At 39.3% G+C, this 72,089-nt stretch overlaps 2 non-coding genes across 2 annotated transcripts; one reads left to right on the top strand and one right to left on the bottom strand.

The window, feature by feature from the left end:
* The first annotated feature begins 1,683 nt into the window (after positions 1-1,683).
* Positions 1,684-1,790, top strand: LOC141615439 (small nucleolar RNA R71). The gene has a single exon (XR_012529860.1). It is a non-coding gene; the product is annotated as a small nucleolar RNA R71 (small nucleolar RNA).
* Positions 1,791-46,996: 45,206 nt separating this feature from the next.
* On the bottom strand, positions 46,997-47,100 carry LOC141615808 (small nucleolar RNA R71). The gene has a single exon (XR_012530204.1). It is a non-coding gene; the product is annotated as a small nucleolar RNA R71 (small nucleolar RNA).
* Positions 47,101-72,089: the final 24,989 nt, after the last annotated feature.

Below are 72,089 nucleotides of genomic sequence, written 5' to 3'. Positions count from 1 at the left end.
GGGAGCTCTTATGGTCTTATCAAGATTGAAAGTTATGCTCTCATCTCCCACTTCTAGAGTGAGCTCTCCATGCTTCACATCAATCACCGCACCCGCGGTGTGCAAGAAAGGTCTACCTAGAATGATCGGAATATTGGAGTCTTCTTCCATGTCAACAATGACAAAGTCCACCGGGATGAAGAATTTCCCAACTCTTACGGGAACATCTTCCCATATCCCCAATGGTGTCTTTGTTGATCTATCGGCCATTTGGAGTGTGATATTGGTGAATTTGAGCTCTCCCATCCCTAACCTTTTACTCACCGAATACGGCATAACACTCACACTAGCCCCTAGATCACATAAGGCTTTGTTGATCGTGGTGTCGCCAATGGTACACGGTATTGAGAACCTTCCCGGATCTTTAAGTTTTGGAGGTGAACTCCCTTGAAGTATTGCACTACTCACCTTAGTGAAGGCGATAGTCTCAAGCTTCCGGATCGACTTCTTCTTCGTTAGGATGTCTTTCATGTATTTTGCATAGGCCGACACATGATTGATTAATTCCGTGAAAGGAATCGAGACTTCCAAATTCTTCACAATCTCCATAAATTTTCCAAGTTGGTCATCAAATTTGGGCTTGGCTTGACGACTCGGAAAAGGAAGTCTAATCACAATGGGTTCCTTCTCCTTGACCTTGTCTTCATTTTTCTTTGAAACTTCTTCTTTTGATGGTTCTCCATCCTTGGAGTTTTGCACAACTTCTTCTTTGTCACTAGCTTCCACAACTTTATCCTCAACTTTCTTCTTCGGTGCTTCATACCTCGACCACTTCTCAAGTGAGAGGCACTAACTGTTTCATGTCTTGGGGGATTACTCTGAGGTGGTAATTGCCCCTTTTGTCTTTGTGAGCTTGAAGATGCTAGTTGAGTTAATTGGGTTTCCAACATTTTGGTGTGGGCTAGGATGTTGTTGATGGTGATTTCCTTTGCTTGACTATCCTTTTGCATTTGAGTGAAAAACTCTTGTTGATTCTTTTGCATTTGGAGGACCGCTTTTTGAACATCAAAACCTTGGTCATTTTGTTGATTGTATGGAGTTTGATTTTGGTAACCTTGGTTTTGGTTGTAAAAGGGTCTTTGATTTTGGTTTCTCATGGGAGGTGGGGTGTATGTTGGTTGAGGGTTTTGAACATTTTGGCTTTTGTATGAGAGATTTGGGTGGAATTTGGTGTTCTCATTGTAATAATTTGAATAAGGGGTACCACTCTTATATGCTTGAAAAGCATTCACTTGTTCATTTGTTCCCCTACATTCACTTTGGTCATGTCCTAAAGTTCCACAATTCTCACATATCCCACTTGGGATTGATGAAGATGCCGTCATGGCATTAACATGTTGCTTTGGTGATTTTGAGGCTTCTTCAAGTCTAGCCATAGCTTTTTCGAACTTCAAATTGATGGTATTAATGTGAGCACTAAGTTGAGCACCCAATTGAGTAATAGAGTCCACTTCATGCTTTCCTCCTCTAGTAGCCTTGTGAGGTCTACTATATTGTGAATTATGGACCGCCATTTCCTCAATCTTGTTCCAAGTTTTATTGTCGTCAACTTCGGTGAACATTCCATTTGATCCCATGTTGAGAATGTTTCTTGAGTTTTCATAAAGACCGTTCCAAAATCGTTGTACCAAGAACCACTCGCTAAGTCCATGATGAGGACATGAGCGACAAATTCCTTTGAATCGCTCCCAAGCTTTATACAAAGATTCTTCATCTCTTTGCTTAAAGCCCGTAATTTGAGCTCTTAGCATGTTAGTCTTTTCCGGTGGATAAAACTTTTTGTAGAAGGCTAGAGCCAATTTCTTTCAAGAATCAATTCCGAGAGTAGCCTTATCAAGGCCTTTCAACCATTGTTTTGCTGTGCCAATTAGAGAAAAAAGAAATAAGACCCATCGAATTTGGTCTTGAGTTACACCGGTTTGAGAAATTGCATCACAATAGTCGCAAAAAGTCTCCATGTGAGAGTGAGGGTCTTCACTAGGCATCCCCCCAAATTGGCTTCTTTCGACTAATTGGATAAATGCGGATTTGGCAATGAAATTTCCGGTTAAGTGTTGTGGTGTGGGAGTACCATTAGGTAGGTTCTCCTCGGTTGGTACGGAATGTGATGAAAATTTAGGCATTGTGGGTTGATTTTATGTTGGATTTTGTGTTGGGTTCTCCTCACCTTCTCTTGCAAAAGGGTTGATGAATTCAATAGTGTTTGGTTGAATATCTACAACCTCACCAATACCTCTCGAAGTTCTCCTAGCAAGTCTTCTATTGTTTGTCAAAGTCCTTTCAATTTCGTGATCAAAGGGTAACAAGTTACCTTGTGATCTTCTAGACATGCAAAATATCAAACAACTCGAAAATAATAAGAACAAACCTTGAGGAGTTTTACTTCCCCAAGGCAAAGAAAGACACAACTAATAACAATACAAGAAAATCTAAATCAAGTTAACACTGTCCCCGTCAACGGCGCCATTTTTGGTCGGACTCACTTGGAGGTTTAGTTTTCGGTACTTGTCGTTAGGAGCACCTAGACCAAAACACAATTTATAACTCCACAAACAACTCTACAATTAGTAAAGACGCAAGTAAAGGTTGGATCCCAAGGGACGGGAATTGAGATGAGATTTTCTATTGCAACTAGTGGTGTCTAAGGGTGTCACAATTTGGGGTTTGAAGTAGAAGATCACTAAACTAAAATAGCAATAAAAGTAAACAAGCAAGATGATTTAAAGGGATGTAAACAATTGATAAAAGGCACTAGGGTGTCATGGGGTCATAGGGGATTCATGGGAATTGATCATACAAACATATTCTCAAATTATAAGCAAGCAATTATTGTTGTGATGGATCGAGTTGGTTTATATCTTACAATCCTAGGAAAGTTTGGGTCCCGGAGCCGAATTGATTAGATTGTACAACACCTACAAGTCGACTTAATCTTCCCTACTCAACTATATGCATGGTCAATGAGACTCGAGTTGGTTTATGTCTTACAAGTCTCATTGAAAAAATAGGTGATGGGTAAAAAATGCAAGGATTCATAGACTCGCATTTCATCAAACATAACATGTGTATAAGTTGAGATCACAACAAGCAAGCAAATAAACTATGAAAACATCTTAATTTAAGCATGAATCATCCCCCATGTTGGTTTCCCCTAATTACCCATTAACCCTAGCTAAGGAAACTACTCACTCATTATCATGTTGTACATGCTAGCAAGGTTGTCAATCATACCAACAAAGTGAAACATGATGAATAAATGAAGATAATTAACAATAATTAAAAAGGCATGAAGAGAATTATACCTACTAATGATTCCAATATTAAAGCAAAGAATAATATAAGTACTTGATGATTGATTGGAAGGTTGTCAATCTCCCAATAATAACCCAAATAATCTTCAATTACCCAAAATGAAAGATGAACCAAAGAGAGATTAAGGAAATGAAATTTTTATTAAAACTTGATTAAATGTTGATTACAAGATTAAAGAGAGATTTTATTGATATAAACTACACTAGAGATTGCTAAGAACAACATGCCAATCTAATTAGACTAATGGGGTATTTATAGTGGGGATTAGTTACATAAATTAGGGTTTACTAAGGGCTTAAATGACGATTAAGTCCTTGAGGAATCGCCGGTCTCAAGGGAGACTCCGGTCTTCTTTTTCGCCGGTCTTAGAAAAATATGCGCATTTTTCCTTGAAACTTGTAGAAGACGAAATGGCTGACACACAATCCGAGCGTCCAGGGCACGGGACGGGCGGATTGGGGCTGTTTTGGACGAGCGGATTGTTGGGGTGGACGGGCGGCTTCTGCTGTTTCTGGATGGGCGTCCACTGGGGGAAGACGCTCGGACTGCCCTTGCTGGACGGGCGGCTTCTGGGCAATCCGCTCGGATTGTCTTACAGCTACTTTCTTTCTTCTTTTCTTCTTTTTTCTTCATAAAATCCATGAGGATTTCCTCGGGGATGCAAGGATCTTTTCTCATCATTGCCCATCTACTATAGTATGTACAAAGGCCTTCTAGTCTTGTCTTCTCTTTGATGCTTGGTCATTGAATTCAATCAATTTAGCTCTATTTTGCCATGAAAACGCAAGGTTTGCACTCCTTTCCTACCAAGGAAACAAAACCTCAAAAATATGCAAAACAAAGGACTAAAGGCAATAAATGACCCAAATATGCACTAAAAAGCATGGGAACAAGACTAATTTGGGGACTAAATATACTCTAATTATAGTCACATCAGTATGGAATGTAATAGAGTAGAGTTATAATGTTTTAGTTGCGATACTTGTGTTACATGTAAAGTCATGATAATCGATAGTATTAGTATAGAGATAATTAGTGACGAGTTTTAAGTATGCCTTAGACTCCGAGTGAATTGCTATTTTGCAGGGATGATCAATCAGTTTGTAACTTTTGTTGGTTATTTTGACTTACTCGACCGAGTACAAGGGTGTACTCGACCGAGTAGGCCTTACTCGAACGAGTAGGTGGGTCACTCGATCGAGTTCGCTGAAAAACAAAATCATTGTCTATTCTACCAATGCTGAAACTCAATTGAGCACCTCTAACTCGATCGAGTAGAGACTACTCGATCAAGTACCTCGAACACTCGAATCGAGCATCGATGCTACAGAACACGGGTTTTATAATTTTTCGGGATTTATATCCCTAATTCTTCTCATTCTTTACTTCATTACTTCTTTCTAAAATCTAAAATCCTCATAAAACTTCTTCCTCTACAAAGCTTTGGTGTAATTTGTGCTTGATTTCTTCCCAATCATCCTAAGTTCATCCATCAAATTCGTTTGCAAACCAATTCAAGGTAACTTTTTAATCCTCCTTTGATTTGATACAAATAGAAACATGTGTTAGTGTTGGAAAATTATGAAAATTCGATCTTTATGCCTTAAGATTGTGTTGTAATTGCTAGATTTTGATAGAAACTACCTTGAATCCTTGTTATTGATGTTAGGAATTACAAATTAAACCCGATTTTTGACAATATTCCACCCGGATTTTTCTAGGGTTTGCCCCAAATTTTCGATTTTATTCATCTTATTCATCTTTAAAGGTTGAAAAAGGGTAGGATATGTTGATAATATCATATTTGGTGCTTGATTCTAGCTATTTTCATCGAAAATTTCGTATTAAGGCTTCATATTTTGAGTATACAATTTTGAAATTTTGCCCCAAATTTGCTACAAAAGTCGTATTGTTAAGCTTACTTGCGGTATTTTGAGATTCTAATCGACCCCGGAATCCTTTTATGACTTGCTTAAACTTCGTAATTTGAGATTTTAAATCGTCTTTTATGAATTGTAAAGGGTAAGAGGAGTTGGTAAAACCATCTTTTGCTCTCAAATTTCACATGTTTTGGCACGAAAATCCATCTTAAGCATTGTCTCTTTTCGTATAAAGCATTTGAAAGTTTATACTTTAAGTTTGTAAAACCCGATGTTTGGCTAAATCATGTTAAAACAGATGACGAGAACTGCTGCCAAACGACAGACCAAGAGGACCCGAGCTAACACCGCTGCCGCGGAAGAGGTGGGAGAAGGAGGCTAAGGACTCGTTGTCCCGCCGGTAGCCGAGTATTCGATGGTAATCTTTGCTGATTTCAAACAAAGGGAAGCCTTTGTTAGCTTGCTAGTCCGCACCTTGAAACCCACAAGGTGCATAGATGTGGAGATGTTGGAGGAGTTGAAGATAGAGGTGGATGTCCGTCACATCTATGACGTCTTGGGTTTGGAGGGGTTGTATCGGTTGAGGAAGCATTTGTATGCCGTTCTGACCCTTGAGTTTATGAGCTCCTTTACCTATGACGTAGCGGGGAAGATGGTGGGCTTTAGGTTAATGAACACGAGCTTTTATCTTACCTTGGACCAGTTTGATGATCATTTAAGGCTTACCCGGGCCAAAAAGAGATATCTTAGTAATGTCCCGACTGAGTGTGGTTCTAGTAGTTACCTACCTTTGTTCACCGGTAGACTTGCCCCTACCTCGAGTGCTATGCTGATTAATGATATTCAGCACATGACCTTAAAGATCTTTCTCCGATCCTTGACTTGTTTGCTATACGGGAGGAAGGATGTGGGTAAGCTTAACTCACATGAGGTGATGTTGTTGATATCTTACCTTAACCCCACCCAGGAGAAGCGGTTTGCTTACAGTGCTCCGGGGATAGTGTGTGCTTGTTGGAGCCGGTGTCCTCCAGTTAGTGCGGATAACGTTATTGCACGTATACTTGTACGGACAAGTGGGAGCTTGTTGGGGCTGGTGTCCTCCACAGTTAGTGCAATGACATATAAATCTCTAAAAGGATTAAAGGGTATACTTTTGTATTATTATCAGTTGGTCCACGTTTATCAATAACGGTTGGCTTGCTAGATAAGTTTGACGTTATTGTCATACAGATGACGGTGATCAACAGGTCCCTAAAAGTCACACCTATAGGATACGTTTGAGAGATGTGACGGTATGAAAATAGAGTCATGTTGATGCCTTATATGACTAAGCAGTTAGTCGGAGTTATTGACTAATAATTAGTCAAACGCGATGTTGAGATATTTATTTAATACGGATTAAATAATACTGGCTAAGGTGAATTAAGCGGTTAATTCGCAAATTGAATATAAACGGTTATATTTAATTAATGTATATTGAGTTGATTAATTATACAATATTGTCATTGTCGGACAAGTATTAACATGTCGACTGATTCATGTTATTAGTCGATATTTTAATATCCGATAACGAGTGACGATTTATAATTAAAACCCGTCATATACATTTAGCAAGACCACGAGTTGAATAAGGAGAAAGTGGAAAGCCCACTCCCTCCCCTAAGCAACCTCACGGCCGAATGAACAAAAGGAGAGCTTCTCTCCTTTTGACCTAATCATCATCATTTGCACAAAAATTAGGGTTTTGGAGCATTCTCTCTGAAATCCTTGATCTCACATCAGAAAACTCACAAAAACTCTCTCAATATTGCAAGGCAATTAGAGAGTACTTTCTAGCACAAGGGGCATAGTCTCAGACGATCTTGGGTGCAACGATTAGGAGGAAATCTACGTTGATTTTTGTTCTTAGGCCGTTTTATACAAAGGACCCGAGGTTGATTCTTATTCTTTTATCGTTTCTCTTGTTTTTCGTTTATGACAATTAATCACATGATAAATTGCGTTATAGTCCTTAATTTTAAGGGGTTTTATACGGATATTACCCTACAAGTGGTATCAGAGCGAGGCCACGTAAATTTTTCATCGTGATTTTCATAAAACGATTTGAATCGATAATTTTTTTTGCCTTGAAAACCGTGCGGCCGAATTTTTTTTACACGGCTGTTTTTTTTTTTTTTTTTTTTTTTTTTTTTTTTGTTGTGCTGTTATAAACAGTCGGCAAACCTGTTCAGTCGATCGAGGAATGTAGTGTCTCGATCGATTGGTTTTGTTTTCGATTAATTTTTGCATATTGTTATTATATTCGGTTTTCTTAGCAATATGTTCAAGTTTTATCAATTGTAGATTTAATTTTATACGAATTAGATCAAAATTGCAATTGGTCTTGTTTTGTTCAATCGTTTTTCACGAGGTTTTTGATGTTTGGTATTTGCCAATGTTCTCGGCATGAGCTGCTGAAAAAAAAAAATATTTTTGTTTAGATCACGGTCCAGCCGTGAAAGAAAAAAAAAAATTTCGTGTTTTTTTTTCGGCCATAAAATGTACATTATACGGATGTTGTACAATCGCTTGATTGTGAAACGGTTCACACACGTACCATTTAGTTATTTTAAAGCGATTTAAAGTAACGAATTGTAATGGATTAAAAATTTAGATGATAAAAGCGGTTTTGTCACATAATTTTAATTGTTAAAAGGTGGTTTGGATAAATTTAACATAATTACAGAATTATGTCACGGATAAATTTTGTTTTAGTTGATGCATTTTTATTTATCGTTACTTTTGAATGCCTTGGATGCTTTTATTACGTATTTAATTTTACAAACGGTTGTAACTTAGTGTGGCCTTAGTAGAGCGTGTTACCGTAATGATGGAACATGGTCTTGGTTGTATTTTGAGATCTCGCATCTCCGTTTTGGATTTTTCTTTGTAATTACAGTTTTAATTTAGAATGTAAATAGGTTTATATTTTGTAAATTTTAAATTGTAATTTTGAGAAGACCAAAGATGGAGATCGGATGCTCACTCCCGCTGCATGGATCAAGATGGAACATCAAGACAAGCTTCTCGGGTCCAACGGTGGATTCCAAAGTTGTATTATGTTTATCTTGCTAGGATAGGCCACACTAGGACTTTTATTTACGTTTTATTTTTGTTTTATGTTTTTCATCGTAACGATAGTTTGCATCATATTCCGCCTAAAACCAAACCACCTAATATTTGCATGAAAACTGACTCATATAGAGGTTACGCGTTAGTTTTCTATGACATACAGATGTCACACGGTCTTAATAAGCCATCACCTGAGTTAATTCATTCACGTAATGCTAGATTTTTGTTCACTTAAAAGGAATTAAAACTAAGTTGATGGGATCTTCCTCGTATAACCAAAAACTGAGAATAGTCTTTATAGGTCAAACTCCAATGAATCCCTTCTTCATCGGTAGGCATAATATGACCCCTTCTACGTTGGGTAAGTTGGAACTGATTGACCTATTTTATCTCAACACTATGGTCACTCGTACGATCCTGTGATTATGGTGGACTAAAGATAGGATTTACGGAAATCTATCGACCGAGAGTTCTAACGGTAGAACTAGCCAAACAGTTGGCTAATCAATTTACTGAAATTAAGTCTTGGGATCATTTGTGTAATTCTTGAGGTAGATCGATTATACAAGTGCAATGAGTCTACACGTTAAAATCAATTTTAATTAGACTTAAATCACCTCGATGAGTTGCTTATTTAGTTTTGTTTTTCTTTCTTTTTCAGTGTAGAACACGATCATTTAAACTGCTAATAACAAAATGGTTGGCCGTATGAACGACCCAATGCCAAGTGCCACATTGGACCGTGAGTCCTGGCTTCGGATCTTCATGAATCAGTCTACTCGACTGAAGAATGATGGATCAAACTTCGCGGACTGGAAGGCGGCATTACAGAATGCTGCCATTGCTGACGGGAAGCTCAAATACGTGATAGAGCCCATCCCGCCAAACCTAGGCCCCACGGCTGGAGCTAACGAGATCGCCACGTATAGCGATTTCGTCATGGAAGCGGGTGCGATAAAGAACGTACTCATTTTTGCAATGGAATCCAATTTGCAGAAACGCTTCATAGCCCAAGGTGCAAACAAGATTTTCACCACGCTCACTAAGGAATTCTTGAAAGCACCGAGAATCGTGACCTATGAGCATACCTGTCGCTTCTTTGAGGCGAAACTCCAGAAGAGCCAACCGGTTAGCCCACACATTCTCAGCATGATTGAGAATGTCGAGAAACTGGAGGCACTTGATTGTAAGATCAGCGAGAACATCGTGATTAACCGCATGCTTCATTCACTCCACGATGGTTTTGCGCTCTTTAGAGCCAATTACTATATGAATGATTTGAAGAAAAGTCCTCATGCACTACACTCCCTTCTCATACAGACCGAGAAGGACATGAAGTTTAGTGGGAGCCTGAAACAAGATGTTCTCGTTGTGTCAAACAAGGGCAAGGGTAAGGGCAAAGCTCAGGCAGACCTAGCAGTAGGTAAACCGAAGTTTAAGAAGTCGGGATCAGGTAAGAGTGGGCCTGGTGAGTCGAGCACCTCACCAGGCGCGACAAAGAGCAAGACCGGTAACATGGAATGGCACCATTGCCACAAGATCGGGCATTGGAGGCGTACACATCTGTATACCATGAGGACATAAAAGCGGTCGCGTTACTCCTGTTGGTATGTCTTCTTCTTCTTCTACTTTTATTCATATGATTGAGATTAACCATGCAAGTTACGGAACTTGGGTACTAGATACTGGTTGTGGTTCTCATCTATGCAATTATGTGCAGGGGATCCGAAACATCGAACCCCTCGTAAAGGGTGAGGTGGACCTGCGTGTCGGGAATAGAGCATGAGTGGCTGCCGTCTCGAGGGGAACATATGTGATCCAGCTTCCAAGCGGATTTGAGTTATTTTTATATAACTGCTATTATGTACCCAGTCTATCTAAAAACATTATTTCAGTTTCTGCACTTGACAAACTTGGTTTTTCATTTGTAATAGAGAATAATAGCTGCATTTTCTCATTACACGATATGATTTATGGCAAGGCAGTCTCCATGAATGGAATTTATGTTTTAGATCAGACCACCGAAATATTGCACGTAATGAATAAAAAGTTAAAGGTTGGTGACAAAGATCAAACTTATCTATGGCACTACCGTATGGGACACATTAATGAGAAACACGTTAAACAGCTCATAAAGAATGGAGCTATCTCGGCCTTTGATTTTCAATCATTTGGCACGTGTGAATCATGTCTCATTGGTAAGATGACTCGAATTTCCTTCAAAGGTGTTGGAATGCGCGCTGTTGACCTATTAGGACTCATACATACGGATGTGTGTGGACCTATGTCAATCACCGCACGAGAAGGCTATAGGTATTTCATCACTTTCACGGACGATTTAAGTAGATATGGCTATGTCTACTTAATGAAGCATAAAAGTGAGTCCTTTGAGAAATTCAAAGAATACCAGAATCGGGTACAGAACCAACTGGGTAGAAAGATTAAAACACTGCGATCAGACCGTGGTGGTGAGTATCTTTCACACGAGTTTGATCAACACCTTAAGGACTGTGGGATTGCCTTACAGTTAACTCCACCTGGAACACCTCAGTTGAATGGTGTGTCCGAACGGAGAAATCGAACACTACTTGATATGGTTCGATCCATGATGAGTCACACCGTATTGCCTGATTCATTATGGGGTTATGCTCTTTGTCAGCTGCGCTAATACTTAACCGAAGTCCGTCTAAAGCTGTTGACAAGACTCCATATGAACTATGGAAGGGAACGGTCCCTAACTTGTCCTTTATACGGGTTTGGGGCTGCGAGGCTTATGTCAAGTGGAGACACGAGGATAAGCTCAGCCCGCGATCGGTTAAGACATACTTCATAGGTTATCCTAAAGGAACATTTGGTCATTACTTCTATTCGCCAACCGAACAACGTGTTTTTGTTGCGGCTAGTGCGACATTCTTAGAGAAGGAGTTTCTCGAGAACGCGAAGAGTAATAGAACCTTCGAGCTGTTGGAGGTTTCAGAACCAAATACCGAGCAACCATTGGAGGAACCAGTTCCTTCAATCCCCCTGCGGTTAGTATTCGAGGAACCTAGGAGGTCGGGAAGAGTCTCTATTCCTCCGGGCAGATACATAGGTATGGTCGAGGAACATGACATAGATGACATTCTGCTCTTAACGAGTAGTGAACCCGCAACCTATAAAGGTGCCATGACTAGTTCCGACTCAAAGCTATGGCTTGAGGCCATGCAATCCGAGATGGACTCCATGTATGAGAACAACGTATGGGATCTTGTTGACTTGCCAGCTAAGGTTCGTCCCCTTCAATGCAAATGGCTTTACAAGATAAAGCATTCTGTGGAAGGTCAACAAGACATCTATAAAGCACGACTAGTTACTAAAGGTTTCACCCAAGTGCCAGGTTTGCACTACGATGAAATTTTTGCACCCGTAGTCATGCTGCGTTCCATTCGGATCATCTTAGCGATTGCCGCTTTTCATGACTATGAAATTTGGCAGATGGATGTGAAAACCGCCTTCTTAAACGGTTATTTGGAGGAAGAGTTGTACATGGTACAACCCGAAGGTTTCATCGATCCTGAACATCCTAAGAAAGTGTGCAAGCTTAAGCGTTCTATTTATGGACTTAAGCAAGCTTCTCGGAGTTGGAATCATCGTTTCGACCAAGTTATAAAAGAGAATGGATTTACTCGATCGGTCGAGGAACCATGTCTATATATCAAGTTGAGTGGGAGCAAGATTGTCTTCCTAATATTATATGTTGATGACATACTCCTGATTGGGAATGACATACCTCTCTTAACTTCGGTAAAAGTATGGTTGAAGAACCATTTCCAGATGAAAGATCTGGGTGAGGCACAAAGAATTTTGGGCATCCGTATCTATCGAGATAGATCACGTCGGATGTTATCTCTCAGTCAGGAGTCTTATATAGACAAGATTCTAAAGTGATTCAGCATGACTAACTTCAAAAAGAGGTTCCTTCCTATGGCTCCAGGGGTGCACTTGAGCAAGTCTCAGGCACCAGAGACACCGGAAGAGAAAGAGCGCATGACACAGATTCCTTATGCCTCGGCTATAGGATCAATCATGTATGCCATGATATGCACACGTCCGGACGTGGCATATGCATTGAGTATGACGAGTCGATTCCAACAGCATCCAGGTGAATCACATTGGATGGATGTCAAGAACATTCTTAAGTACCTACGGAGGACTAAATATTGGGCATTGACTTATGGAGGTGCTCAAAAGCTATGCGCAATCGGTTACGCAGATGCTAGCTTCCAAACGGCTCGAGATGACTCGAAATCTCAGTCTGGATTCGTTTTTACTCTTAATGGCGCTGCAGTCAGCTGGAAGAGTTCCAAACAAAGTGTTACAGCAGATTCTACGACCGAGTCCGAGTACTATGCCGCGCGTCGAAGCCGCAAAGGAAGCGATATGGATGCGTCAATTCTTACAAGGACTATCTGTAGTGCCTAGTTCGAATGACCCGATCACCATATATTGCGACAATAGAGGTGCCATCTTCCAAGCTAAGGAGCCTAAGTCTAGCAACAAGTCTAGACATGTACAACGGAAAGCTCATCTAATCCGAGATTACGTGGAGCAAAAGGAGGTAGTGATAGAAAAGATTGCTACAGATGATAATATAGCAGATCCTCTCACTAAACCATTACGACAAGATAAGCATGAAGGGCATGTTATTTCCATGGGATTTAAACGTGTTCCTGAGTTGTAGTACTTTTTTTTATGGACTAGTTTCATTTTCTCATGTACTCTATACGACATCATCGTTTTGATATTTATATATTTTATTTTTCATGTGGAGTTGTACGACAATTTTGAACACCACAAAGTGAACTGAATAAACATTATATTTTTGGTCCTTAATTGCCCAAGTGAGCTGATAACTCTGGCAATTATTTTGTGACGTTGGTTGATGGTGGGTTCAACGAGCCATAAGTCAAACGGTTGACTGACCAATCACAGAGGCGAGTTATACGGATATCTCGTAGGACACAATTGTGACAACGACGTGGAGTCCTAAATGTTTTATAACATTCGGTGCCAGGTCGTGGATAGGACCTCCATGGTGATCCTAAGAGTCGATTCTTTTGACTATCGACTGTCTCTTGAGACTAAGGCAGATTTTGGGTGACTTTGGTTTCTTTCTCACGGTCATCCGTAACAGGGGGCCAAGTAGATTGTTTCTGGGTCATTTCATGCTGTGCTTAGATCGGCAGGAGTCGAGTTGAAGGAAATATTCAGCCTTTATCAGGTACTCGATATTTCTCAGGGCCACTCGAGGAGCTGTAACTGAAATGCATGGCCATGCTCGAATACGGATTCGTTTTATCAGTTAAGTTACTCTCTAGTCGGGGAAACCACTCTTGATACAGATCGATTGTAAAATACGACCTTTGCGGATACGGATCTGCAAATTGTTTTACATTGAGTGGGAGAAATTTTAAATGGATATGAGAATCGGTTATCGCACATACACTTGTACGGACAAGTGGGAGTTTGTTGGAGCCGGTGTCCTCCAGTTAGTGCGGATAACGTTATTGCACGTACACTTGTACGGACAAGTGGGAGCTTGTTGGGGCTGGTGTCCTCCACAGTTAGTGCAATGACATATAAATCTCTAAAAGGATTAAAGGGTATACTTTTGTATTATTATCAGTTGGTCCACGTTTATCAATAACGGTTGGCTTGCTAGATAAGTTTGACGTTATTGTCATACAGATGGCGGTGATCAACTGGTCCCTAAAAGTCACACCTATAGGATACGTTTGAGAGATGTGACGGTATAAAAATACAGTCATGTTGATGCCTTATATGACTAAGCAGTTAGTCGAAGTTATTGACTAATAATTAGTCAAATGCGATGTTGAGATATTTATTTAATACGGATTAAATAATACTGGCTAAGGTGAATTAAGCGGTTAATTCGCAAATTGAATATAAACGGTTATATTTAATTAATGTATATTGAGTTGATTAATTATACAATATTGTCATTGTCGGACAAGTATTAACATGTCGACTGATTCATGTTATTAGTCGATATTTTAATATCCGATAACGAGTGACGATTTATAATTAAAACCCGTCATATACATTTAGCAAGACCACGAGTTGAATAAGGAGAAAGTGGAAAGCCCACTCCCTCCCCTAAGCAACCTCACTGCCGAATGAACAAAAGGAGAGCTTCTCTCCTTTTGACCTAATCATCATCATTTGCACAAAAATTAGGGTTTTGGAGCATTCTCTCTGAAATCCTAGATCTCACATCAGAAAACTCACAAAAACTCTCTCAATATTGCAAGGCAATTAGAGAGTATTTTCTAGCACAAGGGGCATAGTCTCAGACGATCTTGGGTGCAACGATTAGGAGGAAATCTACGTTGATTTATGTTCTTAGGCCGTTTTATACAAAGGACCCGAGGTTGATTCTTATTCTTTTATCGTTTCTCTTGTTTTTCGTTTATGACAATTAATCACATGATAAATTGCGTTATAGTCCTTAATTTTAAGGGGTTTTATACGGATATTACCCTACGGTGCTAGCCTTGCCTTGATGGCTAAGTCTTCGACCCGACACATCAGTTGCGGTGCTATCGCTTCCCGTCTAGCTAGGAGGTTGACCAACTTTGAGGCTTCACCAGCTCTCAAACCCATGTGTTCCGTTGTCCCGACCTTGGATAAGGCTTACTTCATTCATCAGAAGTGGTTTCGGGTGTTGGATGATAGAGGTTTATCTTGGAGAGTGCGGGGTAGGAGTTGGATGAGAGTGCCTGACCCAGACCACCTTCCAGTGACTGAGCCGTTGACTAAGGCTGCTCCTGGGAGTGCAGAGGTTAGCCTTCCCGATTAGATGTACTTGATCATGGATGACCTCTGAGAGGAGATGCCTCAGCCGTTTGGGGGAGACCATGCTAAAAGGGAGGACCAGGTGCCTAAGGAGAGAAGAGGACCCAGAGAGCTAGAGAGGTTGTTGGGGAGTCGCCGTCTGTTCAGTCGGGACCACTCCAGTACTAGTACCCCAGTTACCCTTCTTCCTTCAGCATACAAATGGAGGTGAGTGAGCTCACAGAGAGAGTGTCGAAAGCCTTGGTGCTGTGGAACGTTCACGAGATGGCCTATGTTCAGGGTGTGGGGACCAACTTGGCCCAACCGATATGGTGGCGCGGCATAGGGAATTATAATGGTGTCTTTCACTCCTACGGGGTGGATCCAGCTACATGGGGAGCCCCTACGAGCTACTCTTACGGATGCCTAGCACCGTGGAGGAGTGGGGGAGATCCAGGGACGGGAGCTGCTACCAGAGGAGGGTTTGAAGGAGGCACGTCAGGAGCTGACACTTCGGGAGCAGGAGGAGATGATGAGATGGAGGAGGATCGTGGTGGTGTCCTTGAGTGACCGTTTCTTGTTTTATGCTTGTTTTAATGGACTTGTGTTGGATTGTTATATTTGTTTTTGCGGTATTGGATTTTATTTTGGTTTGTAATTGGCCATAAGGCCGTATTTGTGATTGGATTTTCTAGATTTGTTATGTAGGTACAATGACGGCGGGAGTGAAATCCCGAGACTTTGATATATCTTTGCTTGACATGGCATTAGAGGGCATTCTGATCGTGAGTTACTCAATCGAGTACTCAATCGAGTACCACGTATATTGCATTTTAATGAGCATTCTGACCTGTACATACTCGCTCGACTATGTCTAACTCGATCGAGTACCCTAATTTGTACTCGATCGAGTACACCTAACTCGATCGAGTACATCTGCATGTATAGGAAGACCATTTTTGTTCTTACCTGGGATCATGGGAATATTTTGTTAACTCATATGTTGTTATTATGACCTTTGATAGCCACCTCGATGCATTTTACTTAGATATGAGTGATATCAAGATGGTATGCGGTAATTATAATTCTATGTGGTTACTAGTCTTCTTTAATTATCATTCTATACGGTTGTTAAGTTTATATAATCATTTGGTAATTATTTTGGGACGGTTATGTTTGGTAATCCTTTTGTCATGATGTTACATGGACGAATTACTTTTAATTTCTATATATATATGGGGTTGTATTGCTGGGCATGATAAATTTGTTTTTATGTTGTTATTTCCATCTTATATGTTAACATAAATCTATGATTAGTTTGTAATGTCAAAGGATAGGTTGTGATTTTCGTTTTATCATGATATAGCTCATCTTAAAGGTGACCTTCGGGGAAGAAGTTCTTTATAAGAGGGGAAGAGTAATGTCGCGCGTAAAACATGCCAAAAACATCATCTTTAAAAGTAATTTATTAGTAATTTAATGGTTGTTTTAATTGTTGTTATTGTTGTTGTTTAAATGATTAGTCATTTGTGGAGTATTTAGTTGTCGCATTGTATGAAGATATGAATTTGATTGAGTAACTTGATTATGTCAAACTTGTTTGGTGTTGTATGATGTGAATTTGCATAGTAAAATGGAAGTAATAGTTGTATGTATACATCTTTTCAATTGTTAACGTTGTATGATGACTCGTGATGGAGTTGTGTTTTCATAGATATGTTCGCAAGAGAGGACGATGATGATTAGTCGGCATGGGAGGTTGGGTGGTATGGTTGAGTATGGGTAAAGTGGTTCTTTTCGGGTTGGGTTGTTGTTGGTTATCTTGGCTTAGGATACACTTTCGATTTGTGGGAGGTGATGAGTTGAATTTCGGAGACGAAGATCATTTTAAGGAGGAAAGACTATAATTTCCGCCCCGTTAGGGACTCGTTGACTAGCTGTTGACTGACCTTAGACACATGTTTGACCTACTAGAACCTTTAATATTTCAGACTTGCGTCGTAGTAACCTTTGAGATGAGGGAACTCGATCTAGCATGGGCTATTCGATCGAGTAGTCTAGTGACTCGATCGAGTAGACGCCACTCGATCGAGTAAGTCTCATACTTGATCAAGTATGGTGAGTTCAGGGTAAGTATATAAGGCGTGAGTCGTAAACCGAAATTAGTTTTGTTTTTATTTTCTCCCTAAACCTAATCGACGATATACTTTCTCCCTCACCATCCTTCACCCTTTTGAGATCCCTTACACTTGGAAACACTATGGAGATGAAGACTTGAGTCGATTCGTGGTCTTGTCACCGGGATGCCGCGCATAGGTAAGTCATCATCATCCTCCTTAGGTTTTGTTGTGGTTATGGTTGTTAGTAATAGGGTTTTCCCCTACTGATTGTGATAGGTGTTGACGGAGGTTGTCTTGTCATCGTATGGATGTATGCGGTGTTGCTGCTAATTGCTAAAGGTAGGTTTTCCTACTCAGTACTGTTGATTAGTTGTCATGTATGATGCATATTGTTTCTGTTTATGATTGGGTGTAATTGTCTGTGGTTCGCGAGATGCGCCCTCGGCTGAGTGGAGTCACTTGCGGGAGTGGCTTCACGCCCTTGATTCGCCCCTTGTGGTTCCCGTCACAAGGGGATGTGCACATTAATGGATATGAGTTATTCGCTCTATGGTGTTGACCGAGACTTAGGTGGTAAGGCTGCGGTCCCCACTGGCGGTGTGGATTACCGGTTGCGATTGGTAATTTGGCAGGACTATACCTTTGTGTTAGTCAGATGATCGGTGGAGTGTTGGTGTTGGAGATTGGTGCTTGTGTTATACTATGTTTGTTATGTTGTTCTTCAGTTACTGACCTGGTGTGGTTTGTCTGTGTTTCTTTTTTGTTATATGTATGCCGTGATCCATTATGGTGAGCAGTCAGTCTTAGCAGGTGCTGATATATCGAGCTTATCGGGGTGCGTTGGAGGGACGAGTCTTTCACCGAGTCTTGGCTTGGATAGTATCACCGTAGTTGGTTGTTTATTAGTTGTATCTTTCTTTTGAGTTAAACTTGTAATAAACCTTAAATAGTTCTTTTATTGACATTATTATATGTAACACCCCCACACACCAAGGTGTCTTACCAAGACGACCCAATGCATGAAAGTGCTACCATCTCGGTTACCCGAGACAATGAATATCAAATAGACCATAAAAGAACGTACTTTAATAGATAAGTTTAAGTGATTACAACAAAACCAACTGTAAAGTAAACTACAACTGTTCTAAAACCAAACTACATCTAAAGTACAACATGTCTCATGATAACACAGGGGAAGACTACTATCAGACTCGTGGCGACTCAATCCCCAGCTAATCCCGCGCGCATCCATAGTATACCTGCTAGACAACTGCTCACCACCCCCGAATGGATCATCACAGTTTTTAAAACATTTATACGGGATCAGTTACTAACTACACAAAACACAATATATAAGATACAACACACACACATTACCCAAACTCCGTCACAACTCCATACACCTGACTACACACTAAAGTGTGTAGTCCTGCCAGAATACCCATCGCAACAGATATTCCTCGCCGCCAGTGGGGGACCGCAGCCGTACCCACCTAAGCCCTGCTCATCTCATCCGAGTGATAACCCATGTTCATTAATGTGCACATCCCCTCTGCGGCGGGTTCCACAGAGGGCGAATCAAGGGCGTCAAGCCACTCCCGCAAGTGACTCCACTCAGCCGAGGACGCACCTCGAGAACCACACACAAACAATCACAAGCAAACTACAAAATCAACAATCACCAATTCCAATACAATATAAACAAATGTTATTAATAAACAACCACCAACAATCAATCAACCAACCAACATGTATGTAACCAATAACTGAGTAGGAAATCCTACCTGGAATAAGCAATCACGAGATCGTCACAAAGCTGCTAATCAAAATCCTTCTTCAACGCAATCACTTCCTATCAAACATACAATCATACAATCACCATTTAATAAACACAATACTCCCAAAACCCCCAATTTACCCAATTAGGGTTCCAACTAAAATCCATAAAACGATATAAAAATCATACTAGAGGCTTACTGTAATACTACAGTTTTATGAGTCTTTAGGTACTCTATCGAGTGGGCCTTACTCTGTAGAGTAAGGGTGTGTTGCATTTTAAAATAGTTTCTGACCTGTTGGGTACTCGGTCGAGTAACCTGGATACTCGATCGAGTAGGAGGCACTCGATCGAGTATGTCAGCTACTCGATCGAGTAGCCGGTTTACGGGGGGATGATTTGTCGGGTTTTGTTAATAATGCGATTTAGTATATAATCACTTCCGTCACTTTCTTAATACACTTTATAAACCTAAATACTATCAAAAGAGAAAACAATCTACGTTCTTCGCATCAATCGCATTGTTGGCAAATCCCGGAGCTTGGAAGGTCGGAATTCGTGTTTCTTTATACCTTTGTAATCCTTGCGTCGACGGTAAGATCTACGTACTGTTTTTATAGTATTTCGTTAAAGTTAATTAAATCCTAATTTGGGGATTTGGGGGTTTTGTTGTATTTCTTGATTGGTAGTAATTATATGATTGTATGTTAGGAGGAGGATTCGTAGAAGAGGCTTTTTGATAACATCTGTTGAGATCGTCTGACTGTGTTGCTTTCCAGGTAGGGTTTTCCTACTCAGTATTAGTTCCATAATGTGTTGTTGGTGTTTTGTGATTATTGAATATTATCATACTCGTATTGTGACGATTGTTGGATTTGGTTGTTGATAGTAGTTGTGATTGATTGTATCTGTCTGTGTTCTTCGGGGCGCGTCCCTGGCTGAGTGGAGTCACTTGCGGGAGTGGCTTCATGCCCATTATTCGCCTTCTGTGGAACCCGCCACAGAAGGGATGTGCACATTAAGAAATTTGGGTTTATCGCTCGATGGAGATGAGCGGGGATCAGGTGGGAACGGCTGCGGTCCCCCACTGGCGGCGTGGAGTGACCTATTGTGATGGGCACTCTGGCAAGGCTACACACTTTAGTGTGTAGTCAGTATTGTGGAGTTGGGAATGGAGTTTGGAGGATATCTGTGATGATTGAGCTGTTTGTTTACTGTGTTGTTGGATTATATAAATTGTGTGATTAGTACTGACCCCGTTTATTGTTTGAAAAACTGTGGTGATCCATTCGGGGATGGTGAGAAGTTGTTGAGCAGGTATGAGTCGAGTCACATGGGATACCTGGGATGTGCCACTTTCAGATGATAGAGTCTTCCGCTGTAGCCTGAGTAGTTCATTAGACATTTCATTTAGTTGAGTAGACAGTTGGTTTTGAGAACATTTAACCGTATTTTCATATTTGGTTTTGGATTGTAACCTTTCACTAAAGTTATACTATTTAAATGTTGTTTCGTTATTGTCTTATGATTATCATTGCCTCGGGCAACCGAGATGGTAGCATCTTTATACCTGAGTGGTCCTGGTAAGGCACTTGGAGTATGGGGGTGTTACAAAATGGTATCAGAGCAATGATCCTGAAACCTGTAACCAATGAATCTAATGAATATAGGGATTAAATTAAATAAACCCGGGGTAAAGGTTGTAGGAGCTAATGTAAAGACTTGGGAGACGTCCTAAAGTCGCGAACTCGCCTTACAATTTTGAACCGGTCACATGGGGGGTATATGTCATGGTCGTATGTGGTGATTGTTAGCTTGTATGAGAATGTGACGATATATGTTGTGAATTGATGGATGTTGGAAGTAGAAGATTGATGTGGTGATTGAAAAGTTAGTGAAGTACATGTATGTATGTTGTTCGTATAAGAAGCATGATGGTTGTTTATTATGTGGCATTTGATAACATGAAGTAGTGTAATTGTTGATCATATGAGGAGTTGTGAAGAATTGCATGTTTAGCTATATTATAATGTTGAGTTTATAAAGTTGTATAGTATGTTGGGATATGAGAGATAACATGCGGGTAGTATATACGAGTCAGCATGACTCGATCGAGTAGGGGGCACTCGATCGAGTAGGTGAGATACTCGGTCGAGTGCGTCTGACTCGATCGAGTGGGTATTTGACGTTTTTATAACCAGAATCGTGTTTCTGGGCACTCGATCGAGTACATAGGGCACTCGATCGAGCAGCGGGTCACTCGATCGAGTGGCTGTGCTACTCGGTCGAGTATGTTAGAGATCAGAAGGTCTGTTTTGGGTCCGATGTCGGGGCACTCGATCGAGTATCCTCTACTCGATTGAGTAGGTTTAGGCACTCGATCGAGTGTGTTCTGGGCAGTCTATTTTCGTGTTTTGGGGTTATAGTGTGTATGTTTATATCTACCCTTTCTTATATAGTTTCAAGATACCGCCCAAGAGAAACGCTTTGTATGCGAGAGCTGAGAGCATGAACATCGACGATGTAGTTAAGATGTTGAAGCATCAAGATGCTCTTACGGAGGCCCTAAAGAGAGTGGGAAAGGATAAGGAGGTTGATCACTCCAAGATCAGCCTTTATATAGCAAGGTTTAACCCAAAAGAGTACAAGGGGACCGGGGAGCCTAATCTTCTTGACAATTGGCATCGTGAGATGGAGAACATACTAGACCTGGTACACTGTCCTGATAAGATAAGAGTGGAACAAGCTGCGTTCTACTTGAGGGAAGCAGCTGGTGAGTGGTGGGACAAGGTGAAGGTGAGTGCTAGGGAGATGTATACGACGCAGGGCTTACTTGCTATACCTTAGGAAGAGTTTCGGAGGGCTATGAGGAAAGAGTTTGTACCTGAGCATGTGAGGAGTAAGTTGAGGGAGGAGTTTGATGGGTTTAGGATGACATCTATTATGTCAGTGGCTGAGTACTACAAGCAGTTTAATGAGAAGTCTAGGCATGCTGAGGACATGGGTTTGAGTGAGGAGAACCTAGCGCTGAGATTTGAGAGGGGCTTGACCCCTAAGATCATGGATAAGTTACCTGTGGGAGTCCTTACTGATGTTAAGGAAGCTTATAAGAGGGCTGGGAGAGCTGAGAGGTTGGTGGAGATGGCTCAAGAGAGAGTAGTTGAGAAAATAAAGGCTGAGAGTGAAGGTGGTGGCCAATCTAGTCACAAGAAAGGCAACCACAATCAGGCTAGAGCGTTTTCTTCTGGGTCAGGGTTCAGTGCTGGGGTTTCCTTTGGGCGTGGCCGTATGAGTGGTAGTGGTAGTTGGGGGATGACCTGCTATGGCTGTGGCGGTGTAGGCCACAAGAGACATGAGTGTACGAGTTTACCTGGAGCTTTTCAGAGATCGTCTAAGGGGAGCTATTCTCAGGGGCCAGCACAGAGTTATGCGAGCAATAGACCGACAGGGTCATGGCCTAACCGGGGAAGTCAGAGCTATCAGGGTGGAGGTAACCGCAATGGCGGTAATTCCTATCAGAAACCAACTACGAACAACAACAATAATCAGTGGTCGGGTGCTAAACCGACCACATCAGCAGTACTGTCCAGGGAGGTGGACAGAAGACCAGTGGAAAGCTGTTCATGATGGACAAGAAAGCAGCTGAGGATGATGCACATGTTATCACTGGTACTTTTCTTGTTAACGGTATTCATACCTTTGTTTTGTTTGATTCGGGGGCGTCTCAGTCATTTGTATCTTCGAGTCATGTGAAACGGTTGGGTTTGAGGGTATATGAGTCTGTAAATGAGAAAGTTTGTATACCGTCGGGTGAGTCTGTATCATGTGGGAGGTTGTATAGGGATGTATCTATGATAGTTGGGCAAGTTGATCTACCTGTAGACTTGCTAGAGTTTCCTTTTGATGGTTTTGAGATGATAGTCGGGATGGATTGGTTGGGAAAGTATAAAGCTAAGATAGACTGTCATCAAAAGAAAGTGTCTTTGAGAGGTCCTAAGGGCGTTAGTGTGTCTTATCGCGGGTTTGTGGTCAAACAAAAAGTTAAGTTGATTGCAGCTGTTACCTTGAAGTCCTATCTGAGGAAGGGATGCCCTTTAATCTTGTGCCATGTGAGAGATGACCGAATAGAGAGTCCGATAGTTGATCAGATACCAGTGGTGGGTGAGTTTGCAGATGTCTTTCCAGAGGAGATTCCGAGGTTGCCACCGAAGAGGGAGATAGATTTCACGGTTGAGTTGAAACCGGGGACGTGGCCAATCTCTAAGGCACCATACCAGATGGGTCCTAAGGAGATGGAGGAGCTCAGGAAGCAGTTAGATGATCTGATAGAGAAGGGATACATTAGACCTAGTGTATCGCCGTGGGGAGCACCAGTTCTTTTTGTGAAGAAGAAAGAGGGGAGTTTGAGGTTGTGCATAGACTACAGGGAGCTGAACCGAGTGACGGTGAAGAACAAGTATCCTTTGCCAAGGATAGATGACCTGTTTGATCAGTTAAGTGGTGCATCAGTCTTTTCCAAGATTGATTTGAGGTCGGGGTACCATCATGTGAAGATTAGAGAGGTGGACATACCAAAAACAACTTGCACGTCGAGGTATGGGCATTATGAGTATGTGGTGATGCCGTTTCGGTTATCTAATGCACCGGCTGTATTTATGGATTTGATGAACATAATCTTCAGATAGTTTTTGGACAAGTTTGTAGTGGTGTTTATCGATGACATCTTAGTCTACTCCAAGACTAAAGAGGAGCATGAGGAGCATCTGAGGAATGTGTTGCAGACTTTGAGGGAGCATGAGTTATATGCTAAGCTGTCTAAGTGTGAGTTCTGGTTAGAGAAAGTTGCTTTTCTGGGGCATGTGATCTCTAAGGATGGGGTAGCTGTGGATTCGGCAAAGATTGAGGCAGTGAGAAAGTGGGAAGCACCAAAGAATGTTGCTGAGATCAGGAGTTTCTTGGGTTTAGTTGGATACTACATACGGTTCGTGAAAGATTTCTCTAAGATTGCCAGACCTATGACAGCGTTGATGAGGAAAGAGAACAGGTTTCGTTGGGATGAGAGTTGTGAGACGGCGTTCCTAACATTAAAGGAGCGTTTGACCACAGCTCCTATCTTAGCATTGCCCGAAGGGATCAAGAACTTTGAGGTGTATACAGATGCCTCAAAGAACGGGTTGGGATGTGTGTTGATGCAGAACGGTAAAGTGATTACCTATGCTTCTAGGCAATTGAAGCCTTATGAGGAGAACTATCCTACACATGATCTAGAGTTGGGTGCAGTGGTGTTTGCTCTCAATATATGGAGACATTACCTTTATGGGGCGACCTTTAAGGTATTTTCGGATCACAAGAGTCTCAAGTACATCTTCACTCAAAAGGAGTTGAACATGAGACAGAGGAGGTGGATGGAGCTGATTGGCGATTATGACATGGATATTATCTACCATGAAGGGAAAGTCAATGTTGTTGCAGATGCTTTGAGTAGGAAGAGTGTACATTCTTTGTGTACAGCTCTATCTTTGATGAGGTTGAGAGATGAGGTGGGGAGGTTTGGGATACATATGATGCAGAGAGGGGATGCCATGGGAGATTTGATAGTGCAGCCTGATCTTTATGATGATATTCGAGGTAAACAGACGTTGGATCCTAAGATGGTTGAGTGGAGAGCTGGAGTAGAGAAAGGGACAGTGTCTCGGTTCTCTATTCATACAGATGGTAGTTTGAGGTTTGATGGTAGGTGGTGTATCCCTAATGATGAGGAGCTGAAAAAGACAATCATGACAGAGGCACATTGTACACCGTACTCAGTACATCCAGGTGGTGACAAGCTGTACAAGGATTTAAAGAACACGTTCTGGTGGCCTGGGATGAAGAAAGAAACAACTGAGTTTGTGGCCCGTTGTTTGACATGCCAGAGAGTTAAAGGGGAACAACGACGACCACAAGGTAAGATTCAGTCTTTAGAGGTACCTGAGTGGAAGTGGGAATCCATTTCTATAGATTTTATCGTGGGTTTGCCAAAGAGTCAACAGGGTAACAATATGATATGGGTAATAGTGGATCGACTGACCAAGTCAGCTCACTTTGTGCCAATGAAAGATATATGGACTAAGGCACAATTAGCTATGACTTATCGGAAGAATGTGCTAAAGTTACATGGAGTCCCTAAGGACATAGTATCTGACAGAGATGCGAGATTTATCTCAAGGTTTTGGAAAGAGTTGCAGGAATCTTTGGGAACAACTTTGAAGATGAGTACAACATTTCATCCTGCGACAGACGGTCAGACTGAGAGAACGATCAAGACTCTTGAGGATATGTTGCGAGCTTGTGTGATGGACTTTGGTGGTAGCTGGGAACAAAGGTTGGATTTGATAGAGTTTTCTTACAACAACAGCTATCACACTAGTATTGGTATGACACCGTTTGAGGCCTTATGTGGGAGGAGATGTAGGAGTCCGATTTGTTGGGATGACAGTGCTGAGGCAGTGGTTCTAGGACCAGAGATGGTGCATGAGATGGTTGAGTAGATTAAGATGATCAGGGAACGGATGAGAGCAGCTCAGGATAGGCAAAAGAGTTATGCAGATCTACATCGCCGGGATATAGAGTTTCAGGTTGGGGACAAAGTTCTTCTGAAAGTGTCTCCTATGCGTGGGGTTATGAGATTTGGGAAGAAAGGCAAGCTGAGTCAGAAGTTCATAGGGCCTTATGAGATCTTAGAGCGGGTTGGAGAGGTTGTATATCGTCTGGCTTTACCGGCTACGTTAGAGAGAGTGCATAATGTGTTTCATGTATCTCAGCTGCGGAAGTATGTGAGTGATCCGTCACATGTGTTAGAGGCAGAGAGATTAGAGCTAGATGAGTCCTTGTCATATCTTGAGGTGCCTAAGCAGATTCTTGACCGGAAGGTTAGGAAGACTAGGAGTGGTGAGACAGTTTTGCTTAAGATCCTTTGGTCCAACCACGAGTCTGAGGAAGCTACATGGGAGGCAAAGGAGGCTATGACGGAGCGTTACCCTTTCCTTTTTTATCAGGTATGTATGGTTACGGGGACGTAACCTTGTTTCTTTTAGGGGGGTAGGAGATGATCGCGAAGAGTTTTTAAGAGCTTTTTATACCTTTTTATGTTGTGTCGGTATGTTTGTTGTGGTTGAGTCGGGTTGAGTTTGGGTTAGTAACAGGTTTTATGTTGAGTTTTGTTTCGGTTGTTGAGTCGGGAGTGTAGTAGTGTGTGTCTTTGTTTTGTTGTGGTTTGAACTTTGGGGACGAAGTTCTTTTTAAGGAGGGAAGACTGTAATACTACGGTTTTATGAGTATGTGGGTACTCTATCGAGTGGGCCTTACTCTGTCGAGTAAGGGTGTGTTGTGTTTTAAAATAGTTTCTGACCTGTTGGGTACTCGATCGAGTAACCTGGATACTCGATCGAGTAGGAGGCAATCGATCGAGTATGTCAGCTACTCGATCGAGTAGCCGGTTTACGGGGGGATGATTTGTCGGGTTTTGTTAATAATGCGATTTAGTATATAATCACTTCCGTCACTTTCTTAATACACTTTACAAACCTAAATACTTTCAAAAGAGAAAACAATCTACGTTCTTCGCATCAATCGCATTGTTGGCAAATCCCGGAGCTTGGAAGGTCGAAATTCGTGTTTCTTTATACCTTTGTAATCCTTGCGTCGAGGGTAAGATCTACGTACTGTTTTTATAATATTTCGTTAAAGTTAGTTAAACCCTAATTTGGGGATTTGGGGGTTTTGTTGTATTTCTTGATTGGTAGTAATTATATGATTGTATGTTAGGAGGAGGATTCGTAGAAGAGGCTTTTTGATAACAGCTGTTGAGATCGTCTGACTGTGTTGCTTTCCAGGTAGGGTTTCCCTACTCAGTATTAGTCCCATAATGTGTTGTTGGTGTTTTGTGATTGTTGAATATTATCATACTCGTATTGTGACCATTGTTGGATTTGGTTGTTGATAGTAGTTGTGATTGATTGTATCTGTCTGTGTTCTTCGGGGCGCGTCCCTGGCTGAGTGTAGTCACTTGCGGGAGTGGCTTCACGCCCATTATTCGCCTTCTGTGGAACCCGCCACAGAAGGGATGTGCACATTAAGGAATTTGGGTTTATCGCTCGATGGAGATGAGCGGGGATTAGGTGGGAACGGCTGCGGTCCCTCACTGGCGGCGTGAAGTGACCTGTTGCGATGGGCACTCTGGCAGGGCTACACACTTTAGTGTGTAGTCAGTATTGTGCAGTGGGAATGGAGTTCAGAGGATATCTGTGATGATTGAAAGCTGTTTGTTTACTGTGTTGTTGGATTATATAAATTGTGTGATTAGTACTGACCCCATTTATTGTTTTAAAAACTGTGGTGATCCATTCGGGGATGGTGAGCAGTTGTTGAGCAGTTATGAGTCGAGTCACATGGGATAGCTGGGATGTGCCACTTTCAGATGATAGAGTCTTCCGCTGTAGCCTGAGTAGTTCATTAGAAATTTCATTTAGTTGAGTAGACAGTTGGTTTTGAGAACATGTAACCGTATTTTGGTATTTGGTTTTGGATTGTAACCTTTCACTAAAGTTATACTATTTAAATGTTGTTTCGTTATTGTCTTATGATTATCATTGTCTCGGGCAACCGAGATGGTAGCATCTTTATACCTGAGTGGTCCTGGTAAGGCACTTGGAGTATGGGGGTGTTACACTTACCCACGATGCGACGGTCTCAACGGCGTAAAGAACTCCACGATCCGACGACTCTAGCCCTTAGGATTTGATAGCAATGCGAGAAGGGAAAGCTACATAACTTGTGTTCTCTTGTGAAAAGTTTAGAATGAAGTAAGAGTGAAAACGAAATGACGAAATATGTTTTTTATAACCTTCTCGCGTTGTTATCAAAACCCGGCAAAACAACCCGCATAACCAACTTACTCGATCGACTAAGTCACTTACTCGATCGAGTGACCCTTACTCGATCGAGTGCCACACCTACTCGATCGAGTACCCATCAGCAGAACACTGTTTCGTAAACCAAACATACTTACTCGACAGAGTAAGCCCCACTCAATAGAGTACCCAAAGACATTGAAAACCGTAGTATTACAGTCTTCCCTCCTTAAAAAGAACTTCGTCCCCGAAGTTCAACCCAACCTATAACACATGAACTCTTAACACCAAATCCACCAACTATGCCTACCTCCACAACATGGCTCACGATATCGTATCCACCACATTGTAGTCTCTTGACACTAACTCCATACACTTCCAAATACCATCCACAAACGCCGCGAGCTTCATCACACTAACATATTATCCACTAGAAAATCCAATATCAAGACACCTATAAACATCAAACGGAATGTTACATTCTACCACCCTAAAAAAGAACTTCGCCCTCGAAAATTACTCACACTCATAAACATCATCATCAACCTGTCAACACTATCGAACTCATAAACATCATCATCCAACTGTCAACACTATCGAATTATTCTCTTATTCGTAAACATCGCACTACTACAAGCACGGCCATGACCTTTAACAAAATCAGCCACAACACAAATCCATCCTTTATTCTACACCAACACTCAAACTTCCAATTATACCGCAACATGTACAACCATCAAACTCTCTTTGTCGCATCCTACTCCTCTTAAGATAAATGTTACGTCCTTGTAACCCACTAATACTAGATCCTTTGCTCTACATCCCAAAATCCTCATCACCACCGCATGTCAACGATAACCGACTATAACCTCAACACCTACAACCATTCCTATATCCAGACCTCTCTTCCTCTAACAGTCCTCATTCCTCAATTCATTCTATCTAACCTATACCATAAAATCCTCAGCAAAATCACCACGCCAAATCTTTAATATTACCGCAAAACAACATACTCCTCTATACATGCACTTATCTCCATAAATATAATTCACGATCCACAATTGTTACACACACTCTCACTAGATCCTCAAGCTCTCCCTTTATTACCACAAATCATCCACAACTTAACATGATACTAATTTCCAACATCCTATACTCACTGTCCCAATAAAATAATATGAACCACCTGCAGCTTTCAGATCAGTACAACACATGTTCCACAAATCACTTGCCATTACTATGTCAACCAATGCCTCCTCGAAAAAAAGATCACAAGTACTTCAACAACCTCTCGCAACTGTGTCCCATCAATAGGATATCACTATACCATGACAACAACAGAAACATACACAACTCTCTTCCATATCATACTCTACCCTCACTCCCAAGCTGAAATTGGTAGGAAACATCAATAAACAATACAACCGTCTATCTGTCCAAATTGAAACTCGTAGGAAACAGCAGTAAACAAAGCAACAATCTATGTATAATTGGTATGTACTTTTGAAAACTCGTATCGTAATCATCCCTCCTACTCCACCACAACCGATCACGGCATCACAACACCGCCACCAACAGCTGCACCGCAGCCCGAAAATACCCGCATCACAACACGAAGTACCATGCCCGTATCACCATCCGAGGCACAATAGCCACATCGATAGTCATCGCAACTTACACAATTCCTATAAACACTGACTCAGTATAACTTTCCGGACAAGAAAACTACTCAAAGTCGCTTTATTAGATCACAACGCAACATATTACACGGAATAAATATATATCATGAATACACATACAAGTATAACTAGCCATGCTAGATCACTCAAATTATTACTTTTTGAATATCATTCAATTAGGTTACCGTACCCAATATATATTACAGAACATTCAGATAACAACTTTATAACTATCACACCATACCACTTCTCGTTAGGTCAGAACCTCACACAAACATTTATGCACATCATAGACCCGTAATCACATCCAACTAGTCAATCCTGATCACGTAAGTTACCACTTGATAAAGGTTATCGCTCGCCCGAGTTTAACTCGCATGCCCTTCATAGCACATTCTCCCATTCGCATCACTATGACCTCCTCATGACAAATGTAACCATGCCATTAATACTCAAATACTAGTAAATGCCTCCTACACCCACATCTCATACACTCTCACAACCATACATATCAATCCGGCCTCTACAAAATCAGCCTCTTTAGAATGGCTATCCTTCCTACTTATCATCACCCTTAACCACTAGTGACAACACCAGAACACCACCAACGTTCGTATAACAAATCTCTTACACCCACCTCTAAATAACACGGTTCCTTTCCCATCTTCGGTTACCATCCCAAATATCAAACGGCAAATCCATCAACAAAATTTACCTGAACATTCATTCCAATTCTTTTTTTAATTGTATCGTCACATAACTCACCACCAAAATCTCGTACCGTGCAAATACTCTACCAACTTTTTACTGCCATAAATTCCCCGAAACTCATGACTAACATGTCGTCCTGAAATTCCTATATAATCATTAACTCACACCCTCATGGTAGTATTATACGTCTCGACGATTCCTTATTTCTATATCACATAACTCCAGTCAACATTCTCCTAGTTTACTCCCCTCATTCTTTTCCTTTTACACTCGACAAAATCAATTAACAATTCAACTCCTTATTTCTTCTACCTAACTCTTTAGTGCTCCGGTTACCTTCTTATTGCTCCAAAACTCAGGCCCCTTTATTTCATATCAGTTTCATCTCACTCTTTCTTACCATGGATTTTCTCTCATCATGATATCACTCACACTTGTCACCAATCCGTCCACACAAGCAAAGTTTACTCTCCATTTTTTTCCAGAAACCAAAACTTATCTCATACCGTTAATTGCCAAAGAAATAACACACTAGTTTCACCTCTTGATGATACAAGTTCCCAAACTCGGCCACTACCTACACATCGTTGCATAACTCGATCTCACTATATACCATTCGTTTCCATACCTCTATAATGACCTTTCATCACATATATCCTTAACCAACACACTCCTAACCATCTCCCTCCATAAATCCTTACACATTCCAATTTGCCAATATTCGTATCCCTCATCTCATCTTTTTCATTCTCACGTTCCTTACACTTACATCAGCCCTTGCCCATATATACTTACCTCATATTACCCAAACTTGCAATCATATCCCTCACCACATCTTACAAAACATGCTCCATACCTCAATAAACTCATCAATCTTCCCTTCCCCTTTTCCACTATCCAACACAACCACATATAACGCATGTCCTCCCTACCAAACTCATACCCATCACAAGGTATTACTTATTACATCATAAGATCTGGTAACTTAAGCATCAGAACCAACACATACGTAAAACAATGCATAAAGAAACAAAAGTGCACCTTTGAATTAAACATGATTTGCGACGAGGTAAAAAGATAAGCATATGACCCAAAATAGGGGTCACTAGATCGAGTACAGCCTACTCGATCGAGTAGGTGAAGGTCAGAAGCATGTATAATAAATTACCAGGGCTACTCGATTGAGTAAGGGGTACTCGATCGAGTAAGGACTACTCAATCGAGTACCATACGCATTTCTCAAAACTGTCCAATTTTCGTAAAACGGTCATATCTCACTCGTTTCTTGGTCATTTTGGGTGTGTGACCTATCGTTAGAATCGTAAAAGAACAAGCTATCACCTACAAGTGGAATCACATCAAAATATTATAAAATTTTAAAGACACTTCTTTGTGATTGAACAACATAACTATTTGATTTTCCCTTTCAAACAACTTAAACATCAACAAAGTAAACAAAAGCGGCTCGATACTTGTAAAACCGGTATCCTTAACCACATGTTACTATCTACCAAAAGCCAAACAATAACATCTATCATGCTCATATAATATTTAACTTACCAATCACGTTATGCCCGCATGCTTTTATTTTATAACTTTTCGCAACAAAATATATATGTATGTATACATCAAACGCAAACATTATATTCACATGTTACTAACATAACAACATTATAAAAATTCACTTCCGTCATATAAACATGCTTAAATCATGAAATCATATTCTTATGCAATATTACTTCACCTTTTTCCACCAAATCATTCATCATACACTTTATCCATCATATGCATATGAAATAACAGTAAACAAGTAGCTTAACCACTAATCCTATTTCCATATACAATTACTTTCATCCTTTTCACCACATCCTCCATTCAACAACATACCATTCATCCGACAAATTCATATATATACATATTCATCCAACATATGCAATAGAACATTAGTAAACATATAGCGGTCCCATAACACCCCCATAGTGACCGGTTTAAAGTTGTAGGACGAGTTCGCGACTTTAGGACGTCTCCCAAGCCTTTGCATTAGCTCCTAACAACTCCTACCCGGGTTCATTTTATTTTGACTCCCTAGATTCATTAGGTTCATTAATTATAGGTTCCAAAATCGTCGCTTTAATACCACTTTGTAACACCCCAATACACCAAGGTGTCTTACCAAGACCACCCAATGCATGAAAGTGCTACCATCTCGGTTACCCGAGGCAATGAATATCAAATAGACCATAAAAGAACGTACTTTAATAGGTAAGTTTAAGTGATTACAACAAAACCAACTGTAAAGAAAACTACAACTGTTCTAAAATCAAAGTACAACAGGTCTCATGATAACACAGCGGAAGACTACTATCAGACTCGTGGCGACTCCATCCCCATCTAATCCCGCTCGCATCCATAGTATACCTGCTTGACAACTGCTCACCACCCCCGAATGGATCACCACAGTTTTTAAAACATTTAAACGGGGTCAGTTACTAATTACACAAAACACAATATATAAGATACAAGACACACATTACCCAAACTCCGTCATAACTCCACACACCTGACTACACAATAAAGTGTGTAGTCCTGCCAGAATACTCATTGCAACAGATATTCCTCGCCGCCAGTGGGGGACCGCAGCCGTACCCACCTAAGCCCCGCTCATCTCATCCGAGCGATAACCCATTATCATTAATGTGCACATCCCTTCTATGGCGGGTTCCACAAAGGGCGAATCAAGGGCGTGAAGCCACTCCCGCAAATGACTCCACTCAGCCGAGGACGCACCTCGAGAACCACACACAAACAATCACAAGCAAACTACAAAATCAACAATCACCAATTCCAATACAATATAAACAAATGTTATTAATCAACAACCACCAACAATTAATCAACCAACCAACATGTATGTAACCAATACCTGAGTAGGAATTCCTACTTGGAATAAGCAATCACAAGATCGTTACAAAGCAGCTAATCAAAATCGTTCTTCAACGCAATCACCTCCTATCAAAAATACAATCATGCAATCACCATCTAATAAACACAATAATCCCAAAACCCCCAATTTACCCAATTAGGGTTTCAACTTAAATCAATGAAACGATATAAAAATTATACTAGAGGCTTACCCACGATGAGATGGTCTCAACGACGTTAAAGAACTCTACGATCCGACGACTCTAGCCTTTAGGATTTGATAGCAATGTGAGAAGGGAAAGCTACGTAACTTGTGTTATCTTTTGAAAAGTTTAGAATGAAGAAAGAGTGAAAAAGAAATGACAAAATATTTTTTTTATAACCTTCTCGCGTTGTTATCAAAACCCGAGAAAACGACCCGCAGAACCAACTTACTCGATCAAGTAAGTCACTTACTCGATCGAGTGACCCTTACTCGATCGAATGCCACACCAACTCGATCGAGTACGCATCAGCAGAACACTGTTTCGTAAACCAAACATACTTACTCGACAGAGTAAGCCCCACTCGATGGAGTACCCAAAGACATAGAAAACTGTAGTATTACATTATATACTATTTCTCGGGCAATCGAGATGGTAATGCACGTATCTGCTAAAGTCTTGTTAAGGCTCCTTGGTAGATGGGGGTGTTAGATATGTGGTTATGGTTGTTGTACTTTATGAGCTTGATTCTGACGGAGCTATTAGTTGACGTGTGTGTTTTGTTGTGTATTCATTTTTATAAACTACATATGGTGACTCATTTGATATTTCTGATCAACTGGTGAGCAATGTGTCTAGCAGGTGATAAGCTGGAAGCTTGTTGCTATGAATGTTGGCCCAAAACTTGGGATGAGGATTGACAAAGATATAGGAGTCATTCACTTAGACTGGATGGTAGTTGATATGTGTTTATTTGTTCATAATTCCCCTTCTTTTCTATGTATTTTGATCTATTTTGAGACGTTTTTTATACCTATTACTTGCATTTTTTTCCCTATTTCTCGTTCTATGAATTTGTGTCTCATGTTGTAGGATTTGAGACGGAAAGGAAGTAATGGGAGTGAGCTAGGTCGTTTTGAATATTGCATAGGAAAGAAGAAGAGAAGAAGCTGGGAAGAGTGTCCCAGCCGGCTGGCCATCCACCCCAACGAGCCAAGGGAAGAAAAGAGGAGAAAAGAAGCAAGGGACTTTCAGCCGGGTAGGGCACAGGAAGCCGGCAGCCAGGCTGTGCATACCTGATGACCTCAAAGATTGAAGGAAAACCACAAAAGACTCCTAGCCGGCCAGCACACCGGCTGGGAACATCTGATGACCAAGAAATTGAAGTGAAACTTACAGGGATCTCCCAGCCGAGTGGTCCACCGGCGGCCGGTCAGCCGGCTCAGACCCCTCGGCTGAATATTTCCTACCTTTGTAATTTTTGACCTAAAAATTGGTGTAAACTATAAATACCCCTCCCTAATTCCTTTTAGACACAATACCCTAGATCTAAATTTTCTCCTAATTTTATGCAAGTTTCCTTAATCCAAATTTTAATCTTTCCCTAATTAAACCTTAATTACTTAGAAATTTAGCCTAGATCTAGTTTAGTTGGATAGTTTACATTTGGGTATCTGGCTAGTAATAGAAAATTGTTGAAGAATTTCTTCCAATTATTAATGCAAGGCTCAATCTTTCCTCATTGTTGGTACAATTCCATATCTTTTTAGTTTAATTCTCAATTGTTCACATTTCCATTTCCTTTTTAGTTGTTGTATCATGTTTATTACCATGTATGCATGTGTTTCTCCAATTGTTTACATTTCTCCATCAACTACGTGTGAGTAGATCCTTTTAAGGTTTCGGGGGATCTTAAGTAGGCTTTGGGTGATGATTATGGGTAGTTGACATATTGGTTTTGGGTAAAGGTTTGGTTTTTACATGTATGCACTTAAGGTGTTTGATGAAATGTGTGAGTGAAATCTAATTCCTTTTGTTGATTTTTGCTTAACGTTTCCTTACATGAAAGTGATAAGAGATGTTGATAATGTATATGTGAAGGGTTTGAAGCAAAGTGAAGACTTTGTGGAGGATTCTTGGATGCTAAGAAATTGGCATCTAAACCTTGACGCGACCACTACCCTAGATCTGGTCAACCCCAATTTCTCACCCATCCTACTCGGGTGAACCCAAAGACCCTATCACTACTACAGATATAGGTTATAACAACGGTTAAAGACCGTTGTTATATAAAAAAGCGGACGATGTTAAAGCGTCCGTTGTTAAAGGTTTTAACAACGGTTGGTTTTTTTAAGAAACCCGTTGTGAAAACTATTAACAACGGTTAAAAACCGTTGTCGTTACGAGTCATTCGTTGTGGAAAGTGTGACTAATTTTTGGTGGGAAAGTTATAACAACGGTTACAATAGAAAAAACCGTTGTGGAAAGTGTGACTAATTTTTGGTGGGAAAGTTATAACAACGGTTGCAATAGAAAAAACCGTTGTTATAACTAAAGAAAACGGTTTTTTTTTAAATAACCGTTGTTATTGTTTTAAAAAAAAATAAAAATACAAAGCATTACTGCCAAAATCCCTCCTACATCAATTAATTATATATTACTAGATGTATGCATTATTACTGCCAAAATCTCTGCATGAAAGGACACAATATATGGAATGCGAAGGGTTATAAGATTTGAAGCAGGGATATGGCACAACTTCCTAAACAAAATTCGTATTAATTTAAGCATCAAACCTTAACATATTAATTAAAAAACAACTCAAACGACACATTACTAATTATAAATTCATTCCACTATCTCAATAACCAATCTATTATATCACTATCTCCACCCTAAACTCCAAACCCTAAATCTATAAAACCTAATAAACTCCAAACTTCCTTCAATAATGAATGATACCATTCATTTAACATGCATTATAACCGAGTATAACAAAAGTTTCATACGCCGCTTGCAGGAAATCGAGAGGAAGTACATGCTCTTCCTTGAGGATGCTCGGATCCCACTCAAGGACGCAAAACAAAATGGCTTGTTAGAGCCGCATATAATGCAGCTATATGAAGATATTGCATCTGCGGAACGAAACCTCCAAATAGCAAAGGAGGAGAGGATGAATATCATAGAAGAGAATGCATCCCTATATGAACATCTAAGAATTGTATTTTTAGCAATGCATTAAGTTTATGTATATATATATTAATTAATTAAGTTTATGTATGTTAAATGTGGATTTGTTTTACTATCCTCTCGATCATATTCTTTGTTTTATTTTATTTAATTTGTTTTACTAATAAACGCAGAAAAACTAAGCGAATAATAATTGGAGAAAGAACAATGACGGAGAAAAACACATGCAAATAAAATAATTAGAGAAAGAACAATAATGACGGAGATTGTAACACCCCAAGTTATTGAGAGTAAGGTTGTCCCACATCGGGGAATTGAGGAGGTTGTGATATGTTTCCACCTACCACTTAGTAACAAGGTCTTGTGCTTTTAGGCTTAAGTGAGGACAAGTAATGGGCCCAAAGGTACATATCCCATCTTATTGGGTTGTGTTACGACCGTGGTGGGTCGGGTTGTATAAATGGTATCAGAGAAACCCTGCGACCGTGTGGTGAGCCTGTGGTCGGGAGTACCCGGGTCACACACTTAACAGGGGAGGATTCTGGGCTTGGTTGCGGTCAGCCTCCGGGCACAACGAGGACGTTGTGTTATTTAAGTGGGAGAGTTTGTAACACCCCAAGTTATTGAGAGTAAGGTTGTCCCACATCGGGGAATTGAGGAGGTTGTGATATGTTTCCACCTACCACTTAGTAACAAGGCCTTGTGCTTTTGGGCTTAAGTGAGGACAAGTAATGGGCCCAAAGGTACATATCCCATCTTATTGGGTTGTGTTACGACCGTGGTGGGTCGGGTTGTTATAGAGATGACAAAACCTAAAACCATAAAGCGATAGATATATACCTGATAATTAGAGAAAGAAAGAGACGATGACAACAACAGTGACGGAGATGATAAAGCAAGGATGAGAAAGAGACGATGAGAAAGAGTGTGGTTGTGTGGTTGTGTGTTTGTGTTTGAGTTTGTGTTTGTGGCTGTAGCTGATTTGTGTTTGTGTGGTATATATTGTGGTAAAGTATTGACAACGGTTATTACACATAAACCAGTTGTCATTAGATAATATATTAACAACGGTTCCTTTGACAACCGTTGTTAAAAAGTATTAACAACGGGTTCTAATATAACCATTGTAATTACTTTTCACTAATTTTGCGCCAAATTATTAACAACGGTTATAATGTATTACAGAGTAAACTGTTGTTATTATTTTTTATATTAACAACGGTTGTGCAATATTGACCCGTTGTTAAAACCAATAACAACGGTTAACAACACATAACCGTTGTAATTAAGTTTAGTAAAATTTCGCGCAATCCATTCTACAACGTCTTTTGGTGATTTTCGTGAATAAGCGTTGTTAAAGGACCGTTGTGGTTGCCTGGATTTGTAGCAGTGTATTTTTCCCTTAATAGATTACACATCTTTTGTTTACATTGCTCTAGTTTATCTTAGTTGTTGGTACAAATCTCAATTTTTATTTGCTTGTCTAAACTTTGATTTAAACGAATTAAGTACAACTCCACTCCATCCTCGTGGTTCGACCCCGATTATACTACTATAATTGGGTTAATTACAAATACTTTTTAGTGTGAGAATTGACGGCAAAACTCGGTCATCAAAACGGCGTCGTTGCCAAGGATGACATTAGATTGTACTTAGTTAGTTAAGAGTCTTAGCTTTAGTCTTGGCGTCTTTTGTTTGCTTATTTGAGTAATGTCTTGTTTCTTGTAAAGTGATTATGTTATTGTTTATCCCTAGTACCTAAAAACACTAGGAGACTAACGATTTGTTAAAGTGTATGTCTAGAAGAAACGGGAATCCTTTTTTTAGTGACCCAGAACCGGAAAGGCTTTTTCGAGCTACAGGGAGTAGGACTTTATTAAGGGTTCGGATTACCTTCTAAACTTCTCAAACCGAGCAACTACAATCACCCAAACACAATGGAGTGCCCGAGGATACTTTGAGATTGATGCTGTTCCCATTCTCTCTAAGGGACTGATACCGTCGTAGAGTACCAAAGATAAATTTATAAATCCAAACTACTACTATAGATAGCGGCAGTCAGGGTCGAACCACAGAGAGGCGATGCAAATAATAGTTGTCTAATTTTAGTTTAAAGTAACAAATGAGTGGGGGTTTGTTTTGAATAGTTCTATAACTAAAGGCAATCAAATTAAAACTAAACTAAGGTAAATAAATGAGTAATTAAAGAAATAACATGAAATCAAATATTAAAAGGATGCTAAGATGATCGGTTCACTGTAGTTTCGGCGGCGATATCCTAGGTAAGTCTGAGATAATCACGTAAGACGGGAAAATAAGAAGTCCTCTCGGTCCATTCTTAACAGGTAGCATCTTTCGATCTAGCTACGGGTCCCTAATATCACTAGTACTAACTCTCGCCCTGAAAAGTGATTTAAAAGCCTAAATTAACTTATCTCTCGATCTTATTAATTTAGTCGTCTTAATAAAGTAGTCTATTTCCCTCCCCTATCTTTCGATCTTATCGGGTCGGTCAATTCCTAAGCATTCAACTAGTCGCGTGCACTCGATTCGTAAAATATAGCAATTAAATTAATTAAGTCGAAGCAATTCTCACGTGAGCGGTCGATCGACCGTAGGTAGGCGATCGATCGACCATGGCGCGACTCAGGTCAACCTATTCTACGCCGCCTACACTACAGGTCCCCTACATCCTAGCACAAAGGGTTTAGCTACTCATGATAAAATTCATAACAACAATGAAATTAATAATTAATGAAATTTGATGCATGATTGAATAGATTAAACAAATAAGATGCATAAACGAAATAAGGCTTGAGAATCCACTCTACGCAATTCTAATCTATGAACGAATAAAGATAAACTGAAAGTAAAGAGTCGGAAGGAAGAAACCGAAAGCACGAATGAAAGTAAAGCAAATAAAACCGATTGTATTGAATGATTATGAGATCTAATGCTAAACTTGATATCGAACTCTAATTATTTCCCTAAAATTAGATGAAGGTCTTCTGAAACCTAAAGTTACGTTATATAGATAGTCTTACGTAACTTTTATTCCAAAAACCTAATTACATTGGGCTTTCTCGTCTTTTAATTTCCGTCAGCTCGTGGGGTGGTCGATCGACCACTTGGACCAGTCGATCGACCAAGGTCCGCTGTACAGGAGCCTCTAACAATCGTACTCTGGTATATCGACCAAGAGCATCGGTCTATCGACCACTTCAACAGGTACTTGGCTCCAAAAGCTTCGCAAATTCGTCTTTCGGGCCTCGATACACGCACCAAGTTTGCTTCCCGAGTCTTTACTCCATGTCAAATGCAATGCTAAGTACTTGGGGACGGATTCGACTCATTTCCCGCTGGATTCTTCACATTTCTGCAATATTGCACAAAAACACAAAAGTAGACGGAAATAGGGGAAATAGTAGCTTAAACTACACAAATGAGCTCTGAAATACGTGTAAAATAAGGTGTAAAACATCATATTATAGTCACGCATCAAACTTCCCCAAACCAAACCCTTGCTTGTCCCCAAGCAAGAACTAGACTCGATCCTAGGACCTAATGGAACGAGTTCGATCTCAGAGCGAAATGCAACTATAAAGCCTAAACCAGTTTAATGCAACAACCAACAATCAATTAACAATATGAATCATGCAAACGAGTTATGTAGTCGTCAAAAACTGCTGAACTGTCAACTATAGAGACTTATCATTATGGACTGTCACGGGTCGCTCATATCACATGTAGGCACAGGTGAATATATGTAAAAATAGAAAGAAGTGATTTTGTAACGACTCTCACCTAAATACGACCTATAAGAACATGCATGCAGTCTAATATGAAAATAATCTCTACAACCGTACATATGCACTCCAACCATAAAAGACCATGACACGTGTCGAGGTAAATATGGATATGTGAGGTAATGGGCCGGGTAAGAAGGGGCTAAAACAAATTTGGATAAAAACAGAGTTAAAAGCCAAGCTAGTAACTAAGGGAACCAAATTATAACAACAACCAACTTCAAACTTAATATTTCAATCGAAATGGTGCTAATTAGAAGCATAAATCTCACAATTTCCACAATTAGTCAACTCCCCATAAGATACAAATACAACATGGGAGCAAAAATCGCCATTTAACAAAGACTTTGAATTATGCGATTTTGATTTTTTTTCCTTTCGCTACTACAGCAAGTAGTCGATCGACAAAGTGGGACGGTCGATCGACTGATCCTCTTTTTTTCCCGAATCATTTTTTCTTTCTTTTTCTTTTTTTTTTTCTTTCTTGTCCTTTTCATCTTCCCAACTCAAAACAAGCATTAGCTACCAAAAACGAAATAACAATCCCAAGAACATAAACTACTAGCTTGACAAGGGCAGGCTAAATGTAGGATGTAGTAACGGGACAAAAAGGCTATTTTTGGCAGTGTGGAGCTTATGGGCAAAATGAATACAGGGGCGACCTCTTCCACATGTGTCAACTAACCACGAACCCGAATGCATACAGGTATTAAACAGATTAAGTTCATATTTATGCATATTGATATAACATGTCTTACAAGGAGTAACTACTCACATTCCTAGATAAACCGGTCATGAATGTCACCAGTTATAAGCTCTAAACCTCAGAAATATAAGTAGTTTGCCATAAATCTAAGTCAAGTCTCAAGATTCAGCGAATAAATTAACAAAAACTCGTAGACTATGCATATATGATTCTACTAATAACATGTCAATTAGCAAGGCTTAGGCATAAACAGATGAAAATGCAATGTCATCATTGAAATACTACCGTTCCGACTCAACCTATATGCTAAAATAAACGTGCAATTTTTTTGAATTTTTGAAAATTTTCAATTTTTTGAATTTTCTGTATATGAGAGGAAAATAAACAACAATGCAAGACAAAAATGTAAACGTGTAACTGAAATGCAATAAAAACAATGCAGATGCGACGCAAAACCCTTCCCCAAACCAAATCACACAATGTCCCCATTGTGCAAAATCATGTGAGAAAATAATCAAGGGAAATGGGAATTTGCGATAAATAACTAAACAAGACATGAAAAGGAACTCGGGAACTCACAAGACTTTAAGCGCAGCAAAAAAGAAACCTCCCCAAACCAGCGTGAGCTAGGAGGTTTCAGTAGCCAGCAGTGCTACCATAGGTACCTGAAAAGACAAAAGTACCGCGCATAATTCCGAGAAGACAATTTACGAAACGCAAAATCATGTGCAAAATAAGAAAAATAGAAGAAAACAGAAATGGATCGGAGAATAAGGTGGAGAAAAGACTCCCTCAACTCCGCAATCGACCAAACACAGCAGGGGAATGGTCGTGAACATGTACAGCAGCGGGAAGCGGTCGATCGACCATAGAGGCCAGTTGATCGATTAGGGTGACAGTAACAGAAGCCTCTGGAGTCGCGGCTCAGTCAATCGACCATACAAACTAGTCGATCGACTGAGAAACTTGCTGTAAGTTTCTGATTTCTTCGAATTAACTCAATAAATTGAGCTAATATGGTCTATGAACCTGCAAATACACATAATAACGCGCTTAAAATCGCGTAAAACCCAAATGTAAAGTCTAAAGTCCTTAAATCCTAAGCAAACTTATTAAAGCGAAGTCTTGCGCAAACCAAAGCAATAAAAAGTCTAACAAAAGCAATAAAATGTCTTTTAGAAAAGTCGTAATCAACTAATAGTTGATCAAGAATGGCCACGGAATGGCCCACTTGCTCGGCTTCTGGCTACAAGAAGTAGCCTCTACAGTGCTCATCTCCTCAGCGGGGCTCCTAACGACTCCAATATCCGCAGAACTCGACGGATCAACATCTCTAACATCTTCCCAATCAATGACCTCGTCTGGCTCGTCAAAATCCAAATCAGACTCCGTCACCTTGACTGGCTCCTCATCAGTTGCATAGCTCAGACATCCTTGGCCGCCTCTTTGAACGATTGGCTCCTTCACAGCTGGAGCAACATGCGGCTCTTCCTTCCCCAAACCATTTCCTGCAATAGTCAAAACAGAAGAATCTTCCTCCAATTTGCTCCCTATCTGGGGCGGAGGTGTTATAGCAGTAATAGGCATAGGGGCAGGCATATCAGAAAGCACAAAATAAGATTTCTTCTCAGAAATCGTATTTCAAGTGACTGGCCACACAGGATCTTTCTTCTTAGCGGTCTGGGCAAAAATAATGGACTGTTTCCCTACTTTAAAGGTCAATGTCCCTGAGCCAACATCTATAACTGCACCAGCAGTGTGCAGAAATGGTCTACCCAAAATGATAGGAATGTGAGCATCCTCGGGTATATCTAGTACAACGAAGTCAACTGGGAAAAAGAACTTTCCTATTTGCACAGGAATATCCTCTAAGACTCCTATATTTGGACCGCGAGAACGATCACCATCAGATCTTTGTCATGTTAGTAACTGCAAACCTAGTCAATTTTAATTTCTTAGCAAGACTCAAAGGCATAACACTAATGCTAGCTCCTAGATCACATAATGCCTTCTCAATTGAGAAAGTACCAATATTACAAGAAATAAAAAAGCTACCAAGGTCAGCTAACTTATGAGGTGCAGTATGAGTCAAATAGGAACATGACTCCTCAGTTAGTGCGACAGATTGCACAGTATCAAGTGACTTCTTTTTTGACAAAAGTTGCTTCATAAATTTCGTGTAAGCAGGCACTTGATTAACTAATTCAAGGAAAGGAACTTGCACATTTAAACTACGAATAACATTTTCAAATTTGTTAAACGATACCTGTTCCTTTGTCGGCACCAATCTCTCTGGGTAAGGGGCTGTAAGAAGCAACTTAGCCCTCTCCTCTAGGTCTCTCATACCGGCATCAGTGGACTTAGGCTGAAAATCCACTACCTTGTCCTTGTTGTAGCTCGAACCTTCTTTAGACCGTCTCAGGAATGAACCATTAACCGTCAGGGGTCATACTTTGGAACCGGAACTCACCCATCAGCATTTGGATCTTGCCTCAATAATTTCGGAATCGTCGTACCCCGAAATAAGTGGTCCCTCAAGTTATCTGGCATTGGAGGACGAAAAGGTTCACGATCAGCAGCACCTTCAGTCGATCGACCATTCAGGTCAGTCGATCGACTGGCTTCCTCAGGACCAGAAGTTGTACTGTTACGCGGGCTGGTCGATCGACCATGTGTGTCAGTCGATCGACTGACATACCTGCTGATCGTCTTTTTCTTGCTACTGTTCATTCCGGCCTTTTTCTTGTTCGGTTCCGCCTCATCTTTTTCAGTAACATATTCGACCATAGCGGGCCCATGAAGGGTACACCCACTCCTCAAAGTGATCGCATTTAGAGTCTCTTTTCGATCCGGCTACGACGGTAAATGCCCCGGAGCTCTAGTTGCACTTTTGCTTGCCAATTGGGTAATTTGACTCTCCAACATTTTTGTAGAAGTCTCTCTAACTAGAGACTCCTTTTGCAGCAAACCCGACATATTCTAAACCATGTTTTTCAATTCAGAAACATCAGAACCTTGAAATTGCTGCTGCTGAGGCACATAGGGATGCTTTTGATATTGCTGCTGCTTATGAGCGGGCACATAATTCTGCTGCTGCTGTGGACCCGGATTAAGGACATTTTGGTTAGTCCACCTCAAATTGGGGTGGACATTAGAAGGATCAGGATAAGGACCAGTCTGCCTATAATGTTAAAACATAGCACATGTTTCATTCGAACTAGTACAAAACTCCGAAACATGTCCTTCTCCTCCACATCTTTTGCATGTAAAGGGACCGTCTAAAACTGCATTAACTTTATATATACCTCCTTTTTGGGATCCCCCAAAATCTATCTTGTCGAATGTCGCAGTAAGGGCTTCTATTGCAGCTACAGCAGGAGATTCAGCTGATCTTCTCTGATTTCCTCTAGAATTCCCATGCTCAGCTTTATGGGTGGCCAGGTCATCGATGATTTTCCACCCCTTTGTCTCACCGCTATTTTCTTGAAATCTCCCATTAGCTGCAGCATCAAGGATAGCTCTCTAATCATCATAAAGATCATTATAGAATTGGTTGCACAGAAACCATTTCTCAAACCCATGGTGCGGAATCGTTCGCACCAGTCTCTTGAAACGGACCCATGAGTCATGAAAATCCTCATCAGGGCCCTAAATAAAGCTTGTGATCTGAGATCTAATCGCATTGGTCTTCGATGCAGAGAAATATTTCTTATAGAATGCTAGGGCCAGCGAATTCCAGTCAGTAATCCCGTTAGCAGCTCTATCCAGATCTCGGTACCATTCCCTTGCAGCATAACGAAGCGAGAATATGAACATTGTCTCCTTCACCTGGTCCTGGCTCACACCTGCTGGTGGGGGTATGGAACAACAGTAGTCAACGAATGTCTCCATATGTTTAGCTGCATCTTCATTTGCAGCTCCCCCAAATTGGTTTCTCTCAACCAAATTAATGTAAGACGGTTTCGGTTCGAATTTCCCTTCCGTCCCGGCTGGCAATGCGAATCTCTTATAGAGATTTTCGGCTTTTGGCTCGGAGTGACTGGATATACTTGCTTCTTCAGCCATATCTGGAGATGTAACTGTCTCAGCTGAAGAAGTAGAAATAGGAGATGAAGGTGGATCCTCCTCAAATAGCTCGTTCTCGTAGTAACTGGATAGAGTACTCAGCTCTTCCTCTGTCGGCAATACTCTAGTTGATCGTCTCAACTCATGCAAAGTCCTTTCGATCTCAGGCTCTAATGGTCTCAATTCACCACCCTATGACCTGCGCATAAGAAGAAACTACAAGTAGAATTTGAGAATAGTTTAAGGAACAGATGTCCCTTAAACTAAGAAAAATACTAAAATGAAAACAACTAAAAATTTAAACAATTGCCTCCCCGGCAACGGCGCCAAAATTTGATACCGTCGTAGAGTACCAAAGATAAATTTATAAATCCAAACTACTACTATAGATAGCGGCAGTCAGGGTCGAACCACAGAGTGGCGATGCATTTAATAGTTGTCTAATTTTAGTCTAAAGTAACAAATGAGTGGGGGTTTGTTTTGAACAGTTCTATAACTAAAGGCAATCAAATTAAAACTAAACTAAGGTAAATAAATGAGTAATTAAAGAAATAAGATGAAATCAAATATTAAAAGGATGCTAAGATGATCGGTTCACTGTAGTTTCGGCGAGGATATCTAGGTAAGTCTGAGATAATCACGTAAGCCAGGAAAATAAGAAGTCCTCTCGGTCCATTCTTAACAGGTAGCATCTTTCGATCTAGCTACGGGTCCCTAATATCACTAGTACTGACTCTCGCCCTGAAAAGTGATTTAAAAGCCTAAATTAACTTATCTCTCGATCTTATTAATTTAGTCGTCATAATTAAATAGTATATTTCCCTCCCCTATCTTTCGATCTTATCGGGTCGGTCACTTCCTAAGCATTACATTAGTCGCGTGCACTCGATTCGTCAAATATAGCAATTAAATTAATTAAGTCGAAGCAATTCTCACGTGAGCCAGTCGATCGACCAGGGTAGGCAGTCGATCGACCATGGCGCGACTCAGGTCAACCTATTCTACGCCACCTACACTACAGGTCCCCTACATCCTAGCACAAAGAGTTTAGCTACTCATGATAAAATTCATAACAACAATGAAATTAATTATTAACGAAATTTGATGCATGATTGAATAGATTAAACAAATAAGATGCATAAACGAAATAAGGCTTGGGAATCTACTCTACGCAATTCTAATCTATGAACGAATAAAGATAAACTGAAAGTAAAGAGTCGGAATTACCGAATGAAAACAGGAGGAAGAATCCCAAAGCACGAACGAAAGTAAAGCAAATAAAACCGATTGTATTGAATGATTATGAGATCTAATGCTAAACTTGATATTGAACCCTAATTATTTCCCTAAAATTCGATGATGATCTTCTGAAACCTAAAGTTACGTTATATAGATAGTCATACGTAACTTTTATTCCAAAAACCTAATTATATTGGGCTTTCTCGTCTTTTAATTTCCGTCAGCTCGTGGGGTGGTCGATCGACCACTTGGACCAGTCGATCGACCAAGGTGCGCTGTACAGGAGCTTCTGACAATCGTACTCTGGTCTATCGACCAAGAGCATCGGTCTATCGACCACTTCAACAGGTACTTGGCTCCAAAAGCTTCACAAATTCGTCTTTCGGGCCTCGATACGCGCACCAAGTTTGCTTCCCGAGTCTTTACTCCATGTCAAATGCAATGCTAAGTACTTGGGGACGGATTCGGGTCATTTTCCGCTGGATTCTTCACATTTATGCAATATTGCACAAAAACACAAAAGTAGACGGAAATGGGGGAAATAGTAGCTTAAACTACACAAATGAGCTCTGAAATGCGTGTAAAATAGGGTATAAAACATCATATTATAGTCACGCATCAGGGACAAAGCGGATCGTTGGCTAAACGTTCATGCACCAAACACATTCACCACATGAGACGCCCTAGCCAAAGCTTTCCTAGCTAAATACTACCCATCCTCCAAGCTCGCTATGCTCCGAAACGAGATAACCACTTTTCAACAAGAAGATGGAGAGTCTTTAGGGGAAGCTTCGGATAGCTTTCAAGACCTTGTACGTTGTCCACATCATGGGATTCCGGCTTGGTACATCACCCAAACGTTCTTTCAAACATTGCTACCAAGAACTAAAGAGATGGTGAATGCTTCCGCGGGGGGAGAATTTGATCATCTAGGAGATGAAGAGGGTTCGGCCCTTATCAAAAAAATGGTTGACTCGGAGTCTAACTATGGGTCAAAGGGTAACATGTTGAGAAGCAGTAGCCACTATCATTAAGAGAACTCTTCTAGCTCAAATGCTGAGACCAATTCTAAAATCGATCTTTTCACGAAAAAATTTGAGCAAATACAAAGGAATCAAGTGGACCAAGCTAGTGCCTCCCATGGTCCACCCATGGAAGAGGTAATTCCTAATCACTCTTGTGAGGCTCACCGGCTGGGACTCCACTATGAAAACAACACGATAAAAAGAAAAGAGAAGATAGACTCCCAGCTGGTAGACCAGCAGCCGGTCCACCGGCTGGGAGATCCATATGAGGAAAAAATGAGATAAAAGATAAGGCATAGACTCCCAGCCGGGAGACCGGTGGCCGGTCCCCCTACCGGTTGGGAGTTCCCTGATGATATTATAAAAAAATTTCGAAAATTTCAAAAATGTCTTAGACTCCCAATTGGTCCATTGGTGGCCGGTACCCAGACCGGTTAGGAACCCTATGATTCTCAATAATACACACAACACATCTCATTTTCCTATATAATTTCAACACTTTCCTTATCTCTAAAATCAAATCTCTCCCTCAAAACTCAATTAATCCTTCACAATCAACCACCCACACCATTCCAATCACTAACCCCCTTCTACCAACACCAATGGCACCTAAGAAACGGGTTCGTCGGGATGATTTGGCACTTGTTCAAGCCGAGATGGTGGTGGCCGCGACTATGGATACAGGTCCCGATCCGGATTTTCTGGGACTCCAATTCGTCTCCATCACTCAAAATGGTAAATTCATGTTATTTAAACAACGTCCCCTTCACCCTACCCATTTTATTGACCGCCCATCGATGCGGGATTTAGGTTTAGACAAAATCACCCTAGAATTGTTTAAGGGAGTCGGAATAAAGCATATGTACGATATCTAAGAGAGGCCTACCCCCGTCTCACTTGAAAGTTCTTGAGCTCCTTTAAAATTGATAAACATAAACAATCGGAAAGCTTTCCTCCACTTTTGACTCATCAACAAGAACTATAGTTCTACCTTGTCCCTATTTTGGCCATAAATAAATGGCCCAAGTCTTGCAAAAAAGCAGTTGGAACGTCGTATTGCCCTACCCAGAATCGTCGGCATTGGAAAGATCGACGGAGATGGTTTGCTGCACGGCTGCACCCTGATCGATACCTTGTTTGATGTGTTCCGGTTGCTCTATCACTTTCTTCTTTTATTAATTTTTGGTCGCGTCATTCAATGCATAGAAACCCCTTTTTTCTTCTTGTAATTTTCCGAGAAGTTTCTGACAATTAATTTGGTTTGACGTCGAGCATTTTGAGCGCTTTATTGTTGTGAACAGGAACTTAACACATTGTTGTCACTAGTTATAACCCTTCACTCCCAGATTCATTTTATTAAAAATGCTTTAATTAACTATTGATTCAACTCTGTTATTGTATTTTATTTCTAAGTGTATTTGGTACTTATTCGTTACAAATCCGACAACCCATGTAACAACCATCACCGTACATTGACGACTGCCTACAGACTACACATTGCTCCAACCAAACTGTAATACTACGGTTTTCTGTACTGTTGGGTACTCTATCGAGTAAGGCTTACTCTGTCGATTAAGTGAGTTTTGGTTTCAAAACAGTGTACTATATGAAGGGTACTCGATCGAGTAGGGGGCACTCGATCGAGTAAGTCGGTTTTACGGGTTGTTTCACCGGGTTTTGACAGCAACGTGAGAAAGTTATTTAAAGTTATTTTATCAATCCAAACTATTTACACAAAATAAAAGTTACATAGCTTCTTCTTCTCTCATTGCTATCAAATCCTAAGGGCTAGAATCATCGGATCATTGTGTTCTTTATGCCGTTGAGATCGTCGCATCGTGGTTAAGATTCTAATATGATTTTTATGACGTTTCATTGCTTTTGGGTTGAAACCCTAATTGGGTATTTTGGGGGTTTTGGGAGTATTTTGATTGTTAGATAGTAATTATATGATTGTGTGATTATAGGAGGTGATTTCGTAGAAGAGCGGTTTTGAATAGCTGATTGTGACGATCTTGGTGAATTGCTTTTCCAGGTAGGGTTTCCCTACTCGTTTATTGATTACATTGTATTTGATAGTTGATTTGTGATGGTTGTGATGTTGTTGATCTTTATCATATTGGTATTGTAATTGGTAATTTTTGTTGTATAGTTGGTTGGATGTGTTTGTCTGTGGTTTTCGAGGCGCATCCTCGGCTGAATGGAGTCACTTGCGGGAGTGACTTCACGCCCTTGATTCACCCCTTGTGGTTCCCGTCACAAGGGGGATGTGTACATTAAGGAACCTGGGTTTTCGCTCGGAGTTGATGAGCAGGGATTTGGTGGGAACGGCTGCGGTCCCCACTGGCGGTGTGGAATATCTGTTGTGATGGATATTCTGGTAGGGCTACACACTTTAGTGTGTTGTCAGGTGTGTGGAGATGTGACGGAGTTGTGTAAATATCGTAAATATTGTTATCTTGCTTATCTTGTATTGTGTAATCAGTAACCGACCCCGTTAATTGTTTTAAAAACTGTGGTGATTCGTTCGTGGATGGTGAGCAGCTATTGAGTAGGTATGAGATGGATTGCGCGAGGGATAGCTGGGATGGAGTCACCACGTGTCACTAGAGTCTTCCGCTGTGTCATTGAACTTATATTTCTCTTTAGTTGGTTTGATATTTTGGAACAGTTGTATTACACTTTACAGTTTTGGGATTTTGTTATGTAATCACTTAAAATCATTTTTTTAAGTATGTTCTTTTATGTTCAATTTGATATACATTGCCTCGAGTAACCGACATAGTAGCACTTCCATGCATTAGGTGGTCTTGGTAAGGCACCTTGGTGTATGGGGGTGTTACAAAGTGGTATCAGAGCGGCGATTTTGGAACCTGTAACTAATGAACCTAATCAACCTAGGGAGTCAAATTAAAATGAACTCGGGTAGGAGTTGCTAGGAGCTAATGCAAAGGCTTGGGAGATGTTCTAAAGTCGCGAGATCGCCCTACAACTTTGAACCGGTCACTATGGGGTGTCATGGGATCGCTATGTATATACTAATGTTCTATTGCATATGTTGGATGATATGTTGTATGAAATTGTTTGATAAATGATTGTGGAGGAATGGAGGATGTGGTGGAAAAAGGTGAAGTATTCATATGATAATATGTTGTGAATAATGATGTTGCATGATGGATGATTTATAATGTGGCATTATAGAAACATGTGAATAGGATGTTGCATTTTTTTGTGTATATATATATATATATATATATATATATATATATATATATATATATATATATATATATATATATATATATATATATTTGTTGCGAAAAGTTGTTAAGTTAAATCATGCGGGTAGCTAGAGAGTCAGCATGACTCGATCGAGTGGAGGATACTCGATCGAGTAGGTTGGACTCGATCGAGTGGGCTGAGCTCGGTCGAGTGGGTATATGACAATGTTAGACAGTAGCTGCTATTTTAGGGAACTCGATCGAGAAGTAGAGTACTCGATCGAGTGGGGGCTACTCGATCAAGTACGTTTGGGGCTCGATCGAGTGCGTTATGTTGTACGTTCTGGTCAGGTTCTGGAGTTGAGGCACTCGATCGAGTAAGTGGGCAACTCGATCGAGTGACCTCTACTCGATCGAGTGGGCATAGTTACTCGATCAAGTATGTGTTGTACAGGTCGTATATGCTTTGAGCCATAGGTTATGTGCTTACATTTGTCTCTCCTCTTATAGCTCAAAGATGCCGCCAAAGAGATCTGCTTTGTACACTAGGGCGCAAGAGATGAGTGTAGATGAGATAGCCAAGATGCTTGAGCATCAAGAGGCCCTTACCGAGGCCCTAAAAAAGTTTGGGAAAGACAAATATGTCGGGGTGGACTTTGCCAAGATGAGAACTATGATAGCCTGCTTCAACCTAAAAGAGTATATGGGTACCAGTGAGCCAATCTTGATCAACAATTGGCATAGTGAGATGGAGAACATCTTGAATGTGTTCCATTGTCCCGAGGACTTTAAAGTGGAACAAGCTGCGTTCTACTTGAGAGATGTTGCGGGAGAGTGGTGGGACAAGGTAAGGGAGACTGCCTTAGATTTTTATTTGAAGCAGGGGAAGTCAGCTATACCATGGAGTGAGTTTAAGAGAGCTATGCGCCAGGAGTTTGTACCTGAACATGTTCGTAGTAAGCTGAGGGAAGAGTTTGATGCTTTTAAAATGACTCCGGATATGGCTGTGGCTAATTATTACCACAAGTTTAATGAGAAATCGAGGTATGCAGAGGACATGAGGTTGTATCAGGAGAACTTGGCACTGAGGTTTGAGAAGGGCTTGACTTACCAGGTAATGGAGAAGCTACCAGTTGGGGTCCTTCCATATGTTAAGGAAGTTTATGAGCGAGTAGGGAGAGCTGACAGATTGGTCGAAATGGCCAAAGAGAACAAGGAGAGGGGTCCTGAGAAGAGAAAGGTTGAGAGTGAGGGTGGTGTTCAGTCTAGTTACAAGAGGGGTAACCATAACCAAGCGAGGGCTTACACATCGGGATTGGGTTTTAGTAGTGGAGCTTCATATCGGCGTGGTTGTGGTGGTAGTGGTAGTAGCTAGAATCTCTCTTGCTATAACTGTGGCGGTATGGGCCACATGAGGCATAAGTGTACTAGTGCCGTGGGGAGAGGTTTTCAAAGGCCATTGCAGGGGAGCTTGTCGCAGGGTCCGTCTTAGAGTTTTGCTAGCAACAGGCCGACTGGGTTATGGAATAACCAAGGAGGTCAGAGTAACAACAACAGTGGATCTAACCGCAATGACGGTAACTCTTATCAGAAAGCGATAGCTAACAACAATTAGGGGTCAGTTGCCAAGCCATCTACTTCAGCTAGTACAGTCCAGGTTGGTGGACAAAAGACCAGTGGAAAGTTATTCATGATGGACAAGAAAGCTGCTGAGGATGATGCTCACATGATCATGGGTACCTTTCTTGTTAATGGTGTTTCTACCTTTGCTTTATTTGATTTGGGGGCGTCACACTCTTTTGTATCGTCGAGTCATGCTAAGCTTTTGGATTTGATAGAGTTTGAGTCTGTAAAAGACGAGGTTTCTATATCATCAGTTGAGTCAGTGTCTTGTGGGAGGTTGTATAAGGGTGTATCTGTTGGGAAATGTGTCCTCAACAATAGTGCAATCACATGATTTAAATATCATTATTAAATCTCATTTTAAGAATACATGTGGGATGTAATATTTACAGTCAACTGGTCCACATATATCGGTAATGATTGGTGACTAGAGTTTGACATTCTTTGTCGTGCGACGGTGGTGATCAGTTGATCCCCTTAGGTCATACCTATAGGGAAATACTCTTAATTGATTATTTAATTAATCGTATACCGATACGAGTTAATTAAATTGTTTAAAATTGACGGATGATTTTGTGAGTATAATTAACGTATCTTATTGTAATATGATTAAATGAGACACGGTCTAAGTAATCGAATTGTTTTATTACTTAGATGAAATTATTGTTTACAGAAACAATTGAAACGGAATGAATAAATTATTATAAATACAGAATGTTGTAGTTTATAATTCGGAAACACTTCTGGTACAAGTAATTACGAATTACTAGTCGATTTTGTATATGACATATTTTATGAGTATGTTGATTTTTAATATGTTAAAAATACATTACAATTTCACATGTCAAGTTATATGTCACATATGTCACAATTGACAAATGACAAAATAAAATGGACCATCCATTTTATAATGAAAGTCTTAGAAATTATGGAGGGAGTTAGTGGAGAAATTGTGTTAAGTGGAAAACACAATGATGGAAGCTAACAAGTAGCCATGCAAACCTAAGCTTTTGAGAAGAGCAAAAATAAAAAGCATTGGGCATACTACCCAAGGCTATTATTTCGGCCAACCATAGAAGAAAAGAAAAGAGTTTTTCTTTTCAATTTTCATTCATTCATTCATTCAAGCATATAATTTTCTAGAGTAAGAAAAGAAATATGCTCTCTACATCTTATGAGATTTCTAGAGAAATAAACCACACAAAATACTCCCTCTTGACCGAAATTTTCAAGAGAAAAATACAATCTATTTTGTGTCAATTTTATAGTAAAACTAATATTATTATTAGATCTAAATAATATTGGTTATTATGAGTTTTCCTTGGGTATATGCTTTTGGGAGGGATTCTATATTTGAATCCTTGTTCTTCCATTTGGAGAGCTCAAGAACAAGAGAGAAGGAGAACTCTCTTGTGCCCTATTGATCCGAAAATCACAATGTAAGATGATGATTTCTTCTTTATATTGTTTATATGTTTGCATGCATAAGATCACTTATTAATTTTATGACAAATTAAATTAAAACATATATGAATATGTTAGTATATAGATCTACTTTTCCTTCAATCGGTATCAAGAGTCATGGTTGTTTGCATGGAAATCGGTTAAAAGTTTTTCCGAGTTATAAAGATTAACATATAAAACATGTATAATTTGTGTTAATATGATATATCACAAAATTAATTTTTGCATGTTAAAGTTTCTGATCCTAAAATGTATTTAGGATATTTTGGTTAATTTATGGATTTTATTGTTCATTTTATATAATATTGGCATTAAAATGTGATTTTTATGATAAAAATGTCATTTTTGGACGAAAATTAGCTAAACTTCGAATTTTCAAGTGGTTTTTGGATATGTTATCACTTATATCATTTTGAGATGACATGTAAATTTTCATAATTTTTGGACTTCTTATGCTCGAAAAATGGATTTTTCATTATTAAAATCGGATTTAAGTGAAAAATAGGTTAATATGAGATAAATTTCGAATCTGGTCATAGAAATTTAGTATGTTGTCACATGAAATTTTAAAAGATGTGTGTAAAATAATAGGCTATATTGAAGTCTTTTTGCATGATTTATGGATTTTTGAAGAACAATAGCATAAATAGTGACATTATTAGTGAAAAATTAATAAAACATAATCTATGACTAAGGAAAAACGTCCAATGTTGCATTTTATTATCTTTTTCAGATCTAAAATTGAAAAGTTAATGAATATAATTTTTCTCATGTTTTTATGATTATTTTGTTAAAAACCGATAAACCGCAACATTGTTTTTTCGGAAAAATTTCGAAATTTTTAACCTAAGTTTTGAACATTATGAGTGTCATGGTATTTTTTCCAGAATGTTCATGAGTTTAAATTTCAAATTTTGAATTTATTTGAAATTTTGTGATTTATTTGAAGTTTATAGCTTATTTTGTATTTTTTGGTCCATTAATGAACAATTTTAGAAATATGAGTTAATTATGGTCAAATAATTAGTGAAGACTAAATTTTGAGTCCTAAAAGGTTAGGATAATTAACTTATGTATAAATATGAATTTATGTAATTTTTGTGATTATAAAATGTTGAATCACGCAAATCCGTAAAAACCGAGTAATATACGATATTGGCTAATTAAAGGCGATTTAGCATAAAATTGGGCATGTTCATACATATTTTAATGCTGCATTTTATTTATGATTGTCATAATTTTATTTTATGTAATTTTTACTTAGTATGGCCTTAGATTTTAATTGGTATTTCCCGAAATGTATGGGGTATCGATTCGGTTGTAATTTTATTGTGATCTCGTATCACCGTTTTGTAATTTAATAGATTTATTTTATTTTAGTTACAAATGTATAATAGGAAATTATGTAATTTAATTTATCTCGGAGTTCCCAAAGACCGATTTCTTCAAGATGGCGATACATAAAGACGGTGTTATCTCGAGATGCGTGCCACAACCGAAGTTCAAGGGACCAATGGAGTTGGTTTCCGAATATGTAATAGTTAATTAGATTTTCTATTTTAGGAAGGCCATACTAGGATTTAATTTATGCTTTGCATTTTATTTATATGTCGCATGCATCGCTAAATCGCCATAACTAAAACATGCATTATCATTTTAATCGAGTATATCGACCGTGTCAATTACAATTATCGTAGTTCACCGCTTTAGTTCACTTAAAACGTGATAGATAATAAATTGGCATGACCTCTCGCTAAAAATAAACAATTGAGACTTAGCCTTACCAAAGAGTAGAAACCATGAAAACCTATTTCGTGAGGGAGTGCGCTCGGCCACACCGGGGTACAAACCTTGTTACGTAGGGGAAGTGGGTGATAAATGTCTATGCACCGAATTCATGTTGATAAGGGATGTATCGGCCACACCGTGCCCAAGTTGATGTGGATTTGGATCATGGACACATTTATTCGAAATTTGGGTTGAACTCAACAAAAGTTTTTGATAAGGGATGTATCGGCCACACCGTGCCCTTGTCGGATGTGTTTTGGGCTAAAGATAAATGTTAATGTAATTTTATCGACCAAGAGTTCTAATAGTAGAATCGATTAAAGAGTTAATCCACCGAGTTATATTGATAAGGGATGTATCGGCCACACCGTGCCCAAGTTAATATGAATTTGGATCTTGGAATCATTTACATAGTTGGGTAGAGGTCACTATATAAATGCTATACTTATTTACAAGTATTATTAAAACGATAAATGTTAAGTTTTCCACTATTCCGTTATTATATTATTCTATTTCTTTACCACAATTCATATACGATATCATTTCGATTTTTCAAAACCTCCATTAAAACATCGTAACTAAAGACAAATATGAATTTGCTTCTAAAACCTCAAATAAACCATTGCTAAGGATCTCTTTTAAAGAGTATAGATAAAGGTTATTCATTATCAAACAGGTTTTTGATTCTTGACTAACACATCTACTTACAATGGATTGTTATTCATATACTTAATTGAATTAAGTACCTTGAAGCGATAAATTGTTTTGGTAACTAGATTTGTTGGAAATCAAAATTGACCAAAATAACGCAACCACTTCAATGAAAGTTTTAAGACTAAAACGAACAAATGAAGAGTAATCTTCATGAATTCAATTTTGCTTCTCAAAGTAAAGACTCATTGAAATAAGTGGGAGCATTCTCTTAAACCGTTAAGATGAGGATGAGGTTCAAGAAGTAAAGATTATAATGGAATTGATACAAGGTAATGTTAAAGGTAAAGTTGTTGAGAATGACGATACTAAACCTATCAATCCCGAACGATAAAGTTTCCATTGTCTTAAATGTTGGACACAAGAAAGGAAACTACCCCAATAATATTGAAGAATCAACAAGTTAGTTGTGGGACATCTAATGAGACCTTCTTCTTTAAATGTTTATTTGATTAAACATAAATTTTGCTAGTACCACTTCGTCAATATTAGAAACTAGTGGAGGTTTTAATCATTGTATTAGACACATAAGATGATTAGAATATGACGACTAGCAACAATGAAGTCGAGAGATAGAGTCATTGTGTACTAAACCTAGTTTTTGGGTTTGGAGTTGTACTTAATTGTGACTATTAAGTACATAACTCTAAATAAGAATACAAACTTGTTAAGATACAAAAGAGGTTTCACTTTTGTGACCCTATACACCACGATTTGATGTATGGCTAGCCCATTATCAAGGTGATTATATTCTAAACCAAACTAGAATGATATATCATGAAGATGATGCAAGACTCAAATTGGTAACCCAAGATTAAACCTTGAATTTTGGAATGATGAACGCAAAGAGTTATGGAGTACTCTTGAAACCATTAGATTGTTAATGGTATATGCGTATCTTGTATTTAAAGCAAGATATCTCGTACCTTTTGGTTGAAAAGGAGATCGAGGTTATAAATCATCGATCCAAAATAGGTTGATCATCATCTTTTACCAACGATTTAAGTTGACACTAGTGTGTTCACTTAATAAGGTAAATAGAGAAATCTTTGAAGAAGTTCAAGAGTTCAAGAAATCACGATTTAGTCGTGATGGGATTATCAAAGTGAAGACTTTGATATAAGCCAAAGGAAATGTGATATAGTATCACAAGTTAATCTCTCTTAGCACGCATTATGAAATAATGTGTGGATGGATAAGAAATCAAACGATATTCGATATGGTTTGGACTTCAATCAAGTTACTTTGAGTTACTTGATCCTTTTGGGGATTTTATCATTTTTGTCTAAATTATTTTTCCACTAAATCGAATCATATGAGATATGAAATGGTAAGGGTACCATGTTTGTAAGTTTTCACAAGAAACAAATGCTCATTTTTCCCTTTTCAATTATCACGAGCATGACGGGTTTGCGGCTCATGAAGCTGTCTTTCTAAAATACAAGTTTATTTCTAGAAGACATAGTGGGAGAAATTATTCAAGAGCCACAGAGAATGTTATGTCGCAAGAAACTGGTCTTTCTTGGCTACATGAGACGTTTTGTGTAAGACATTGTTTCTTCAAAACCTAGGAGGTTAAATTCGTCACTTGTTAAAAATGATGAATTCATGCTACTTTTAAGAAAGTAAAGAACTTATAACTTACAAAAGAAATTGTTTGATTCAAGTTGATTACTTCTAGAAAGTAATGAACATATGAATTACATAAGAATGTTTAAGTCATAACTCAATACAAGGCTTAGAGCCATGAAAATCCGAAACAAAAGGGCTTGATTAGTGACAAAGGGTTTTGCACTAATAAAGAGATATTTCAAAGCAAGATTTGTTGCAAAGGGTTTTGCACTAATTGAAATAATTAAGTCTATTTGGATCTTCTTAGGGATTGTGTTTCATTATGAGGATATACATACAGCAAGTAAATCTAAAACCCACTTCTTCAATAGAAGGAATGTATTCAATACATGTCATGAGTTTTATAGATTCTTGCAATCCTAAGATAATGTGAAACTTAAGAGAGAATCTTAAGTAGGACATCAATGAGTTGGAATCAACATTTTGATCATGTGATAAAACTTTTCTCGATAAGTTGAGAAGTTGTGTTTACACATGAAGTTTAGTAGGGGTTACGGAAATTTTAATTAGTCTTATATGTGGATGACATATTGATCATTGTGAATGATGTAAGACTTTTGGAGTATTATAATACATCTTTAATATCCGGATTTATGAAGATAAATCCACATGATATTAGCGTCAATAAGAAGTCTTATGTTGATAAGATTCATGACTAGTTCAACGAAGTTGAACATATTTGATTGATTCCATTTGCTTCCGCTGCCAAATCAAGTAAATAGAAAATGATGTATAACACTTCATATACTTGGAGTATGATGAATTGTTTTCAAAATCGAATTTAAGTAATATTTACCAAGTAAGCCATAAAGATTACCCTTAAGTGCTTGCAGAAGCATTAAGGCTATGATGCAAAGTGTTTATGATGCAATTTTGTGTAAGGGTGTTACACAAGTGACAATTGACAATTGAGATTGCGCATGGTTTCCGACAAAACCATAATCAAAACACATTAGGATGGTTAAGATACCATTGTGGCAATGTTAATTAAGAAGTAGATTTTCTAGAATCGTTCTAGGCAATAAAGAACAATGAGAGATATTTATAACGGAAATTGAGTACACTTGCAATCATGAGATGTGCAAAGAGGATGAGTCCCGCACACTGTGAAAACAGTGGGAGTTATTCTTAGGCTAAAGGACCTATGTCTTGATTGGATATCGACACGTACTCAGAATGTTTTGTGATGCAAATGTATACATTACAAAGGAAAACGAGTATGTAGTAAGGTTGAGTAAGGTACAAGAAATTGATAAAACCTACTAACCAAAGCCTTCTCAAAGGCTAAACATGATGAGTCATGTCATTTCAATTGAATTGAAATGAACAACTACGTACAAGATCAAATTAGATTATAGAACATGAAAAAGTAATCAGGCATTGACTATTCATATGTGATAATCGCATTTGTCGTTCGAGTTTTACTTTAAAACTCTTTTATTATACTTTGTTACATCCAAACGGGTTGTAGAGACAACGTTGAACCCCGTTAAAGTGAACCCGGATTAACATAGTATTAGCCCATAGTCACTTGTATGAGATGACGTCTCGAAGTGACTAGAGTGTGATGCGATTGATGGCAAGTTCAAGTGCCATAGAGTCATGTGAGATGACTAGTCGATCACATAGGCAGACTGTTAGGAACACCTTGTCGGGCCTTATGACCGCTTATAGAGTTCTGGCAATTTATATAGCCTGGTCGTGGCGAGAGCTGCTATAGTATTCTAATGAGTCGATTCTTTTGACTAAAGGCTGTTCGCCTAAGATGGCACAGTTTCAGATTAACTTTGATTTGTGTTACTACGACCTTCGTAAATGGGGTCAAATGGGCATATTTGGGTTATGATGGCTGTGGTTAGTCGAAGGGAATAAGTGCGATAGGAATGTCCACCCCCTTGTCAGGGTTAAAACAATATCTCAGGGCCACTCGAGGAGTAATGAACTGGAAATGCGTGGCCACGCTCGGAAGGTATCTATGATAGATAAATCCGGTCAATCAGTTATTCTCCAGATCGAGGAAACCATTCTCGATATGATCACTTGCAAGTACGACCCGAAAGACACCTTGCATTGAGTGGGAGATAGTAATTGGACAAGAGAATTGGTGACGCACACTTGTCGAGGACAAGTGGGAGATTGTTGGGAAATGTGTCCTCAACAATAGTGCGATCACATGATTTAAATATCATTATTAAATCTCATTTTAAGAATACATGTGGGATGTAATATTTACAGTCAACTGGTCCACATATATCGGTAATGATTGGCTGACTAGAGTTTGACATTACTGTCGTGCAACGATGGTGATCAGTTGATCCCCTTAGGTCATACCTATAGGGAAATACTCTTAATTGATTATTTAATTAATCGTATACCGATACGAGTTAATTAAATTGCTTAAAATTGACGGATGATTTTGTGAGTATAATTAACGTATCTTATTGTAATATGATTAAATGAGACACGGTCTAAGTAATCGAATTGTTTTATTACTTAGATGAAATTATTGTTTACAGAAACAATTGAAACGGAATGAATAAATTATTATAAATACAGAATGTTGTAGTTTATAATTCGGAAACACTTTTGGTACAAGTAATTACGAATTACTAGTCGATTTTGTATATGACATATTTTATGAGTATGTTGATTTTTAATATGTTAAAAATACATTACAATTTCACATGTCAAGTTATATGTCACATATGTCACAATTGACAAATGACAAAATAAAATGGACCATCCATTTTATAATAAAAGTGCCGAAATTATGGAGGGAGTTAGTGGAGAAATTGTGTTAAATGGAAAACACAATGATGGAAGCTAACAAGTAGTCATGCAAACCTAAGCTTTTGAGAAGAGAAAAAATAAAAAGCATTGGGCATACTACCCAAGGCTATTATTTCGGACAACCATAGAAGAAAAGAAAAGGGTTTTTCTTTTCAATTTTCATTCATTCATTCATTCAAGCATATAATTTTCTAGAGTAAGAAAAGAAATATGCTCTCTACATCTTATGAGATTTTTAGAGAAATAAACCACACAAAATACTCCCTCTTGACCGAAATTTTCAAGAGAAAAATACAATCTATTTTGTGTCAATTTTATAGTAAAACTAATATTATTACTAGATCTAAATAATATTGGTTATTATGAGTTTTCCATGGGTATATGCTTTTGGGAGGGATTCTATATTTGAATCCTTGTTCTTCCATTTGGAGAGCTCAAGAACAAGAGAGAAGGAGAACTCTCTTGTGCCCTATTGATCCGAAAATCACAATGTAAGATGATGATTTCTTCTTTATATTGTTTATATGTTTGCATGCATTAGATCACTTATTAATTTTATGACAAATTAAATTAAAACATATATGAATATGTTAGTATATAGATCTACTTTTCCTTCAGTATCAATGATAGTTGGGCAGGTTGACCTTCCAGTGGATTTGTTAGAATTCCCTATGGATGGTTTTGAGGTGATAGTTGGTATGGATTGGCTGGGTAAGTACAAAGCTAGAATAGATTGTTACCAAAAGAGAGTCTCTTTGAGAGGTCCTAAGGAGTGTCTTATCGTGGGTTTGTTGTCAAATCCAAAGTCTAAGTGATTGTGATAAGTAGCATTTTAGTCGTATTTTACCCATACTTTTACTCTTATTCAACTCAATTTTGCGTGCTTAATTGTTTAATTAGCTCATTTATTTACTAATTTATAATAATAGTCGTCGTAGTTATATTTATTAATTAGTTGGATTTTTATTTAATATTAATATTAATATCATTTTATTTTAATAACGTGCAGGCAAGGAGGAATAATGAGACGGAAATTAAAGAGCGAGCAAATTGGGTCAAGACGGAATAAGACGGACTCAAGAAGTGGATTTGACTTGAATGAAATAAAAGAGAATAAAGTGTTGACCATTGACTTCAGCAACATTACAATCCCCTTTGCTTCTTTCGTTTTTGTTCCAACCAAGATCAACATACTGTCAAATGTCAACCTCCATTAACATTGACCAAATCACAATTGTTCAAATCATCATCATCCGTTTCACTCCATCACCGTTATCAAAGCTTTACAGCCACCATTTTCGATCCCAACCTCCTTCGCCATCCCCATTCATTTACATAGCCTCAGTCAATCATCATCAACCCGACATCACCATACTCCAATTCGACATCACCTGCATACACCACCATTTCCGTCCTCAAGTTCAATCACATTTACCCTCGCATCAAACTCCACTCTCCTTCAATCGCCATTCATACTCATCATCATCACACGAGCTCACCACCATTTTTATACACTTTCCACAAACACCACTTCATAGACATCATCACCTCCTACGCCATCCGACACCATCAGCTCCTCCGTGCTCCACAATCAAGCTCGGAATCGAAGCCGCCATCACCATTTAAGTTTAGCCATCTGAACTAATTGAATTCGAACTCGGGATCGGCGAGTTTTTATGAAGCTTTGTTCTCCGTGTCGGTGCCCCGCGATCGACATCCTCAACCGCGAGAACACACCCATTATCCTCCTTTTTGGTGAAGGCCTCGCTACGGTATAGGGATAGCGTGCCGGCCACCGACCGACACAACGCACCAAATCAACAATTTAGCATCGGTCTTCATTGTTTCTCACGGTGTGCCCGTTGGTCGTGACCAAGCAAAATACACATCCCTCTTGATTTTCGCTCTTTTCTCAATGACCTCGCCTCGCCGGCACAAGCCCCGGCACGTGACCGGCAGACCCCCCTTCCGTCTTTTGCCCTTTTGTTTTGCTTTTGTCTGTTTTTGAGTCAAATGTCGTGTAGTACAGTGATTAGGATTATTATTATTTTGATTATTATTATTGTTGGTATTATTATTATTATTATTATTATTATTATTATTATTATTATTATTATTATTATTATTATTATTATTATTATTATTATTATTATTATTATTATTATTATTATTATTATTATTAGTGATACTCTTATTAGATTAGTATAAAAGACAACTACCACAAACACACATTACTACCTTAGAAATTAGATTAGAAAATTAGACTAGTTCATCTTTCTCTCAAATATTTTAGAACCCTAAATTAATTTTCCTCTTACCCAAGTTGTAATCTTTACTCAAAAATTAATACAATTGTTCTCTTGTTTATCCAAGTTCTTCTCTTTTCATTAGTTTACAATTAGTAATTTTGGGTTGTATTTGGAGAATTGAAGAATCCTTCCATATTTCAATCCAAGTTCCTTTCTTTTGCAATTAAGTGGTATAATTTCTCTTCCTTATTTCATTTGTTTACACTTTGTTTTTTTCTCTTAATTCTTGTTTAGTTGTTCATGTTAGAATACTACTTCTTGTTGTTTAATTGATGCTAATCTCTCTCTTGTTCATCTTTTCTTTGTTTTCCATTGTTGTTGCTCTCAAAGATTGAATCTTTGAGTTGCTTGTGTTAAAGTTTGTGTCTTTTTGCATTAATCTCTTTCCATCTTAGATTAATTTGTCTTTCCTTATAATTTTGTTGATTAATTGCATGATTAGTAGTAGAATTTATTCTCCCACCATGTTTATGCTTAAAGAATCCATCTTTATTGTCTCCTTTGTCTTAAGAAACATGATTAGTGAGTAGTCTCCTTCTAGGACTCGGTTTGACCCGATATGGGTAATTTCACTAACTAATTGTCACTAAGGCTAATTTGTGGGGAAAATTGGTGAGGGTAGTCTAGGGGAATTTGCTTGTTCAAGGTTTGGTTTTCGGGTAGTGTCGACTTTTGACCCTTGTCCACCAACGGAAGTTGGTTAGGTTGTTTGTCGGGTATTTGGGGACCGACTCTTGTCACCAACTAAGGTTGAGACCGGAAGGGAGAACCGAGGGAGGGTGCCTCTAGGCTAGCGTTTGAAATCGACCTCCGGAAGGGGGAGTGGGATGACCCGGAATATGATGAGTGCTTAATGACCTTGACCATTTACTTGACTTCCTTGGGAAAATGCATGTTCTTGGGGTTGTCGGGTTTTGAGTTAGGGATACCGGCTTTCGAACCCGGGAGGGGGGTTAGTCGGAGTAGCTAGTGTCCTATTGCGAGACCGGAAGGGAGGTTCTAGGCGAATTAGAGCCATCTCCCCCTTACTTCTCTACCCCTTTTGATTAGCCGAGACGATTAGTATGAGGAATTACTCATATTTGTGGGAGAACCGAGTTCTAGTCCTTCTCTTTATTTGATCTATCCTTTATCTTTTAGCTTGTTCTTATCTTGTCTAGTTTATAGCCTTTAAATTTGTTAGTTTAAGTGCTAGTTTGTTACCACCCTCCTTATTTTCTCCGACTTAGCTAAGCATAAGAATTTAAAATGATTAATAATCACCCATGCTCCCTGTGGATTCGACCTCGACTACCCTACTACATTAGTTGAGTTATTTGTTTGATCGGGGGAGTTCGACAAAACCCCGCTTATCAAAATGGCGCCGTTGCCGGGGAGGATTGGCATGATATTAGTTGTTTTGTTCTAGTTTAGTCTAAGTCATTGTTGTGTTTGCATACCTTGGTGTGCCGTTTGTCTTTTTAACTCTCTCCTTTAAGTGTATAAGCTTTTTGCATGAGAAGATTGAGTTTGAAATCAACAAGTCCATGAAGTTTCCCTCTATGAGTGACTCTTGTTATAGAGTGGATGTGTTGGAGGTTGGTATGAAAGAAGATTTGAATGAAGATGGTTTGAGGGAAAGTGAGTTTGAACCTCAAATTATGAAGGAAATTGAATTGTATTTGAACTCCCCAAAATCACTACTTGATGTTGAGTCTTGGTTAGTTGACTCTTCAAATGATTCTTGGGAGGCTCAAGTTGATGCCTTGGAGATGGCTCTTAATGGAGGTGGAATGGAGTATACCAAGCGTTGTGAGGAAGATGAACTTGGCCCTCCCATATGGGACACTTATGAAGACTCCTTGCAAAATGATAAGTGTGGGGAGGGAAGTTATGAAAACATTGGTGCCTCTAATTGGGATGTCTATGATGATGAGGAAGGCCCTCCAATGCCACCTCCTACCGAAATATTTGAAGAGGAAGTGATTGTCAATGACAAGTGTGGGGAAGAAGGAAAAAGTTGGGAAATGGAGGTTGATGAATTCGAACTTGCCATCTTGGGAGAGTTGAGGAGCCATGAGAAAAACTACGACTCTTGTAGTTTTGACTCTAGCTTGGAACAAATCAAAGCTCTCATCTTTGGTAGTGGTTCGGTTCAATTGAAGAGTCAAGAGAATTTGGATAAAAAAGATGATATTATGAACCTCAATGTTGAGATGTTGACTCCTCCACATCTTATTCTTCACCACTCTCCTTGTCTTGATGACCATGAGGATGCTTCCTCATTCTATGAGGTCTATGAGATTCCGTCTCTCTCTCCTTCTAGCCACTACATTTAAATTGAGGATCCTATACACCAAGAGGATCCTAGAAACAATACCGAGAGGAGCAAGAGGAAGAATGGGAGGAAGCGTTGGAAGAGAGGCCGGGTGCGGTTTTTTATAGCTTGGAGCTACCTATGCTTGTTTGAGGGTTTTGCTAAAGCTTTTGACCGCTTACTCCGTGCCTTGAGTGACATAGATCATGCTAATTGGAGATTCAAGCAAGACAATTTTGCATAAGAGGTTTGGTGGAGTCCCTCAATAACCACTAAATTGTATTTATTCTCTTTCCTTACTTATACTTTACTTGCATTTTAATTTCATTATATAAAAACCATAAAAATTTGAAAAATTTGAAAAATCTCAAAAACATGTTATTTATTTTATTGCACCTTTCTTTCAAAAAAATTCAAAAATTCCAAAAAATGAATATTTCAAAAAAAATACAAAAACATGTTCTTAATTTGAAAAATTTGAAAAACGCAAAAATATGTTCTTTAATTTTCCATTCTCTCCCTATACTTTGTTCCATTGAGGACAATGTAAATTTCAAGTGTGGGGAGGGAAATATCCACTTTGTGCATATTGTTTATAATTGTATATATTTGCTTGTTAATTTGAGAAAAATACAAAAATGCCTAAAAATTGAAAAAATTCAAAAATTTCAAAAATATTGCATTGTTTATATTATATATATTGCATTTGTTCTAACCATTTTGATAGGCAACACATGAATCACCGGAGAAGACGCTTGGTAAAATTCTTCCAATCATTTCTCCTTTATCCTTCCTTTTCCTTTTTGTATATAAGCATGGAGGAGGACGGGATATGTGATGTGGGTGTTCCTTTTGGGAACCGTTTTGGATATGCGTGTGTTGTTGATATGTTGTTAGGACTAGAACTTGTATGCATTTAGACTAGAAGTGTATATATATGTGTTCACTATTGCATTCACGTAGCTTGTTCATATGTTTAGTTGCATATCATACACGTTGCATCTCGTATGTAAATATTTGCATAGATGGTCTAAATGTGGAGGGTATATGTCGTCAATGATGATAATTGTTTTGCTCGTGTCATTTCCCTCTTGATAGCTCGTGCCTTTTGATGACACATGTTAGGGTTTTTGCTTGCAAAAACCCGGAAGTGTAGCTTAACAACCAAGTTGCGACCACCTTGTGAGACCGTATTAGGCCCGAGACTTGACCTAAGTCCGACATAGCTACTAAAATGTGAGGATAGAGCCTCCTTATGGCCGGTCCATCAAACCGGTCCCGTTTAGGTCATGAGAGTAGTTCTCCTTACGTGGTATGTCATGTCAAAACGCATAAGTATGGTGCTCATTCCTTACCGTAGAAGTGTCGGTGTGCATATTGAGACAATTTTGTTCAATAAAGTAACCTCACAATAGCCAAATAAGCTTTTGTTATGCCCTTGAGTCAATCATTTCCTTTTGTTAACCCATTTTGAGCCTAAGCCTTATCGTTTCTATTGCCAACAAATTAACTACATCCCATAAACAACTCACCTTGGTTGAGTAGTTCGTCATTGTGGTTCTTTTATGGAGTATATTTGGGTCAAAACTTTGACTTATCTTAAGGTGTATGATCTTAATGCCACATGAGTGAAATGCAACTTTGGCTACTTTTGTCTAATAAGAGGTGAACAAGTCGTGAAAAATGCAAGAAAGAAAATCAAATAGAAAAAAAAAAATGAAGAAGAAAAACAAATAGAAAAGAAAAAAAAATGAAATGAAAAGGCAAAAAGAAAAGAATGTATATTTTTGTCTCAAATAAAGGGTTGGTAATTTGCAAATTGAGTTTGTTTTGAAGAGAATTGAATGATTTTTGGAAATGGCGATCTTGCCATATTTTGTGGAAGAATTCATTTGCATGGGTAGAGTTTAGCGGATTGGTTGGATGTGACGACTACTTAACCGATAGCCTCACATGTCATAAAACGGTGCTTGCACCAACCCCTTTTCACCGAACCCGAGCCCCATTACAACCCGATTGTCTCTTGCATGTGCATCATTTGACATTTCTCTTGCGGATATTGGATATAGTACCATATTAGATTGCGGGCATGCTTCGCAAGTCGAGTTAGGAGAGTGATTTTGGTTACTTTTTGTCACAAAAATCAGCCCGTTCTTTCATTTGAGTGACTAGTGAAACCCGTGAGAGTCGGGCTTTGGTCTCCTTTTGGTCAAAGGTTTGATATGGAGTCGAATCTTGTGTGTGTCGTGTCATTCTTGGGAGTATAGCAAAGTACTTCCCCTTTCCCGCCTAGAATTTGTTTCTTAGGCACCCCGTGTTGTCTATTTTGGTTACTTGAGCTAGAATTAGGGATTTGATACCTTGGTAAGACTCGGAGACGACATCTTCCACTAATGACTCTCTCTATTTAATTTTTGAAAGCAAAACGGCCGCTTAGATGAGGAAAGCGGTTTGACTTTTTGTAGATGCATCCATTGCTTATTTGTGTGCTTAATGTTGGATGTGTCGCAATTTTCCGCAAGCCCCCACTTGCCTTGCATCGGAATGCATACCTCATTGTGTTTTGGTGTGAGTTGAAGGGACGGAGAAGGCCCGTTAATTGCCTCTCATCGGATATTATTAGTTTAGTTAGTCGTTTTATATTAAGGGTCGTAGTTTAATTAATGAGCTTACTCGAGGACGAGTAAGATTTAAGTGTGGGGAGATTTGATAAGTAGCATTTTAGTCGTATTTTACCCATACTTTTACTCTTATTCAACTCAATTTTGCGTGCTTAATTGTTTAATTAGCTCATTTATTTACTAATTTATAATAATAGTCGTCGTAGTTATATTTATTAATTAGTTGGATTTTTATTTAATATTAATATTAATATCATTTTATTTTAATAACGTGCAGGCAAGGAGGAATAATGAGACGGAAATTAAAGAGCGAGCAAATTGGGTCAAGACGGAATAAGACGGACTCAAGAAGTGGATTTGACTTGAATGAAATAAAAGAGAATAAAGTGTTGACCATTGACTTCAGCAACATTACAATCCCCTTTGCTTCTTTCGTTTTTGTTCCAACCAAGATCAACATACTGTCAAATGTCAACCTCCATTAACATTGACCAAATCACAATTGTTCAAATCATCATCATCCGTTTCACTCCATCACCGTTATCAAAGATTTAAAGCCACCATTTTCGATCCCAACCTCCTTCGCCATCCCCATTCATTTACATAGCCTCAGTCAATCATCATCAACCCGACATCACCATACTCCAATTCGACATCACCTGCATACACCACCATTTTCGTCCTCAAGTTCAATCACATTTACCCTCGCATCAAACTCCACTCTCCTTCAATCGCCATTCATACTCATCATCATCACACGAGCTCACCACCATTTTTATACACTTTCCACAAACACCACTTCATAGACATCATCACCTCCTACGCCATCCGACACCATCAGCTCCTTCGTGCTCCACAATCAAGCTCGGAATCGAAGCCGCCATCACCATTTCAGTTTAGCCATTTGAACTAATTGAATTCGAACTCGGGATCGAAAACTGAGTTTTTATGAAGCTTTGTTCTCCGTGTCGGTGCCCCGGCAGTCGACATCCTCAACCGGCAGAACACACCCATTATCCTCCTTTTTGGTGAAGGCCTCGCTACCGGTATAGGGCCGTGAGCCGGCCAGCCGACACAACGCACCAAATCAACAATTTAGCATCGATCTTCTTTGTTCTCTACGGTGCCCCGGTCGATCAGTGACCAAGCAAAACACACATCCCTCTTGATTTCTGCTCTTTTCTCAATGACCTCGCTACCGGCACAAGCCCCGGCCGCCGGCGGACCGGCAGACCCCCCTGCTTCCGTCTTTTGCCCTTTTGTTTTGCTTTTGTCCTGTTTTGAGTCAAATGTCGTGTAGTACAGTGATTACGATTATTATTATTTTGATTATTATTATTGTTGGTATTATTATTATTATTATTATTATTATTATTATTATTATTATTATTATTATTATTATTATTATTATTATTATTATTATTATTATTATTAGTGATACTCTTATTAGATTAGTATAAAAGACAACTACCACAAACACACATTACTACCTTAGAAATTAGATTAGAAAATTAGACTAGTTCATCTTTCTCTCAAATATTTTAGAACCCTAAATTAATTTTCCTCTTACCCAAGTTGTAATCTTTACTCAAAAATTAATACAATTGTTCTCTTGTTTATCCAAGTTCTTCTCTTTTCATTAGTTTACAATTAGTAATTTTGGGTTGTATTTGGAGAATTGAAGAATCCTTCCATATTTCAATCCAAGTTCCTTTCTTTTGCAATTAAGTGGTATAATTTCTCTTCCTTATTTCATTTGTTTACACTTTGTTTTTTTCTCTTAATTCTTGTTTAGTTGTTCATGTTAGAATACTACTTCTTGTTGTTTAATTGATGCTAATCTCTCTCTTGTTCATCTTTTCTTTGTTTTCCATTGTTGTTGCTCTCAAAGATTGAATCTTTGAGTTGCTTGTGTTAAAGTTTGTGTCTTTTTGCATTAATCTCTTTCCATCTTAGATTAATTTGTCTTTCCTTATAATTTTGTTGATTAATTGCATGATTAGTAGTAGAATTTATTCTCCCACCATGTTTATGCTTAAAGAATCCATCTTTATTGTCTCCTTTGTCTTAAGAAACATGATTAGTGAGTAGTCTCCTTCTAGGACTCGGTTTGACCCGATATGGGTAATTTCACTAACTAATTGTCACTAAAGCTAATTTGTGGGGAAAATTGGTGAGGGTAGTCTAGGGGAATTTGCTTGTTCAAGGTTTGGTTTTCGGGTAGTGTCGACTTTTGACCCTTGTCCACCAACGGAAGTTGGTTAGGTTGTTTGTCGGGTATTTGGGGACCGACTCTTGTCACCAACTAAGGTTGAGACCGGAAGGGAGAACCGAGGGAGGGTGCCTCTAGGCTAGCGTTTGAAATCAACCTCCGGAAGGGGGAGTGGGATGACCCGGAATATGATGAGTGCTTAATGACCTTGACCATTTACTTGACTTCCTTGGGAAAATGCATGTTCTTGGGGTTGTCGGGTTTTGAGTTAGGGATACCGGCTTTCGAACCCGGGAGGGGGGTTAGTCGGAGTAGCTAGTGTCCTATTGCGAGACCGGAAGGGAGGTTCTAGGCGAATTAGAGCCATCTCCCCCTTACCTCTCTACCCCTTTTGATTAGCCGAGACGATTAGTATGAGGAATTACTCATATTTGTGGGAGAACCGAGTTCTAGTCCTTCTCTTTATTTGATCTATCCTTTATCTTTTAGCTTGTTCTTATCTTGTCTAGTTTATAGCCTTTAAATTTGTTAGTTTAAGTGCTAGTTTGTTACCACCCTCCTTATTTTCTCCGACTTAGCTAAGCATAAGAATTTAAAACGATTAATAATCACCCATGCTCCCTGTGGATTCGACCTCGACTACCCTACTACATTAGTTGAGTTATTTGTTTGATCGGGGGAGTGCGACAAAACCCCGCTTATCAGATTGCAGCGGTGATACTGAAGTCTTATCTGAGGAAGGGGTGTCCTTTGATGTTGTGCCATGTGTAACACCCCCATATTCAGAGGAGCCTTAACTAGGTCTTCTTTAGCATATAAGGGCATTACCATCTCGGTTGCTCGAGGACAGTAATAATCAAATGTCGATAAAAGAACTATTATGTTATATTACAAGTGATTTAAAACCAACTGACGATATAAAAGATACAACTCAAAGGCTACTCACTATTACTATCAAATCTCGTGAAGACTCATCCCTGCCCGGACTCCAGCTATCAACGACATCAACACCTGCTAAGACAGACTGCTCACCATAAAGGATCCCGGCAGACACACAAAACAACAAGACCACCACACAAGGTCAGTACTGAGATAAGACATGGCAACACCAACAACATCTAGCAATACAACACAACACAATCAGTCACACACACAATCACACCCACTCCAATCAATCTCCGTCACCAACTGTCCACTGGACCAGCTCTGCCAGTGGGGGACCGCAACCGTTCCCATCTAAGCCCCGCTCATCATACCGAGCGATAACCCTATCCCATTAATGTGCACATCCCCTCCCGTGACGGGTTCCACGGAGGGCGAACCTAGGGCGTGAAGCCACTCCCGCAAGTGACTCCACTCAGCCGAGAACGCATCTCGAGAACCAAAGACAAACAATCACAATCAACAACCGTCACAATACGAATACGATAATATACAACAACCACAATACAACCGCAACGACACAACAACCGACACACTAGACCATCTACAGAAACTGAGTAGGAGAACCTACCTTTAAGCAACTACAACCAATCCATGCCAACATACCACATATCCAGCAATCAAGTAATGCCTATAACCACAGCACAAACATCTATTACTATCAAGCAAACCCTAACTGCAAAGACAAGGATACGGATGATGATGACGACATACCTACAAGGAGAAACCCGGCAAAAGACTGCTACCCGACTCAAGTTACTCTCTCCTAAGGCACAAGAACCTTCAAAGGCTTCCATGGAGGTTTTATGGTGAAGGGAAGGGAAAGAGGCGACTAAAGGATTGAAGAAATGAGGCGGAAATGATTTGCGGATTTAACAAAACGCGATTAAAAACCCTCGCTGAAAACCCGCTACTCGATCGAGTATCCCACATACTCGATCGAGTGCCACCCTACTCGATCAAGTATCCAAGCTACTCGATCGAGTTGCCTCTACTCTATCGAGTACCACGCACAACTCACAACCCAAGGTAACTTTGGCACGCATTTCTAAGGACTATTACCGCTCCCAAGGTCAGTCAACGCTGGTCAAAGGGTCTCTAAAAGGGCGGGTATTACAGTCTTCCCCCCTTAAAAATAACTTCGTCCCCGAAGTTGAACTCTCCTAACTCAAAGCACAAGACACGGGAAC

The sequence above is a fragment of the Silene latifolia genome, chromosome 11 (genome assembly GCF_048544455.1).
Source record: "Silene latifolia isolate original U9 population chromosome 11, ASM4854445v1, whole genome shotgun sequence".
Lineage (NCBI taxonomy): Eukaryota > Viridiplantae > Streptophyta > Magnoliopsida > Caryophyllales > Caryophyllaceae > Silene > Silene latifolia.
This window is presented reverse-complemented; position numbering and strand designations above follow the sequence as displayed.